The sequence below is a fragment of the Nycticebus coucang genome, unplaced genomic scaffold, assembly GCF_027406575.1.
Source record: "Nycticebus coucang isolate mNycCou1 unplaced genomic scaffold, mNycCou1.pri scaffold_46, whole genome shotgun sequence".
In the NCBI taxonomy this organism is placed as follows: Eukaryota; Metazoa; Chordata; class Mammalia; order Primates; family Lorisidae; genus Nycticebus; species Nycticebus coucang.
Genome location: NW_026515579.1, coordinates 697,027 through 761,171, shown reverse-complemented (window position 1 = coordinate 761,171; position 64,145 = coordinate 697,027). Strand labels below are relative to the sequence as shown.

The following is a 64,145-nucleotide window of genomic DNA, read 5'->3' as shown; positions in this document are numbered from 1 at the left end:
AATCACTGAACTTTAGAGGGATTCGACTATTCTGGGAAAGTGATGGAACCTATGGGCTTTTTCTGTACAGAGACACCAAATATACAACATGGCAAAAAATTTAAAAAATATTGCAAGTTAGGCTAAACATAAGTCAAGGTTAATAACTCTTGAATGAGAAATTTGATAATTTTCCTTTTAACCTATTTGCTTTCAACCTTTTATTAATGTTGTGTCTAATTCCTACAGTTGCCTGAAAGGAATTTGTGTATATAGTTTTTACATGGGAGACAAAAGATTAATGAGGGGAACAGCAAAACTGAGGACAGAGCAGGGGTGAAAACAACAATTTGGGAGAGATCTCTGGGGGCTTGGAGATGTGGTGAGCTAAGAAGTAACACCCAAGAAAGCGTTATTCTCAGCCCCTTATAAATGCATGATTGGTAATTAAATGGCATAGCTAGGTTTTATTTTACTAGCTAAGAATTAGTTCTTTTAAATCCTGCGTTGGCATAATGACCCTGCGGTAGCTAGTAGGGTTTCTGTGGTTCCTGTTGGAGCAACAGGCAGCTGTCATGCAGGGCTGGTCTAGTCTCCTAGAAAATGGGTCACAGCTCTGGCCAGGCCAGGGGGAGAGGGTGGAGCAGGGAGAATGGGTTTGGTAATACAGCCTAAAGTCCACTCATGGTTCTTTGTGACTCTGTTGTTACTTTTACTCGTGAATCTCTAGGGACTGATTTTAGAGGTGTTAAGTACATCAGGTTAAATTTAGAGCATAATTATCTTGATAACTTGAGTTAAATAATACCGCATTTATCCCAAATTTTTGATCACTGAAAACAGAGTAGCCTGATTATATTTAAATTAGAAAGAAAACTGTCCCTTTTAATTACAGCAAAAAAAAAATGATATGGAAAGAAATATCTACAAATGTGTAAACATTTAAATTAAAATAAGATTTCAAGGTTCGTTCTATTTTCATGAGAACACTATTCTCTGGGCCTTTTCTTTAACTATTTGTCCACCCTGTACTGGTCTTTCCTTGAAGGGTAGTTGGGACCTGTTCTGCCTTTGAAGTAGTGTCCCTGGGATGACACTTTAATCAGGGAATCCACGTTCAGCCTTCAGCATAGGGCTGGGCACAACATACCAATAATAATGGTGTTTTTCCCAAATACTGTGATCAACATTGAACCACTTTACTCAATGAAGATACAACCCAATCTTACTTCCTATACAAGCTTTCATACTTGCTATCCTTTAAAAAAAAAAAAAAAAAACTTTTCTATTTTAGATGTTATAGTTTTATTGGCATAATGAAATTGTAGAGTCCTTGGTATGTAAAGATGGGCAATACAAAACTTGTTGAATTCGATTGAAAGTTAGTGTTTACTTTCTTATAAACCGCATGGTATTCTTTTACTTTTTCCAAAACAGAAAACAAACACATTGCTAGACAGAGTCCTGGAAGAACAGCCACCTTCTGGCAGGTAAGTGCAAGGCTTTGTACTGCACATGTGGTGTGTGCTTAGAACATTATATTCCATGGTGAGTTTCGGGTCACATTTCTTGTAGGTGAGGATTTTGTTATTGTTGTTTTTTTCCATTAGCACCAGCATTGTTTGTTTAATAATGAAAAATTTGACTCCTGTCCTGAGGTTACTTTATAAGGCCTATATTTTGTAGGAATCATAAAGCCTTTCAGAGCTGGTGTGTATGCTCAGTTGGGTTCAAAGTGATTCAAAAGTGTACCTCACATCACATAGTATTCAAACATAAAGGTTGCACATTTTATCAAAGTTTAAAGCTTATTTGTAGAAACAATTGAAAATAAGAATACTAAAAAAATATGCATTGTGTTATTCACCAAAATTTCCTTTTTTTTTTTTTTTGAGACAGAGTCTCACTCTGTCAGCCTGGGCACATGGCATCCCCCAAGCTCGCAGCAAACCACACCCCTGGGTTCAAGTGATCCTTCTGCATCAGACTCCCAAGTAGGGGGGATTACAGGCACACACAACATCTAGCTCAGTTTTCAATTTGTATTAGAGACTGGGCTTTTTTTTTTTCTTTTCCTTTCTTTTAGAGACAGATTCTCACCCTGTGTCCCTCAGTAGAGTGTCATGGAATCACAGCTCAAAACAACCTCCATCTCCTGGGCTTAGGCAATTCTTTTGTCTCAGCCTCCCCAGGAGCTGGCACTATAGTTACCCACCATAACACCTGCCTATTTTTTTGTTGCAGTTTGGCCAGTTCCAGGTTTGAACTTGCCACCCTCAGTATATTGGGCCAGCACCCTACTCACTGAGCTTCAGGTACCGCCCTAGAGAATGGGTTTTGTTCTCATAAACTTAGCCTGTATTGCATCATTTAACTTACTGATCTGTGGGAAAGACCATCTGCTAGTGTCAACACCTGTTGTGTCACCATCTGTGTGCTCCAATAGGACTCTGCTGATCGACGGCCCAGTTGAACTGAAAAGAGGCCTGAAGAAGCAGAAGCGTCATATATTCTTGTACAATGATGTGTTTGTTGTGGCCAAAACCAAGTAAGTGGACTGAATATTCTCTATCGGTAATCATTATCTAATTGCATTTTCACTAGCAAAGATACACTTTCACTCTATGGACTCAGTGCCTATGGTCACAATGTCTAGTCTCTGTTACTATGACCAGCATCTAAATTGAGTTTTATAATTATTTCCTTTTTTGGTAAAGAAATGTGTCAATTATTTATGCAACAAGCATTCATTAAGTTCCTGTGCCATGCCTGAGTTATGTGGGAGATATAACGGAGAAGGTGATGGGTTCAGTCCTTGCTCTTTGGTAACTTCCATTTTAATATGGGAACTTATGTGTGTGTTGGGGGGATAGGATGACAGATTGTGATTACTATATAAAGAAATAGGGTACTGGGTGAAGTAAAAGATGAGGTGTATAGTTGGTAGGTGTAGTCAAGGAGAAAATCATTGAAGGAAGAAATGTAAATAACCATTTAGATAAATATAGGGAGGAGGAACATTTTAGGTAGAGGCAACAAGCACAAAGGTGGTAGGGAGAGCTTGGCCCTCAGAGGAGTAAAAAGAAGCCCTGTGTAACTGGAGCCTAATGAGCAGACGAGAGTGGTAATACTTTGAAGCAGAAAGAAAAAAAAATGGAAGCAAAGTTAGCTTATCAGGACCTTTGTAGGAATGTTAATTACCTGTTGCTGTACAACAAGTTACCCCAAAACATAACAGCACAACACTGCAAACATCTCCTACATCTTCTCTGATTTGGAAATCTGGGAGTGTTTCACTAGATTCTTATAGTTCACGGGGCCTCCTCAGGCCACTCAAGCTTGTTGGCACAGATATAATTATCTCAAGGCTCAGCTACAACTGGAGAATCCACTTTCAAGACTCTTGGAAGTGGATGCTGGCAGCCTCAGTGCTCTACTGGCTGTTGGTCAGATGTCTGCTGTCCATGTGGATCTGTCCACAGGGCTGCTCATAATGGCAGTGGCTTCCTTCAAAGTGGAAGATCCAAGAGAATAGGCAATTGAAATAGCACCCAAAATAGAAACCACAGTCTCTTATAACCTAATTGTTGAAGTAGTGTACCATCATTTCTGATGTATGCAATGGGCCACACAGGCCACCCCTGGTAAGGCATCGGAGGGAGCTACAATAGAGTGAGAATAACAGGAATTAAGGATTATTGGGGACCATCTTGGGGATCTGGGTCCACAAAGCATTTTATAAAGACTTTTTTTCTGAAGGACTTTCGCTAAGGGAGTGGCATAGCATTATTCCTTTTTTGCAAAAAAAAATATAATTCTGGCTCATGTTAGTTAGAAACTGGGTTTGAAGTTAGACCAGTATAGAAGCAATAGACTTGATAGGCAGTTACTGTTTGAGTCATGACAGAGATAGTGAGGATTTTATCTGAGAAATGACAGCTAAGAGGTTGATACAGACATACCTGGAATATTCTTTAGAGGTGTCCTAGAGGAGTCACTTTCTGTTCAACACTAAATATCACTTCAGTTAACACTCAACCTAGAACATAGTGGCTGCTACTGGCTCTAATTCTCATTCTCCATATTTATGAAACATTAGGAAAGAGAAAAGTAGTTTTGAAAGTCCAATCCTGTGAGAGATATTTTCAGTCACTCAACAATAGTAGTTACTGTTATCTACTACTCACACTCACCCAAGTATGTTATTCTGCATCATATATAAGGCATGGACAAGGCTAAATAATTTTACAAACACTATATTTCATGTGACTGGCATTAATAACAAGAGAAACCAAGCATTTATTGGGATATTATAGGCATACTCTCTTAGATACTTATAACAATTGTAACAATTTTATCATTTTTGTACATGGGTATTCATTAATATTTGTCTCATTTTACAATAGAACTTGATACTTAGAGAAGTTAAGCAATTTCCTCAAGGTCAAAGACTAATTAGTTAACCCTCATTTGGACCTAGATCAATCTTACTTCAAAGTCCATTCTTTTAGACAGCATGTGTTCTGTTGCCTTTATAATTATTTAACTCTTTTTTTTTTTAGTTACCTATTTCATAGAAGGTTACTCAATCATACAGGTTTTTCTTATCATTAAAGTAGTCCTTCCTTTGTTATGAGTAAATAGTTCCATCTAAATAGCCATTTAGTAAGAAAAGGTATGAATTGCTTAGTGTCCTTCTCAAAATGAAAGGTAACATAAAGAAAAGGGTTTCAGAGTATTTTTAAAATAAGTGATGCCTACATATGCAGTTTTCGAAGCAGATATGGTATTATGAGTAATACCCAGAATGAAAAGGAGTTTCATTTTTGTTGTTTTCCGAAGGCATTGCCTTTGAAAATGTCCACATGAAATTCTAAGTACAGAGGCTTTTAATGGAAGACCAAATCATTAATTTTCTTTTTAAAATAGATGTTTATTTAAAATATTGGATGAGTTCTTCATGGTAGGCATTACTATAATAGGCTCACAAAGGTCTCATTTCTGCAACCCCCTGAGATAAGTTTTTTGTGTTTTTTTTTTTTTAATTTTAAGATGTTGAACCCTGATGTTTAGGGAAGTTTATCATAAGTAATGGCAGAGCTGGAGCTTGTACATGGATCTTAATTCCAAGGGCTGGCTCTATCAGTCTTCCTTACTGCATTCATTGTATTCATTAGGTGCAAAGCTTAGCCCGGAGGTTGATAAGCAGACAGCAACAAATGTCCTGAGCTCTGCCATTAAAGACTACTTCCAACACTCATTGAACTCTTAGGGAAGAAGATTTGTGCCTTTTTGTGATTTTGGTATCTTTTTCTTAGCAGTTATAACACTATTTAGCATGGAGAAATGTTTCATATTTTTTACCTTAAATTATTTATCATTCCATACATTGCTTACATGAACATGACATTCATAGTTTGCTAGAAACATTTTCAATAGATTTAACACTTGAAAACAGCTGTTTTTAGATATATTGACAAAACTTGCACCCATTATCTACTTCTATTGCTTTTAAGTGTCTCTCGTTTAAGATTCCATTATTTTCAGGTTCCATTATTTTTCCACACATAACCTAAATCTGTGTTCAGGCTAATGTTTTTAGGAAGTGACACAATTTCTCTCTATCCATTGAAATGCTGTTATTGAGGACAGTCAATTTATGAAAGTTGAAGTACTTTCTATAACCATCGGGGATATTTGAAGTTTTGGATGATCTGGGAGACCACTTTGCCTGAGGGAAGAGCAGATTCTCACCGGGGTAGGCCTCTGAGCTCCTCCTCTGCTGGGTTCTAATTTGACCCCAGCAGCCTGTCCAGACCTGGTGTGGCGGTCCTGGCTCAGCAGCCGCTGGATGGTGGATAGAGACCAGGGCTCACAGGAGGTGTGGCCTCTTTCACCCCAGCTGCCGCTAGGGGGCCTTCCCACACCTCCTGGGTCTGGTCAGACCTGGAATGGCGGAGCCTGCAAGACTGGGCACTCCCCGCTGCCAGTCCCCAGCACAGCGTTCCCTGTCTTTTGTAGAGGAGCGTCCAGAGGCCACCAGCATGTGGAAGGCCAGTGCCCATCTCCTCTCTGCCTTTTCTGCTCCTGCCGTCTCACTGGCACGAGGTCCGACTCTAAGGACTCTGAGCAACTTGCACCTGCACATCTGGGCCACTTTGCCAGGGGAGCTGGGAAAGCCGCACCTATAGGCTCCCTAACTCAGTCACCTCTAGGGCGCTGGAAGAGCAGCAGGTGCATTTGGTGAAGGCAGTGGTTCTCAATCTTCCTAATGCCGCAGCCCTTTAATACAGTTCCTGTGGGTGGCGACCCACAGGTTCTCAACCTGTTCTCACCTGGTTCTCAACAGGTTCTCCCCTGGTAAAGGGGAGCCAATGTAGGGTCCCTCCAGTGCATGGGCTCTAGGATCGCGCAGGTGTCCCTCAGACCAGACTCTGGAAGAGGCCTAGGGCCAGGAGCTGAACTGCCACCTCTTCAGTGCCCACGGAGAGGCAGTCACTTCCTCCCACAGCTGTGCTTTAGTACTATGACCCTGTGCCATGGAACTTTCTGTCACAAGCACATATTTTGAACTTTTGCTGTTATTTATGGTAGCATACGTGGCCATTATTCATTTGACATGTGATTAGTGCAGCTGAGGAAACCATTTTAAAATTTCACTTAATTTCTGTGTTCACTTAATCACACATGGCTAGTGGCTACTGTATTAAGATAGACATACATAAAAAGAAAAAGAAGTCATGTAGAGTGTTGGAGTTTGAAACTAATTTGCTGATGCATATTTTTGTGCCACGGTGTTTTCTCTGGAGATGAAGATAATAAATGACATTCACTACTGAATATCGTATTGGGAATAAATTTAGTGAATCTCCCCAAAATATTTGTGTGCTCTGTCTGACCATGGTACACAAATCTCTGTGTTCCCTTCGGGATCAGGTCTTCTGAACACACAATTTTGTCTCTAGCAAAAAATAATTTCTATTGCTCCATTTTTATCTGGGATTTAGGGATAATATTCAACATCTCAAAGGGATTTTGTTGGTAAGGAAATATAGTGGAAACTTTGAACAAGGTCAGCACTTTTTGGAGTGGAATATGAATTTGAAAATAAATAAAAGATGGAGTGATCTATGTTATTTTCCTTCTTCTTTATGTATTTATTGATTTTTGCTTAAATTGAAGACATAATCAGGCAAGTATTAAGGCTGGATGGTTTTAATAGCTCCATCAGAAAGCCTTGACGCTCAGGAGAGCTTAACAACAACAAAAAGTAGGTCAAGGAGAACAGATGAACAAAACTTCCTTTCATGCAGGTGGTTTAGAGAATTGGAAATATTCAAGGCTTTTTATGCTCCTTAAGAGCCTAAGTAAGTTCAGGAGCTACCTCTGCTCAAGATCAGGTTCTTGGTCTGCCTTGTAAGCTGTTTGCCTTTAGGCAAGTCAATCTGTTCATGACTCCATTTCCTTTTCTGTAAAATGTTTGAGTATGAAATAACTTGGGTAAAGTACTTACAACAATGACTGTCACCTGCTAAATTCTCAATAATATTAGCCACTATTATTGTTATTATTTTTTGAGACAGAGTCTCACACTGTCACCGTAGAATGCTTTGGCATCACAGCTCACAGCACCCGCAAACTCTTGGGCTTACCTGATTCTCTTGCCTCTTTTTCCCAAGTAGCTGGCACCCACCACAATGCCCAGCTATTTTTTGTTGGCCATTGTCATTTAGTTGGCCTAGGCCCCGTTTGAACTCACCAGCCTTGGGTGTACATGGCCGGTGCAATAATCACGTTGCGACAGATGCCAAGCCTAGCCATTATTTTTAGTATATGAGGATGGAAGTCACTGATCATACTTTTAGACAATTCCATGTTTTTGGCACCTGTGGTTGAATATTATTGATCTAGGGAATAGAAAATGCTATCATTTTTTCCCCAGGACAGTATATGTGGATGTTTCCACAAGATAGCTATAAATAGACCACATAGAAACAAAATGTGTGAAACCACACATGGAAGAGTCTTTTCATTCTAAAAGACTTGTAATTACAGTTTTATATGACCTAAATAACAGGCATCAAGAAATAAGATTCAGTCTGTAATTCAGTCTTTTTTTATTTTATAAAAATCTACTGATTCATAGCAGTAGGGTGAAGAATACTTCAATTCAACAGGAAGAAGCTATCATACCACAACCTGAGTGCAGGTAAATTCAGTGCACTCTAGGGGTAGCAGTTCAAACTAGATTATCCATATGCAGGATTCTATACTTCCTGTAGTATCTTTGTGATCTTTGTAAATTCTGTTTAAGAGTTTGAGCCATAAATATCTCATGAATCAGAGTTTCAGGGATACTTGCATATATGAGGTCTCTTAGATTTTACTCTAGTTTTGCCACAAAGGTTCTGAAAGGGACCCAAGTCTTCCTGTGTATTCACTTCATCCTACTCAGTGTCTTCTGTTCAATTTTCCAGTCTTTCTGAGCAGAAAATATGTCTATGAAATGAAGGGATATGATGGTTTCTACCATGTGGGTCTAAGGAGGATAGGTGGGAATTTTCTGAAAGCAATTTCATTTCTGTATTAAAAATAGATCACCTTCTACATCTTGAGAGATTAATATTGATTCTGTCAAACCTGCTTTTTTTTCTATTCCTTTTTAGCCTATATTTTTCAATTTAAGAAAGAGTATAAGGCGAGAAAGTTTCACCAAAATCTTAAGGTTGAAAATGTAAAATATTCTATGCTGCTACAGACTAGAAAATCTTATAACCTCTCAGGTGAAAACATATTATAAATTCTTCCAATCTCAGGTTTTTTCTGTGGCTCTCTTTTGACATGAAAATTTGATAAACATTTTAATAAAACATGTACAGTTTTGTGACCATCCTTGAAGTCTTCTTGGAAATAAGTCATAGATAATAAATGAGTAAATTTTTTGTAAAAGTAGTAAATTTAAAGTTAACACATTTGCTCCAAATGCAATGCTCAATGAATAGAAAAACGATATGGCTATTTTATGTCCATTTCTCTGTACGTACATGCATGAGGAGTAAATTTTTCACCAAATGTATTAAAGGCTTTTTTGGGGAAAGGGAGATAACCACATTACAGTTGACTGTGATGGGCCCTGAAGATCATAGGAGAGTATGAGACAATTATCACAAGTACAAAATCTCCCATAAAATTTAAGAAACAAAATAGCCAGAGGTCCTTTTGTTTTCATCTTTCTAGGTGCATCAAGAACTTCAAGACAAAAAACACAATTAAATTATCAGATATGTGGACAACCAGCTGTTTGGCTGAAGACGGAGAAGGCAACACCGAGGCTGTGAAGTCCTTCATCTTGGGCTGGCCCACTCAGAACTTTGTGGCCACTTTCAAGTAAGAACCACAGCTTGTCCTATATTTACCTTGCTGAGCTATTGTGGTCATTTCTGCGATGAGAGGGAAAACTTCAGGCAAATTTTATTCCCCAAATTGGTAGAAAGATAACATTTTATTCTGATTGTTTATGAAATATATAACTGATTTTTACACCTAATTAAACCAATACACTTGTGTGACATGTTTCCCCTAAGAGATTTTGGCTTAAACTATATGAAAAGTAACACCACTACTGGGGACTCTTGTAGTCATTTATCTTGGTTTGGCCAATCTCTTTTAAAGGGGCTCTTCTGTGTCAGTGTCCTGCCATGGGGGCAGGGTCCACTAAGACCTGTGGAAGTGGAAGCAACCGACTGAAGAAATATAATGTTAGAAACAATGGCAAAGAAAGAGACATGAGACAGAGAACAGAATTAAAGGTGGGAAGTCAAGGGTCCATTGACTGTTTGGGGGATTCCAGCAATGGCCCAGAGTGTTTGATCCATTCTGCTTCATAAATATTCATTTGTCCAGAGGGTAAGATGAGGGAGAGAACAAAGATGCCAGCACTTTCTTTGAGTGAGAATATCAACCCCAATTGTATTTGTTTTTTAAGGTTTGAGTAGACTTGAGAAATCTGAAATCTGAGCCTTATAATGAGACTGCATCGTGCTTGAGATCGCACGCACAGATTTCTAAGGAGGTGTTAAACTCCATTACTTCCCTGTTTAGTAAAACACCACTGGTGTTAATCTCCTCTGAGGAATCAGGGAGAGGCAGGAATTTTCCTCCCATCCCCATCACAGAGGATCTTCCTCCAGGATAAGGGATTTAAGCTCTTCCACCCATATCTCAGGGTTTGAGCTACTCCCTTGGTTTCTGCCCAAGGAAATGCAAATATCCCAAATGGGTATCTGCTTTGCCTGTTTACTATGCAGGAAATGACCCAGTTAATGTATCTTTCTAGGTCTCTGTCATAGTCTCTTCTGTGGCCATTTTTCCTCAGAGTGCTCACAGACCCAGCCGAGGTGTCTAAAAGCAGTATCCCTAACAGGCTAGCATTTCAGAAAAGGCAGGAAGCTTGCTAGCATTGGCTAGCTTAAATGTAAACTAGCTGACTTTTCTTCGTTCCAACTCACTCAGCTTATTGTTTAATATTCCTCTGTTTCTGGGGGTGCTCTCCCTTGCCAAGAATGAAGTCTTCGTTTTCCACCCTTCCTGCATACTAAAACAACAAAGGGGACTTGAACTTCTAGGGATATTAAACGGGAGTAGATTGGTCAAACCCTTCAACTCCCTCTTCAACATCCCCTTTCCTAATGGCTAGGTGTTTGTTTTTACATACGGAGCCTTTGAATTTCATAAGTCTTTCGAAGCCACTGAAATGGCATGCATGAAGCTAATTTTATAAAATATTCTGATTTAGTTTGCATAACTGGTTTATCCTCCAAATTTCACTAAAGAAGTAGTTTTTCATCCTACAAACAAAATTGATGTCATGACATACAGGGTTGTGAATTTTGTATCAAGTGTTGATTTAGTTTCTATGGAAATGTGGGAGTTGAGAGCAAAGTATAGATTTTAAGGAGTAAACCTCAGTTTTTCAGGATTCATTATTTCCTGGATTGTAGGATTAAAGAATTTGTTTCCTCTTCTCCTGACTGTTCTTAGTTGGTACTTTTCAGTTTGGGGGGAGGCAAAAATCACAGCTGTGAATTTGAACACCTTCAGGATTTGTTTTTCCCTTAAAGATGCAGGGTCCTATACATGAACCTGATGCTTTTCATTCTGCTTTTCTGCCCAGCACCCCCAAACTGTTAAGGCTTCATCCAAAAGCCAAAGGACTAAAGTTTTTCAAGCTGTTAACCTTCTCTAGTAAAGACAGGGATATCATGGCATTCTACTCTGCACTAGTGCCATCCACAAGAGTTTTTGTTTTTTCCTTTTTTTTTTTTATTAAGTCATTGGTGCATAAATCATGAACACATTTATGGCATTTTTGGATTCAATGTGTGGAGTATAGGTACAAATTGGAATGCTTACTCCCACTAATCAACATAGCCTTCACTTCATTTACCCAATTAAAATGTTTAGACATTTGTGTTCTTCACCTGATAGAACCAACTTGTACTTGCAATGTGCTCCATAGGTGTGGTTCCCCTAAAACTAATCCTCCCTCTATCAACACAACCCTTTCCCTTACCCTCTCCCTCTCCTTTCCTCCTTCATCCTAGGCTAGAGTTGTGGTTCATTTTTCATATGCAAGTGTGAGTCCTCATAAATTGGTTTCACAGTAGTACTGAGTACGTTGGATATTTTTTTTTCTATTCCTCAGATACTGAACTAAGAAAAAATATTTTCTAGCTCCATCTCTGTAAACATGAAAGAGGTTAAGTTTAGATTTTAAGAACTTACTTGGAAAGAACATATGTTTTTATCTTTTCTTGCATGTCTTGTTTTTCATGGCAGGCATCCATAGATATCCTCATTTTCTATTGCTTGACCTCCTTGGAGTTCCATGTACAGAGAATCTATTTGTTGTGATTGTTGTGACCACACAACCTTTTTAATCAAATAATTTTCATGAAGCTTTATAAGAAAGGAGGGGTTGGGGAATGTGGAAACAAGTTTTATATACACTTCATTGCTCAAACAATGTCTCTTGAACCAAGTGGTCAAGGTTAATATCTCCAGTGATGGCATGTGGATATCATGTACTTCTTGATATGTCATGTTAAAAGCAATTTACCTCCATGGTCCCCTCCCCCCATAGAAAAACATAATTCTATTGTAATAATGAGAAAATCATCCAAGTGACACAAATTGAGAGTCATTCTACAACATCGCTGACCAGTATACCTCAAAACTATAAAAGTACAGAGGCAAAAACAGGGAAAGACTGAGAAACTGTCATAGATCAATTTCTTTTCTTTTTTTTCTTTTTTTTTTTTGGCCCTGGTCACATAATTTATTTGTTATATTCATAAAAATAACATAAAATCATGATTAAAAATTCAAGTAATGCAGAAAAATGACAAGTACAAAGTTTTAAAGTACCCAAGCTTTTCATTCCTACTACAGAAAAGTGGGGGCTATTTAGAAGTATAAATACATGTCACCATATAAATGCCTTTTTTTATTTATATTAAATCATAGCTGTGTACATTAATGCGATCATGGGGCACCATACACTGATTTTATAAACAGTTTGACACATTTTCATCACACTGGTTAACATAGCCTTCCTGGCATTTTCTTAGTTATTGTATTAAGACAATTATATTCTACATTTACTAAGTTTCACATGTACCCTTGTAAGATGCACTGCAGGTGTTATCCCACCAATCACCCACCCTCTGCCCATCCTCCCGACCTCCTTCCCCTCCCTCTCAATTTCTAAGGAAACATGATAATTAAATGTACTATGGATACTTGATTAGCTCCTAGGCCAGAAAAAGGACATTAATGGAAACCCAGTGATGTCTGAATAAAGTCAAGAACTTACTTTATTTGAAGAATAGTGTCCTAATATTGTTTCTTAGCTTTAAAAAATAGTCATGATATTGTAAAAGGATAACATTAGAGGAAAGTTAAAGTGGGTGAGAAGGATGCAGGGGCTCTCCATCTTATTTTTATAACTTCGCTTAAAATCTGCCATTATTTTAAAATTAAGATTATTTTCTTACAAAAAGGTGTGGAGTTATGGCTTTTCTGATAATTGCTCTTGAAAAGCATTTCCTTGGGCTCCTTTTTCCCCTAAAGACAGCTTATTTGAGTGACATGATCCCCAGCTTGCCCTCAGCAAGACAGAACTTTATGTCCTCCATCTTTGAGATAATCTTCCATTATGTCTTTACTTTCTTACCTTTAAGACAAACTTCTTTCCCTTCTGAATATTAGTATTATATTTTTCATAGTCTTAAATGCTTTTACCAACAGAGAGCTAAAGTGTCTTTATAAACTCAAAGATAACCGTTCCTTTTAGAGCACTTTTGTTTTTTATCCTGTAAAATTGTATGATATTAAGAAATATGAAAGAAAATAACTCCTTGATTGTAGGATAGAGCAAGAGGAAGGGAAAACCTAAGAAGTTTACACAAATAAGAAGATTACAGAGTTTGCCCGACATAGTTGGTAATTTATTTTTTGAAGCAATGTATGCTATGTTGTCAAACTAGTGAACACCGTAGAGCAATGAGAAGTAATGATCTAAAGCTGCAGGCAGTAATCCAGATACATTTCACAAATGTAATGTGGAATCAAAGCAGCTAGGCCAAAGTAGCATATACTGTGTGATTATATTTACTGAAAGTACCAAGACAAGCAAACTATTCCCTGCTATGGAAAGAGGAATGGTGACAACCACAGGCTGAATAGGAACATCAGTGGACCTTCCATGGTGATTGTCTGTTTCATAATCTGGATGGTGGTCATGAAGGTGTGTTACACTTCAGCTTTGTGCAGAATTCTCTATACATGTTATTTGTCAAATAAAAGTTACAAAATTACTAAGTCTCTTAAAATGAAAGATTTTTTAACTTCTTTGAATAAAGTGAGTGGGTATAAAGAATATGTCTCATATATTCTCAACACTGAATAAACCCGAGCTTTGACATGAACTCTGAAAATGTGGGCGTTTTAAAAAAGAAAATGTAATAATTGATGAAAGATGGAGTTTGCATCATTAACTATTGGTTGACAAGATGTTATGTGCTTTCTGGTGGCCAGTTCTGAGATATTGCTTATGCAGAATGTTGCAAAGCAACAAAAATCAGAAAAAAATACAAATACTTCTGAAGTGGATTTTGTTGGATCAAGAAAATAACTAAGGTTTCCAATTTCTCTGAAGAGATTAGTGAGAAGGTTTCAAAGAAGACCAAATTGGTCTAAAGTTCATTTTATTTATAAGTTTAAGAATTAGGGTGGTGCCTGTGGCTCAAGGAGTAGGGCACCGGTCCCATATGCCAGAGATGGAGGGTTCGAACCAGCCCTGGCCAAAAACCAAAAAAAAAACAATTAAATACAGCTGGAGAAAACTATTAATAAATAGCCATTTAATTGGAAATGAATTGAGCTTAAACAGGTTGTATTACTTGAAGGAAAGTTTTCTATGAACTCATTTGCTAAATTATAATTCTTCAGTATGTATTTAAATTGATTGCTGAGCCAAGATATTTTCGTCCATATGCCAAATTTCGCCTTCCCATCTTTTATCTCGATATTAGGCATACTTTCCATCGTATGATGCTTTAAGCTACAAACACACTACAATTGAGATAACTAATCCAGCTTTACAGATGTGGGAAAACCAAGTGTTGGATTATACATCAAGTATTCTTGGCACTCTAAGAGCTACCACCCTTGCTCATATAAAACCACTTTTAGAAACTCAGTGAAACAGAGGATCTGTGTAGAATCCATAAAAATGAATGTACTATAACTAGAGTTGATTTTGAAATTTCTCCGAAAGGACATTTTCCCTTTGGGCATGTCCAGAACACAGTTATGCTGAGGTTGCATCTTCCATGTGCAGCTATGTCAGTAACAGCAGGCTGTTTCTATTTTCATCAGGATTGACAATCTTCAATATGCTAGCCTGAGTAGTTTGTGTGATTTTCTTCCTGTATTTTCTCTGATTGCAGTTCTTCACAGGAAAAAGACAAATGGCATTCTCTTCTTCAGTGGTATGTTTTTCAGCATATATAGTTTTAATCTTTACGATGCAAGAAATGAATTCAACCTTTCCTGAAGAGATGTGCCCCAGATTGTTCTCTTCTCTTAAGTAGAAATTGTTCATTTGTCCTGAAAATAAGGTACTGTATGGAGTATTTGGGAGCTACTACTCCCTATATATCTTCTTCCTTACATGTTTGGCTTACTTTCTAGGAAGAAGACTATTACTGTTCAGAACATTGAGGTCTAGTTATTTTATGTCAACCAGAAAGTAGTCAAGAATATCCTCCCACCCTTCCTGTCACCTCCTGTCTTCTAATTGTGACTAACAGTTTCCTCAGTGTGTGTATTAAGTTCCCATATCTGGAGGGTTTTTGCTGAGTACCTCAAAAGCCAATTCTTTAGCCCACCATTGTGTATACAGATTTCAACAGTAGATTTAGGCTCATATGTCAGAACCATAGTTCTTCCCTCCTTCCTCTCCCCTTCTCCTCCCCAACAAGAGGTATCAAGATTTGCACTCTGTCGGAGAGCAACATGAGAGGCAAAATGTCATTGCTTTGCTTTGCCCTTGCAAAGTATTACATATGCTTCTGTTGTTATCAGTATGGTGTGGACCTGTCCAGAGAAGGCAGGGAAGCTATAAGGATAAAATGTTACCCAGAGCTGCCTTAACCTGGTTATGCTTCTTAAACCTCACTAGACATGGAGGCCCCTATTCTTTTATGCGCCTTAGTCCAACATCCCAATTTCTGTTTATTTTCTTACAACCTAGAAAGCGATCTGATTTTGCTGAGTCTTCTCTTATGTCTATAACCATGGCACATGAGGATATTGAATATATTAGCAAAGCAGATTAATTTTGAAAATAATCTCTCAGCAAATTCCATCTAACTCAGTGTTTGCATTTGATTAGGAACATTGATCTGGAAAAAGTCAAAGATGACCCAAAGAACATTCCCTTAAAAATCTACACTCAAGATGTTGCCAATTGTGCCCATGTAAGTGATTATCAGGCAGTACATTTAATTCCAGGTTTCTGCATAAATCACATTACTGGGGATATTGCACGAAAGACAGACAGGCAGGCAGACAGGTGGACTGTGCGTGTGTAGCACAGGGAAAAATGCAATTTCCTAGGTGTATCTATGTCTTTGTATCTATGCAAAGCGAACTCTGGAGGACAGGAAGCAAGAGAAGCTTATATTAGCTACAGTATTTGACATTTACACTCGGAAGGAACACCACCTGTCAGAGGTCTCCTTAGTCCCTGTGCATGACTGTTTCCTGGATCTCATCAACAGCAGCTGCAGGGAATGGTCGTAAAGTTATTTCCACAAAGAGCTATTTCCTATTGTTATTTATTATTATTTCCTATTATTATAAAGAATTTTTTCCAAGTTGTCAATTCTGAAGTAAAAAGTGGTTTTGAAAAGTGTGTGTTTTGAGTTGTTATGGATTGAATTGTTCAGGTTAATAAGTGAATGATGTGGGAAAGGTGACATTTTTAGGGGATTAGGACTTTTCTGCCCCAATTTTTTGCAACATTGGTCAAATAAATATTGTTTAACTGTAGTTATAATATATAATTGATGACTGATTTTACTACAAAATCCAGGATGTTATCCATGATGAATTAGATGGAATTTTATGAATAATCTTATGATACTATATCCTGTCATGGTTCACCACAGCTCTAGCACACAAAATGGTTTCATTTGAGGAAAACTATGTAGTGAAGAATGGTTATGTTTTGGCGAAAAAGCAAAACTTATTCAAATGTTCTGAACAAGACCCATTTGCCAGATATCATTTCTTGAGTGCAATACTCAAATTTTTAAGGCACTAATGTACAGAGATCTTCTGTAGAAAAGTGGAAATAAATATATTGTTATTACCACCTGATTTGATTCAATTGTTATGGTGGTTTGTTATTGTCACAAGAGGATATTCAAGGAAAACCCCATAAATTATTTGAAACACTTTTTTAAAATGTGAGTTCTTGAGAAAGGAATGATGTTCCACTCTTCAGTTAGGAAAAGATGAAAGATATGGTGGGTCGTGTGCTCTGTTGATACCACTAGTCCCCTAGAGTGTCGTGGATGATTTGACACACTCTGTCCATTGCTCTCTGAAGCAGATTTCATGGCAAGCGTCTCTCTGCGGAGCTCTGCTTGCAGAGGGATTCCCCCACTTAGGAGCACTTGAGGGGAAGTACTGTCTTCTTCCTTTAGCTGTGCACAACCTGTCAGTGAATACTGCTATTGTGCAACCAAACAGCACCTTATCCATTTGTGTTTGTTTGTTTTTGTTATTCATTAGCTAGAGAGCTCTGTCAGGTGAAATTCACTTTTTTAGTCTACCACAAAGGCATGTGGGTGTGTACACTTTCTGTAAGTATGATTCTGAACATGTGTGCCAATTAATAAGAAAAACTATTATTAAGTAGGTAATTGGGAAGATAGATGCTTCACTTTATAAAAAACTCCATAAGATAATTTCTTTAAATGGGTTGGATTTAGACTTAACAAAAAGCAGAAACCTTTATTAAAATCAATTCTTAAGTCAAAGCCCAGTATTTAACATTCCTGTGACACGTCAGGCAAAAAAGTCTCTGGGTTGGGGCTTCAAATCTTTTTTTTTTTTTTTTATTAAATCATAGCTGTGTACATTAATGTGATCATGGGGCACCCTACACTGGTTTTATAGAGCATTTGACATATTTTCATCACACTGGTTAACATAGCCTTCCTGGCATTTTCTTAGTTATTGTGTTAAGACATTTATATTCTACATTTACTAAGTTTCACATGTAGCCTTGTAACATGCACTATAGGTGTAATCAAATCTTCCCTGTTGTTCTCTCATTCAATTTGGCATAATCCTTGATGATACCAAGATTCTGATTTGAAGTAGATACATTTCAAATCCTTTATATAAATAAAAATTTCTTAACAAACAACTTTAGAACCAATTTGTCATGTCAAGTAATTGGCTTATGGAAAAGAATTACTGTTAATGGAGAAATAGGTGATACATTATTTGTAGATTTTCCTTAGCTTTATTATCATATCTTTAAAATATCATTATATTCTCATTTATGATACTTATTTTTACCTTTAAGGCCCTCTCTATCATGAACATAGCCCAAATAACTGATTTGTTGTAAAACTTATGTAAATGGAAAAATATTTCTTTCCTTTATAACATATCATTTTTCTCGATTTGACTGTTGCCTTTTTTGAATTTTGCAAGGTCCAATGATATGCTTGAATTTTGCTGATTTTTTTTTTAAATCTCCTTTTTAAATAAGTGTTTCTTGCTATTGTTTAGCATATACCTATGACAGACAGATCATAGACTCTATGGTAGAGTTGTTAATAGAACTGAGATATATTTTCAATTCTTTCTATGAGAGGGATTGGCTATTGAAAGTAGCCACAGTGATTGACACATAGAAAATTCTCAATAAAAATATAAATATATTTTTGTGAACAGTTAATATTCATGTTTTGCCTAAACTGTCTTTAAGCCTTGCAAGGAAATAAAAGCCTGGACTGTAAAACCAGTACTCAGGAAAAGAATAAAGGTTCATCTTTCTCTGTACCTTCCCAATTACATTATGAGAAAACAAATATACAATAAGGCAGTGTGGATTTTTCCTTGTTTGTTGATTTTACTTTGGGAGCTGCATCCCTGTACTGAGCCAAAAATACATTTGGTAACCTATACTTGCTTAAGCTTTAATACTTTTGGGCCACACAACTTTTAATTTCAGAGAAATATTATATTAAAAGGTACAATTTATAAGGGAATACATGTAAATTATTATCAATTTTGTTCTACTGAAGCTTGTGATTGACTCTTTTCATAAAAAATCAAGACTACTTCTTCAGTTGATTTAAAATCTTTATTCACAGCTATATTTCTCATTTCTTTTTTCCTACAGTATAAAACCATAAGAGTAAAGAACTCACACACCGCCAACGAAGTTGTGCAGATGGTTTTGTCAATTCTAAGAGTAACCGTAAGTTACTCTGCTGGATGATCTTAATTAGAAACACACTGATATTTTAAGTTCATAATAACCTTATCCCTTTCATCAGCAGACACCTGATTATTAAAGATACCATTACTTTGTCTCCTAAAATGTAGAAATTAAAATGAATAAGCTTTAATATTAGCTTAATACATGGTGGCATTCTTCCAGTCTTATTTTGGATTTGTGTAAACTGTGGTCAGAATGAGATTGGACTATAATTTTCAAAAATAATATGTACCTTGATTGTAATATAAGAATTGTACAATATAATATTTTTATGTAACATCCGTGTTGACAGAGTTTGAACTCCTTTTTCTCCTTCCTACATGACACTATATTTCTACTGCTCCTCCATGCAACTATCCTGTTATTTCTCCAAGGTTCAATCAGTCTCAGAAAGGCCAATTCTCAAGGATTTTCTCAGTGTACCATTTTACATAAAGTAACATTAGGTGACCACACATCCTGAGAATGAACTGGCTAGTACTTCTAATAAATCAGGAAAGAAAAAGACAAATTTTGTGTTAGACACTAGATTCAAAGAGCTGTAGTGTGTGCACCATACTCCTTTCTGTTTTGCCTTTAGTTTTTGTCCCTTTTCATTTTCTGTGACACAGGTGAGTGTTTTGAAATTGTAGTAGTAGAGAAAATGAGAGTATTCAAAGATGAGGTAGAGGAAAGAGAACTGGAAGGTTTTCTCATTGTGTCTCTATCCATTATATAAAGAGCATACAATGAAAGAGTACCTTTTGTTAAAGGGAATGAATTAAAAAAAAAAAAGAAACTAAAGGAAGCACTGTAAAAATGCCATTCCTCAAATGAGTCTCTCTGATATTAGAGCACACTAATGCTATTATATGACATAATGCACACCTAAGATACACCATGATATCATTATATGTATGTTGATTTGCTTGTTTGTGGTGCTATAGGAAGGCACAACTACATCAGGGACTTTACCAAAGCAATGCAAACATTGTAACCAAATTATTTATTACCCTCATTATCACACTGAAAAAAGAAAGACTAAACCATAGGACAACCAAAATTTTGGATAAGAAATCTGCTTTCTTTCTTACATGAGATTTGCAATATAGTTAAATGTATATGAACTGAGTAAAGCAGGCACCTCTGCATTGATTTTTACTCTGTACACCTATATTTAAGGGAGGAGATAGTTTCAGGAGTAGAAAGGAAGATGAATGACATGATTTATTTTCTTATCCAGCTCTTAACCTTTGAATAAAATGGTTAAGCTTTTCAGGAAAAATGTCTATTACTTTTAATAAGAAATGAGGATATTTGGTGATAGCTATTGAAGGGGATTTTTAGTTTGTCTTCAGGTGCCACAGGAAACAATAGATTGTGTTAGATTACTCTTCAAATTTATTTATTTTATTTCTTATTTAAAGTTTTTTTTATTATTATTAAGTCATAGTTGTGTACATTAATGCGACCATGGGTCACCATACACTGGTTTTATAGACCATTTGACATATTTTCATATTCTTCTTAGGAAAGTATCTCAAGAATGGAAAAAAAGTAACCAATGTACTCATCCCTACTATGAAATGAATTTATGGCTTTCATATGAAAGCTATAACCCAGTTACACTCTTCATATATACATTAAAAATTTTAGCTAGGAGACATGGCAGGGACAATGTCACAAACTGAATATTTTGTGGTTGCAAAAGGGAGTGGTTGTAAGATATTCATCATAGCTAGAATTCTCCATTATAAAGGTAGGCCATGATTTTTAATCTGAATTTCAAGGCTAGGATATGAAATATTGCCAACAGATTTCTCTGTTCTAGCTTTATTGGAACCATTTTTATTTTATCCTTCCTAGAGGATTCAGCAAAATCTGATGAATTAGTATAATGTTTTTTCAAGTGGAGTTCATAGTGCTGTTGGGTCCTAACTGTAACAGTGAACGATTGTATTGTTTTCCGTGACTACTAGGGTTATTTTCTAGGTAGAATTCTTGTTCTTTTCTGTCCTCAGTGCTGGACTTAACCAAACTCAAGCCAGTGGAAACTGTGCCAGCTACTTATCTTCTCAAAGTCTGTTGGTAATTCTTTTGCTCAGAAGTAGCTGAGCTAATAATCAGCATTTGCCTTTTTATTTTGTCATCACAGACACAGCAGCATTTGTGTCTTTCTGGATAACAAGGTTGTCTTTTCAGGGCTGTACTGGATGTCCAGTATTCTCTGAGAAGTTTCAAGATTAAAGAAGTCCAGTCTTTCAAGAGGAAATTCATCTTTTAGAAACAGGAAGTTTGTTCTCTTTTTGTTAGTGAGCCGACCTCCAATTTGACATTTTATGGCCTGCCTATACAATGAGGGCCTGACTGCACTGCAGCTCATGGATCCTGAGCCATCACTGGATGGAGAAAAGCAGGATTCCTGAGTCCTCTACTGGGGGCTGGGAAAGAGACACTAGTTCTAGGAATCAGCATTCACATCTTCAGAATCCATCTCCATCCTCTTCAACGTGATAAGAATTTATAGTATCCGTAATTTTCCTTTTGCAAAGCATACAATGTCAAAACTACGTCCTCATTTAGTCCCCACATTTGAAAGATTTATTATAACTTTGAATTCTTTTATCTCCAAGGGCTCAGACACAGATTACCAGTTGTGGGTAAATTCTGGAAAGAAAAAGGAAGGATATCCCCTTGTTGGTAAGGGTTTGCAAAAGTTTTTATTTGACATTTTAATTGTAATGTGACTTGCACACATCTCTTGTAGATTACCAGCTTCCTATTTTGATAAATGGGTTTGTTTTATTGCTGTTATGGAAAACTCCTTGTGCTCCATTTGCTGAATGTTGCTGTAGTAATTGATAGGAAAGGAACATTGCATTTTGTGCCTATGCCAGGTGGAAAGGAAGAGTTAGTGTTCAGTGAATTACATACATTAATAAGAGAGGAATAGAAGGGAACTTAATCTCTGCAGTTTAAAATGTCAAAGCAAAATGGTATTTGAGGATGACACTAAGACAATGCAATCACTTAAAGTGTGACAACCACAATCTCATTGTAGTCAGGTGACTAGGATTTAGTTTGTCTAGTATGTAAATTTGTTTTTGTATCTGTTTATTGTGTTTCTAATGCCCTGATCACTTTATTCTGATCATTACCTGGGAAAAGCAACCTCAAAGGGAAGCAGTAAGAGGAAAGCCTAAATCAAGCCAGTTCCATTACTCTTGAGTGACTAATTATGCAACCAATAAAGAGTCATTAAAAGTCTTTCACAGACAGACATTATATGGTAGATAATAGTAAAGATAGTGATGCTTGACATAGTTTAATGTTCCTTGTTCCTTTTGTTTATGTAACGTTAGCCGCTAATGGTTCCTTTTTGGACCCTTATTATACTAGTGTGAGAGGTAGAGTAAATGTCTGGTTAATGTCAAAGAAAAAACAAGAATACCTTTCAATGTTTTCAGATCCAAACACAGGAAGGCTCAACATTATGCAACTTCCAAAATAATCTCCATATATATTCCAAACAAGGTAGCCTTAAGGTACGAACTAATTCCTCCCTAATTGCTCTTCAGACTACTATGGAAGGACCACCAGCCTTATGCAGGCATCTCTAACTGCAAGCATGCAAATGATCATTTAGTCAACAAAAGGGTTCTTTCAAACAAAAGTTCCAGGAGTAAGGGCAGTATGTTCTGTTTGTAGCACACCTGGTGACAGCACCAGTCAGTCTGAAATGGACATTTAGATTTTTCTGTGTAGGACACGAATACCCATACGGGATACTGATGAGTCACCTTCGAGACAGTGAACTCATGAGAACAGGACCAAAGGGCACTACCAGCACTTTGACCTTCCAAGAGCTCTCCCTTATGGAAGATCTACCTCCAGAAATACAGTGCCGTTTCAGCCTCAAGCCAAAATGTCGGGCTGCAGCCCAGCAACACCGAGGTGAGTTGCTCCTCTTCTTTCGTAGAGTCCTCTTTCAGGAAGCAGTAAGAGGAAAGCCTAAATCAAGCCAGTTCAAGCCTAAATCAAGCAGGTCATTTCACAACACGTACTTAGTACAAAGGCAACGACTCAGACATCTCGTTAGATCACATCAGGTACATTTTTCTTTCAAATATACTATAGTTTTTAAAGCAAAGCTGAAGTTTTAGGACAGGACAGTTTTACACATCTGCAATAGGCATGCCTGGCTTATAACGAGGAGTTCATGGCAATATGATCTTTCCCTTCTTTCTTCACCGTTCTGTTCCCTTTCCCTCATGCCTACTGCAGAGTCCAAGGCACTAAGTAAATTCTGCAGTGCTTCTGTGCCTACTTGTACCGTGATACACACCTACCGTGTGTTCCCCCCAGTGGTCACGTTCTCACAGGAGGCTGTCAGTGATGGGTACTAGAAGATTGTGATGCCCAACCTGGCCCCTTGTACTGATAATTACGTGGAGGCTAAGATGAGTCTTCCACAGAAGTCTCTTCTAAGCCTAATAATCTAGTAGGGATTGCCAATGTACATCATCCAAAGTTGAGAATGCTAAAAGTGATATTCAACATACCGACATCCTAATTTATCCTAGTCTATATATGAGACATAAAACTTCAGTCAGAAGTAAGATTCTATCAGAAACAGAAGAAAGTAGTAACAGAAAAATATGAGTGGGAGGGTAGAATATCGATGCTGAATTTCTTCAGTCCTTTGTCGGTTTGAAGTAACTAGGCTATCCAGTGAACAGTGACATTGCATTTTACAAATGAGCAAACTCAGGTTCAAGGAATATGAAGTTTAAACACAAGGCATGAAGCACTTCCTGCCATGTGACAGATTATAATCATCAACTGGGCTTCAGGTGAAATTCGGAAGTTCTTTATCTCTCTAATATCCAAAGTATGTAGCATTAACAAAAACATTTCTCATAGTGAGTTAACCTTATCATAGAATAACCCTACTTTAATAAAAAGCTATGTGCTATCCACATTTAGAGAAAACAGATTATATCAGAAGTCATCATAAAGGCTTTTCTTGCTTTAAGTGGGAATATACACCAGAGGCCTTTTAAACACTATCTCCTCTAGCACATTTAAATTGTTTAATTTATGATTTTATTATTGTGCTACATTATTTATAGTTTCTGAAATAATTGCAACAGCAATTATTGAATCTAATAATTAGCAACAGTGAATCTAATTCCCTGCCCCCCCCCACGTTTTTAACATTTTATTGGACAAAGAGCATTGTAAGTGTCCTCTCTTCTCTTCACTCAGATGTCATTCCCTGACTTATTCCTTATGGAAAGACTGGATTCCGTCTGCCTCCTTTTCAACCTACTCAGCTCTACCATTTTCTACACCCATTAGTTCCCTCATATTTATTTTATCTGACAGAGCAGTTATTTATTTCTCACTTGTGTGAAGTACAAATGTAGATGTCTTGGGGAAGATGTAGAAAGACATCTGTCCTCTTCAACCAGTCTCTTCTTTCATAAATCACAAGGTCCAGGTGGCCCCTTGAATTACTGAGTGAGCCTCTCCCATCTTTCCTTCCCTCCTTAGCCAGCTTGAGTTCTAATATTATCATGAGACTCTATGTCTTCCAGATAACCTGTATTTTCTTGACTTGCTTTCCTAATTATTTCCTGCAAACATGCTATGTCTGGTTAAAGTCTAAGCACCGCTAGAAGAAATTATACAATATCAGGGTAGCTTGGTATCACTAAAGACCAATTTTAGTTGAACAATCCACTGGGTATTCTTAGTTTGATTTCTTTGAGGCAGTTTCCTACTACTTGAATCGACTTCATTATACACATCCCCACACACATGCACATCCAACTCCTGCCTCTTTCTTTCTTTCTTTCTTTCTTTCTTTCTTTCTTTCTTTCTTTCTTTCTTTCTTTCTTTCTTTCTTTCTTTCTTTCTTTCTTTCTTTCTTTCTTTCTTTCTGTCTTTCTCTTTCTCTCTTTCTTTCTTTCTTTCTTTCGTACAAGCAGACTTTCACTTTTTCACCCTTGGTAGAGTGCCGTAGCATCACAGCTCACATCAACCTCCAGCTCTTGGGCTTAGGTGTTTCTCTTGCCTCAGCCTCTTGAGTAGCTGGGAACACAGGTGCTTTCCAAACACTCAGCTACCTGCCACTTTCTATTGATGGTCTGACTTCATGCTGTATGTTTCACTTAAGCCATGTGTAAATCAGTAGATCAGCCATCACGGACATCCTCATCTTGCGGACTTCAGCTATATTTACATTCATTGAATTTGCAGTATCCATCTTTTTTTATAGATGGCATATTGGGCTTTTGGACCATTAGCTTTTTTCCTATCATTCTTGGGTCATTTTGTATTATTAGGTCATTTGATGAGATATTATAGAGATACTATGGTTTTTCATCCATGAAATTGTGAGCTCAAAGAAGGCAGAGTTTTCGGTCTTTTTGTTCACTCCTATATTTCAAATACCTAGAACAGTGCCTGACACATACAAGTAAGGACTTACTGATTGAATGAAAAAATTCATAGACCTGCCATATGCTCACAAGACACACAAAGAAAATAGCTAGCCTCAGAAGAATAGTCTTTCCTACTCCTCTACCTTAATACCTATGTTGTCCAAAACTACCTTTTTAGATCCCTTGTCAGTTTTATTTTAATGAGTTTGACTAATAACTGGGGGTCAGGGACTGTAGGAGTTTTTCTCAGGTTTGTTGATGATTTGGTAAATTGACAGCATCCTCTCTTTGGTTCTCTTCCTTGGAAATTAGGATAATAGTGACCACACATTAGGTGATTGATGCTAAATGGGTTCAGGGATGGAATATTTATAGACTGATGTTGCCAAGGTCTCCCAGAGTATCACATCTCCTGTGCAACTGCAAAACCATACAGCCACTTACACATTGTTTAATATAGAGCCATTGGGTAGAGAATGCTTTATAGAACACAGTTTGAATCAAAGTTGGCAAAGTTTTCCGTGTAGAACTAGCTAGTAAAACTGCAGGTCAATACAAAATATCAAAGCTATTTTACCTAAATACTTACACAATTCTTTGCTTGATGGAATTTAAAATATATTAACCATTTTGTGCAACTTTTTATAGCATGGGTCTACAAATGAGAAGTGAATGCTTGTGAGGTAGAGTTTCAATGTTGATCTAATCATCAACATTGATGGCAAATAATCTCATCTGTAATGAGTTTTTGAAAGCTCATCTTGCAAACACCTTTCACCCATAGGATTTGCCAAATACTGATATCATTTTACAAGAATTGACCATTAGTTGAGCATGTTTCTCTCTTGGATTGTAGAATTTTGTTAGATTCCTCATTTAATATTTGTCTTTTAGCATAAAATCACCTGTTCCTTGGATCTACTTTCCCTGTCATTGCAGGGTTCTCTTTCGTATTTTCCACTTTTGAGAAAATTGGAGATTTTCTTCCTCTGGGGATTTAGATGGCCAGAATAAATTTCCAAAATAAAGTTGTAATTTTTATGATTATTGTCATGTAAACATGAAGTTTTAAGCCTTGTCTAATATTCAGTACCCTTATTTAAACATGAAAGCAAACACTACTCTCAATCTTACCAGATTTATTCAAGGAATCTAGATTTACATGAATTCAGTTAGCTGAATGATGTTTATAGTAACAGCAAGTTGTTATCAAATGTTGATAATGAGAAAGAAAAGGCTATGCATTAGAAACTATGCAAGATAGTGAATGTTACTGAATGCTTTTCTCAGTCCCAGAGGCAACCTGAACTCTCAGAACACATACCGTATACCACAAAGATATTTAAGATAAAGGAAAGGATTCAATTTCCACTTTATCTTCTGTCAACATTCACGCTATCACTGCCATAGAAGTTATCAGAGCATTCTTCCTAAAAAGTTTGTGAAAGTTAAAGAAGATCAACTCTGACAGTTGTAGAAAGAACAAAATGAGGTTAACTATGAGCTAACCAGACTGAGTACAACTATTAAACGTACACATTAATGTACATATGAAAACAGACATTTACACAGATTGACATTGCTGCAGACACAGGAACCCCTTATTGTATTTGAGAAGATTTTGTTTTCTACTTTTGGAAAAGGTAGCTTTTAGGAATATTAAGGCAGGAGGAAAGCACTTTGGATTAGCAGTTTTGATAGTCCTTCCTGTCTGCATTGCTCTTGAAGGCTGTGAAATCCAATGGATGCTGAGGGGAAGTCGTCTTATGAGGAGAAGATTCCTATCTTGACAGCTGAAAGAAAGATTGCTGTGACCCTTGCCCTGGGCAAAGTAGTACTTTTTAGACATATTTCAAATAATCCTACCATTAAGCCTCTGAAGAATTGCTTTTCAAAATTAATTTTAATAATGAGGAATGAGGGTAAGTCGATTGCCCAAACAAGTTTCTGAATCAGGAGTCTATGTGGATTCCTTACCCAGGGGCAAAGAGCTACACACCAGAGTATATGAATACGGTGATGCACTTACTGCATCCCAAGAAAGGGAAGTGCAGATGATCTGGCAGAATGATGTTAAAACCATTTACCAAAATGACATTAATATGTTTATCTTTTCACTACTTGGCATTTCAAGTATTTGATTTAAGTAGGTTATTCTGAGGATATGAAATGCTAAGACACATTAACAAGTCTTCTGAACAATATGGAAGACTTTCTTAAGATTAGCATTTGACACTGCTGGCTATGTCCTGCACCGAAAGACCATCTCCTTCACTGTTTTATTATCAGAGAATGGTGGTAGCTAAAGATCTTCTCTGGGTAGCTTTGTTTGGTGTCGTAAAGAAGAATGTCACACAGCCAGAGTTTCATGACTGAACATTTCTTTCGTTCCTACTGGCGAAATAGGGCCCACCCATGACTGGGGACAGCCTCGTCATATGGCTCCTCACACTTTCGTTCCAAGAACCATAATTGCAGGCTAGTTTGAATCTGCTCTACAAATGCAAGCTTCAAGGGTCATCCAGAGCTTTGGGCAGGATGTACTCACATGTTTGTCTTTTTCAGTATCAGGTGTTCTCTTTCTGGGGTCCCCCCTCCCTTTGCAGCTGCTGTGGGTACCTCTGTTTTGCTTCACTAGATCTTCAAGCCTGCAAGAGAAGAGGTCTCTCTCTGCATTTTATTCACTCTCACTACCCTGAGGCCTGCCTTCAGACTAAAACCTCTAGAAATGTAATATACGTCCAGTGATATCACATCCCCCTGTCTAGGTGTCAAACTTATACCTGTAGTTCTACGTTGTCTGGGTCACTTTACTGCCTTCCAGTGAGTTGATTTGTGTTTGTTTTCCAGAGCGTGCACTTGTTACCTGTTTCTATGTGTTGTGGGGAAGTAGCAGGGCTTACCCACTTTTCCAGGAAGTGGCACCTCAAGAGAGCTATCTTTTTATGCATCAAATCTTGTGCATATCTTCTAGGTTTCAGATAAAATAAAATTTGGCACAGATGATACCAAAAACACTTTTACATTATGGCATCCCAAAATTATATCTTCCAGTTGACTTTTCTTCCTTCTGCCTATTTTGTTTATGCTGCATATTTTTAATAAAATTTCACTTCCTTTTCTAGTTTTGTTGAATAGTAACTTCTTGAGTATTTCATCTATGCAAGACACTATGGTAGATTCTCTATCAGTCGAAATCTTGTCCATTCCGAATACAAATCACATGCAAATGCCTTCAAGATTGTGCTTCTGTGTGCTACTGGGTAGTGGTGATACACGTCCCTCTGAATGCCTTTGGTAGTGGGTTCTTCCCTTATGAAAATTTATTTGTTCCTATGTTTGCTTTTATTCCCACCATGATTAGTCTCCTTTTCTGTGAAATAAAAAAACTTCATTTATAATGGCAAGTCTCAAGTTTGCATCCATTCTTGCTTCCTGAAACATACTTTTTAATGTTGGTAACTGAAAAGAAACATGAAAGTATTTGTAGTATCAAAGGAAGTGAAAAAATTGTAGGACGTTAACTTCCTGTCTGTGTTGTTAATAGTAGAGTGGGACATCAGGTAACAAAACACTCTTTCTGTGGAACATCTTAGCAGAAATAACTTATCTCCTCCTTCCCTTCCTCTTCCTCTTATTCTTTATTCTCTTCCCATTCATTTTGTCTTTCTCTTCCTTCAATTCTTTGTTCCCTTCATCTTGTCCTTCCCAAGTTCTCTTCTCACTTTCTTTTTCCCATTATTTATTTATGATCAAATTCAAACCTTTTCACATGCTTAGTCCTCATTTAAATGGGAAAATATGTGTGTTTATATGCAACACTTTTTAAGTTGTTTCAGCCCGAAGGAAAACTTTTCTTTCACCTTTGACAATTTACCACCAAAACTCAAGTAAACAGAATGACGATGCTTCTGAAATAAAGGGGAAACCCAAATATTTGATTATGTTTTCTATGAGCCTTCTTTCATTTATACAATATTGTAATGTACCCTGAGTGTTTCACTAGTCAACAACAAAAGATCTAGGAAAGTTTTTCTGTCTTTGAGCCTTTGTAGCAAACATACTTCCAAATGGAAACTGTGGTACTAAGGGAAAGTGAGATGAACTAGTTTTGCTAATGATATCCAATTCCATTGTTAGATTTGGATCACATGATATCTACAAGAACATGTATCATCAACTGGGCCTGCTGCTGTCATTCTGGCACTGAACTGGAGAACTCACCTGTGTCACCACCATCTTCTTCTCCTGCCCCAGGGAAGTTCTTCGGAGTTGCCCTGCCGAACATTTGCGACTATGGCGATATTCCTTTACCTCTCTACGTAAGGCTCATTTTCATAGTAAAATAATGGAAGGGGATTTGGCAAGCGAGAGTTCAAGGAGAGAAATCTTTCCCCAAATGGACAAAGTGTAGAAACTCTTAGTTTTGTCTAAGGATCTGTATTAATAATAATTTTGAGTATAAAAATCTGATGTAGGACAGTGCATGTGGCTCAGTGAGTAGAGCGCCGGCCCTCATACCGAAGTGGCGGGTTCAAACCCGGCCCCAGCCAATAAATGGAAAAAAAGCTGTTGTAAATGTTGTAGGAGGCCACACCTCGTGGCTTACAATGGTAATCCTAACACTCTGGGAGGGTTCGGCAGGTGGATTGATGGATTAAGGAGTTCGAGACCAGCCTCAGGAAGACTTAGAGCCTGTGTTTACTAAAAATTGAAAAACTGAGGCAAGAGGATTCCCTCAGCCTAGGAGTTTGATGTTGCTAAGAACTATGAAGCTGTAATACTCTACCGAGGGTGAGAAAGGGAGACTCTGTGTTCAAAAAGAGAATCTTGGGTGGCGCCTGTGGCTCAGTGAGTTGGGCGCCTTCCCCTAATTTCAAGGGTGGCAGGTTCGAACCCAGCCCCAGCCAAACTGCAACAACAGCAAAAAAAAATTGCTGGGCATTGTGGTCGTTGTAGTACCAGCTGCTTGGGAGGCTGAGGGAAGAGAATCGCGTAAGCCCAAGAGTTAGAGGTTGCTGTGAGCCGTGTGATGTCAACGCACTCTACCCGAGGGCGGTACAGTGAGGCTCTGTCTCTACAAAAAAAAAAAAAAAAAAGAAAGAAAGAAAGAAAGAAAATATCATTTAAATACTGGAAATTCATGAGGAAGACATAATATGAAAAGATAATCTTGTCAACTGACCACAAGAAAGAGTCACATAAAGTTGCTTGTGTTAATGAGTTGACTCTGTAGACAGAGACGTTTCATTATCCCTCAGAAATCCTTTCATGAACTCTCATGGTTGTGAAAGTTTTCTATTATCACATTAGGAGCAGTGACTACTGAATCTTATTCTTAAGACTGAAGACATTTTTGTTTGTATTTCAAGTGTCTAACCATAAAAGCACAGTCTCTCGAAATTATACTTTGAACACAAAATGGGTGAAATGAAAGCCCCTGAGTTTATTTTCTCTGCAATGGATACATGAAGTGGATCACTGCTAAACACAACGGAGTGACCCGTGAGCACTGTGCTACACCAATGGCATGGCATGCCACATTGCACAGCTATGAGTGCTGGGCACTAGTCAAGCCACTAGGCGTTGGCTCTCACAAGACATTTAAGGGGCAGTTATTATCAGATCATCCTCCCTACAGAAGAAATGTTCTGGAACCTCCAAACTTTACCCTAGGTTCCATAGTACATAACATAGAATAATTATGTTTTGAATCTCATGGATTGCTTTTCTCCAAAGCCATTCTCTTCCTCCAGTACAAGTAGAAGACGGAAAGAAAACTAGAACACCTTTAAAATACTGTCAGCAATTTTTAAGAATACAACACATTCTTGTTAACTGAGGTCTCCTTGCTAGACAGTAGCGCCCCTGAATTTAATGTTCCCATCTAACTAAAATGGTGTACCTTTGGACCAAAAATCCCCCTAACCTCACTACCACTCTTACCCTGGTAACTACCATTCTGCTCTCAAAAGAAATTGAGTTTAATCCTTCTAGCCATCTGTCTGGATCTAGTCCTACAGTGCCTTTATCTTAGCACATCCCAGACTCTGGGGGCCAAAGAGGGCATGTACCTGTCCCCTTGTTCATGGAGATGAAGTGCCTTTTTTTTTCTTTGCTTCATCATAGGATGTTCTTTTTTTCCTCAACGCCAAGGGACCCCTGACGGCTGGCATCTTCTGGGTCCCTGGTGACAGTGACTCCTGCAAAGACATTATTGAAAAACTGGATGCAGGAGTTGAAATTGATCTTGGGCGTGAAAATCCCTATGTCTTAGCATGTGTGCTAAAGGTAGGAAAAATCCTCTGTTTGTCACCCCCCGTGTAGCTCTGAAGCAGCATATTTCTTTTCTTTGTTACCTTATGAAAATTATTCTTGTCTGTAAAGACCTATAGCAAACTGAAAATCAAATATGTATGAAAAAATTATCATAAAGGAACCTTAGACCTTAAAAGCCACCACCAATGATACGACATATCAAATGTTCTTTTTAAATTATCATCTCACAATAACCCATCTTTACTTCTGCTACTCCTACCCCATGTACAAAACACAATCTTATTCAAATCTAAAATAATCCAAACCCACTCACAGATGTTGCAAAAACCAACACCTTGCTTCTGATGATGTCTCCACTATCGCACTCTCTTCCTGGTGAAGGTAAAGATTTCAAAATTAATCTTGGGTGAAACTTTTTTTTTTTTTTTTTCGTAGAGACAGAGTCTCACTGTACCGCCCTGGGGTAGAGTGCTGTGGCATCACACAGCTCACAGCAACCTCTTACTCTTGGGATTACCCGATTCTCTCGCCTCAGCCTCCCCAGCAGCTGGGACTACAGGCGCCCGCCACAATGCCCGGCTATTTTTTTGTTGCAGTTTGGCCGGGGCTGGGTTTGAACCCGGCACCCTCGGCATATGGGGCCGGCACCCTGCTCACTGAGCCACAGGTGCCGCCCTTGGGTGAAACTTTTGAAAATAGATACAGAATTGTACCTTAATACAGAAATATTCTTCTACCAACACAAGCCAAAAATTGCTGAGATCACTGACAATTTCTTTCATGTACATATTTATCATGCAAATATCTTCTTCATACTTTCTCCCCTGTTTCTTTTTCCCTTGAATGCTGAGTCAGAATGTTTTGAACATTTGGGTTTTCTTTTACCTTTATGACATTTCGTATTCTACATGGTTCTTTTGCTTCAATCATGATTAGTGAAAACTTTATAACCTCATAATTAGAGTTGGGACTTAATCATTCTGCAACACAATCTCGGAAGTGCCATATATTTATTTTTTGGTTTATTTTTAATTTATTTTTATTTTTTATTGTTAAATCATAGCTGTGTACATTAATGTGATCATGGGACACCATACACTGGTTTATAGACCATTTGACATGTTTTCATGACACTGGTTAACATAGTCTTCCTGGCATTTTCTTAGTTATTGTGTTAAGACATTTATATTCTATATTTACTAAGTTTCAGATGTACCGTTGTAATAGGTGTAATCCCACCAATCACCCTCAATCCACAAATCCTCCCCTTCCCATCCCTCTCTCTTCCCCTTCCCTATATTCTTAGTCTATAACTGGGTTATAGCTTTCATATGAAAGCCATAAATTAGTTTCATAGTAGGGCTAAGTACATGGGATACTTTTTCTTCCATTCTTGAGATACTTTATTAAGAAGAATATGTTCCAGCTCCATCCGTGTAAACATGAAAAAGGTAAAGTCTCCATCTTTCTTTAAGGCTGCGTAATATTCCATGGTGTACATATACCACATATTATTAATTCATTCATGGATCGATGGGCACTTGGGCTTTTTCCATGACTTAGCAATTATGAACTGGGCTGCAATAAACATTCTGGTATAAATATCTTTGTTATGATGTGATTTTTGGTCTTTTGGGTATATGCCTGGTAGAGGAATTATAGGATTGAATGGCAGATCTATTTTTAGATCTCTAAGTGTTCTCCAAACATCTTTCCAAAAGGAATGTATTAATTTGCACTCCCACCAGGAATGCAGAAGTGTTCCCTTTCTACACATCCATGCCCACATCTCTGGTCTTGGGATTTTGTGATATGGGATAATCTTAACTGGAGTTAGATGATATCTCAAAGTAGTTTTGGTTTGCATTTTTCTGATGATTAAGGATGATAAGCATTTTTTCATATGTCTGTAGGTCGTGTGCCTGTCTTCTTCAGAGAAGTTTCTCTTCAAATCCCTTGCCCAGCCTGTGATGGGATCACTTGTTCTTTTCTTGCTTATACGTTTGAGTTCTCTGTGGATTCTGGTTATTAAACCTTTGTAGAAAACATAACAAGCAAATATCTTCTCCTATTCTGAGGGCTGTCTGCTTGCTTTACTTACTGTGTTCTTGGCTGTGCAGAAGCTTTTCAGTTTGATCAGGTCCCAGTAGTGTATTTCTGTATCTTCTTCAAATGCCCGGGGGGTCCTCCTCATAAAATACTCACCCAAACTGATTTCTTCAAAAGTTTTCCCTGCACTCTCTTCTAGTATTTTTATAGTTTCATGTCTTAAGTTTAAATCTTTAATCCAGTGAGAGTCTGTCTTAGTTAATGGTGAAAGGTGTGGGTCCAGTTTCAGTCTTCTACAGGTTGCCAGCTAGTTCACCCAACAACATTTGTTAAACGGGGAATCTTTTCCCCACTAAATGTTTTTAATTGGCTTTTCAAAGATCAAATAATGGTAAGTAGCTGGGTTCATCTCTTGGTTCTCTATTCTGTTCCATACATTTACCTCTCTGTTTTTGTGCCAGTTCCATGCTGTTTTGATCACTATCGATTTATAGTATAGTCTGAGGTTCAGTAGGATGTGTCCTCATGCTTTGTTTTTATTTCTGAGTAACGTCTTGGCTATTCGAGGTTTTTTTATGATTCCATATAAAATTAAGTATTATTTTTTTCATGCTCTTTAAAGTATGATAATGTAGCTTTAATAGGGATTGCATTAAAATTGTATATTGCTTTGGGTAGTATGGACATTTTAACAATGTTGATTCTTCCCAGCCAGGAGCCTGGTATGTTTTTCCATTTGTTAACATTTTCGGCTATTTATTTTCTTAGAGTTTCATAGTTCTCTTTACAGAGATCTTTCACGTCCTTTGTTAGATAAACTCCCAAATATTTCCTCTTCTTTGGCACTACTGTGAATGGAATAGAGTACTTAACTGTTTTTTCATCTTGACTATTGTTGGTATATATAAAGGCTACTGATTTATGAAATGTTGATTTTGTAATCTGAGACACTCCTGTATTCCTTCATTATTTCTAAGAGTTTTGTAGTAGAATCCTGGTGTTTTCCATATAGACAATCATATCATCTGCAAAGAGCGAATGTTTGATCTCTTCTGACCCTATATGGATACCCTTGATTGCCTTTTCTTCCCTAATTGCAATGGTTAAACTTCCATTACAATGTTAAAGAGCAATGGAGACAATGGGTAGCCTTGTCTCGTTCCTGATCTGAGTGGAAATGATTTCAATTTAACTCCATTCAATACGATATTGGCTGTGTGTATGCTGTAGATGGCCTCTATCAGTTTAAGAAATGTCCCTGCTATATTAATTTTCTTTTCATTTATTTATTTATTTATTTATTTATTTATTTATTTATTTATTTATTTATTTTTATTAAACCATAGCTGTGTACATTAGTGTGATCGTGGGGCGCCATACACTTTGTTCATAGATCGTTTGACACATTTTCATCACATTAGTTAACATAGCTTTTGTAGCATTTTCTTAGTTATTTTCCTAAGAAAATGGACCTTTACATTCCACATTTTCTAGGATTCACATATACCCCTGTAAAATGCACCGCAGGTGTAATCCCATTAATGCCCCTCCTTCCACCTTCCTCCCCCCTCCCTCCCCTCCCTTTCCCCTTTCTAATTTTCTTAAGTGTTCTGATCATGAAGGAATGCTGGATATTATCTAAAGCTTTTCTGCATCAATTGAGAGAATTCTATGTTCTTTGTTTTTTAATTTGTTTAATGTGCTGAATTATACTTATAGTTTTACATATATTGAACCATCCTTGAGACCCTGGGAGAAAAGCAAATTGATCATGATGTATAATTTGTTAGATGTGTTGCTGGATTCTGTTTGTTAGGCTCTTGTTGAATATTTTTGAATCTATATTTATTAGTGATACTGGTCTATAATTTTCTTTTCTTGTTGGGTCTTCTTCTGGCTTGGGGATCAGGGTGATGTTTGCTTCATAGAACGTGTTGGGTAGTCTTCATTCTTTTTCTATATTTTGGAACAGGATGAGTAATATAGATACTACTTCCTCTTTAAAGTTTGGTAGAATTTTGATGTGAAGCCATCTGGTCCCGGGCTTTTCATTTTAGGGAGATTTTGTATGGTTGATGCTATTTCAGAACTTGATATAGGGCTGTTCATCATTTCCACTTCATTCTGGCTAAATTGTGCAAGGTGAGGTGCTTCCAAGTATTTTTCAATTTGCTTCAGATTTTCATATTTCTGAGAATAAAGTTTCTTGTAATATTCATTAAGGATTTTTTGAATTTCTGAGGAGTCTATGGTTATTTCCTCTTAGTCATTTCTGATTAATGAAATTAGAGATTTTACTCTTTTCTTCCTGGTTAGGTTAGTCAAAGGTTTATCTGTTTTATTGACATTTTCAAAAAAACAACTTTTTGATTTATTGATCTGTTGTATAATTCTTTTTTTAATTTCATATAATTCTGCTCTAATTTTGGTTATTTCTTTTCTTCTACTGGGTTTTGGGTTGGAATGTTCTTCCTTTTCCAGTTACTTGAGATGTCCCATTAAGTTGTTAACTTCCTCTGTTTTCGTTCTCTTGGGGAAAGCTCGCAGTGCTATAAATTTCCCTCTTAGGACTGCCTTTGCAGCATTCCAGAGGTTCTGATAATTTGTGTCTTCATTGTCGTTTGTTTTAAAAATTTCAGGTTATCCTTCTTAATCTCATTTATGACCCAGCTATCATTCAGCATAAGGTTATTTAACTTCGATGGTTTTGTATGAATATGCAGATTCCTGCTGTTACTGAGTTCAACTTTTATTCCATGGTGGTCTGAGAAGATGCAAAGAATAATCTCTATTCCTTTAAATATACTGAGGTTAGACTTGTGACCTAAGATGTGATTGATTTTGAAGTATGTCCCGTGGGCTGATGAGAAGTATGTGTATTCAGTTTGTTGTGATGAAATATTCTGTAGATGTCTGCTAAATCCAAATGTTGGTTAGGTTTAATTTTAAAATTTCTTTGCTCAGCTTCTTATTGGAGGATCTATCCAACAATGTCAAAAGAGTGTTGAAATCTCCGACATTATGGAGCTGGAGGAAATCAAGTTGCTCATGTCTGTTAGTGTTTCACTTATAAGTTGAGGCGCATTCTGCTTGGGTGCTTAAATATTAATAATTGAAATCTCATCATATTGAGTATTACCCTTAACAAATATGAAGTGACCATTCTTATCCTTCCTTACATTTGTTGGTTTAAAGCCTATTGTATCTGCTAATAGAATTGCAACACCTGCTTTTTTCTGATTACCATTTGCCTGAAATATGGATGACCATCCTTTCACCCTGAGTCTATATTTATCTTTTAAGGTAAGATGTGATTCTTGTGTGCAGCAAATATCTGGCCTGAGTTTCTGTATCCAGTCAGCCAACCTTTGCCTCTTTAGAGGACAGTTTAAGCCATTCACATTAATGGAGAATATTGATAAGTCTGCTAAAATTTTGGGTATTGAGTTTTTCAAAATTCCAGTAGACATTTTTAATCCTTTCACCACTGTGGAAGTTGGAGTTTGATCAAAAGTTTCTGAATGAGTTTACTTTTGTGGTACAGGATTGGGCTTATTGTTATGGAGGATAGTTCTGGGAATATCCTGAAGAGCTGGTTTGGTTATGGCAAATTTCTTCAACATGTGAATGTCATTAAAGTATTTATTTTCTCCATCATAAATGAAACTCAGTTTACCTGGATATTGGATTTGGCATTGAAAGTTTGTTTGTTTTAGAAGATTAAAAGTCGATCATGTATTTATTTTTTGAAAACCTAGACCTAAAATCAGCTTTTAGCACAGCTTCTGTCCCTGGCAATAACTTCTACAGGACTTTCTTAGGCCTTCATCTCCCAAAGGATTGGAATCAACCATAGCCTGTGGTAGAGACCAGCCCTCAGCCTGAATCTCAGGGAAACATGATGACAACGAATCTTGCCTACCTCTAGTTCAGCAGAGTGGCCCTCTTGTTAGACAATCTTACTTCAAGACTTTATGATCAATCACATTTCTTCATACATGGGCCATGTCTCTTCTTCAACAAATCCTGATTTAGACATTTTCAAATAAATATCACTCAAAAAAATGGAGAACTTGATTTATTGTCATGTATTCAGTTTTGCAAAGGGTTTGTACTTACTCTTTCATCCTGGATATAATACAGACATACATGGTCCTTTAAGCAAATTATATATGCCAAGGATATGTATATTGTGCATGTACATTGGCATAATAGTTGTTCTTCATGAAATTAGGTTTCCTTCCATCTCTTCTTTTAAGAAAATCATGCTGTCTCCAACTATAGTCTCAGTATGCTGTTTTTCATAAAAATACACTTCTTAAAATGTACTAAATTGCTGAGGCTATTGCAAAGAACAATGGTATTTTAAGTGCTAAATTGTGATTCGAATGACAAGAATATTATTTTTTTTAAAGGGGCAAAAAAAAAAAGAATCATAATGATTGAAGAATCTGGTTAAATGGATTTTGGGTAATTGAAGTTTCATTGTACAACTGCGTTTTACACCCATTTTCTCTAAGTGGTTGTGAAAAGGGATATATTTTTCACCACAACTTTGTAAACTTCTGTTTTCTTATTTTTAAGTCTGTTTTGAAATGGTACTTAAGTATTCTTTTAGTTTTTCACTCATTTTTTTTTCATTAAGTCATTTGTACACAAATCGTGAATACAATTTTGTCATGATGGGATTCAATGTCTTGATTATCTGTAGAAATTGGAGTGCTTACATGCGACTAATTAACATAGTCTTCTGGTTTTACTGAAATAGAAGTATAAGTCTTCCCAGTGTGATTGGACAAAAATTGCTTGAGATTTGCTAACTTGGATACATCTGACTTTTCAGGAGACATTTCTCTTTAGTTCTGTGAAATCTCAGCCCAAATGAATTGTGAAATTCTTCTGAGGCCTAAGTTCTGCTTTGAAGACAAGAGATGTTTAGTCATGTGCTGGGGGTTCATGACTGCAATTCAGAACCTCTCCTAAGTTGTTATTCCAACTGTGGCAGAGTTAGTTAAGATGGTTCCAAGTTATTTTCATTCAAGGATAGTTGTAAGATTTAATGTTGTTCTTCAAGAGCAATCATGGGTATGTTCTCTATGGAGGTTTTTAAAAGAATTGCCCTATTTTGCAATCACAAAATTTCCCCTTCTCTATCTGACTTTTAAAATGGGTGCAATAGTTCAAATTAGTTTGGAATTAGAAAACTCAATAGCCTAACCCCCAAATGGTTAGCGTTTGTGACAATAAGCCTGAATCACAATCATCCAGGCACATGTCTAGTGGAAGATACGTTAGAACAGGCAATGCCTTGGAATCGATCTATTTTTTTTCTTATTACTTCTCTGACAAGAATAAAAGTATAATACTAGAGTGACATGAGGACATTGATGTTTTTTGAAATACCTTAGATTCTCACTTGGGGTTGAGTGGCCTTCTCTTGTCCTTTATTTGCACCTTTAATAGCAGGTATCAATTAAAAGGAGTGGGCTAGTCTTTATAGGCAGTGAAAGGAATCAGAATTCCTTTTAATATGTCTGAATTTCTAACCAGTCATCATTGCCATTCTGGCAACCACCCTGTTGCCTGCATAAGAATGAAGGCTTACAGGAAATGTGATAGGATGACAAAATACATGTACTAACAAGTCAACAGGATGGAAATTTTGGAGGCAACAGGGGATAATAATATTATAAAAACTACACAATTCCTTTCTCTTGATTGATGGGAACCAAGAGTACCACAATGGGGCAAATGCTAAGAGTAAGAATCCTGGAAGGAAAGACACTCTGAGTAATAACTCTGCATAGTGGGAGAATGGAACAGACAAGTCTCCAGGGTCTTTATGTACTTCAAGAGTGTCATCACTTCCTGCAATAGAGACCTCCTTAGTCTAGGAAAAAGAGAGGGCCTCATGTCGAGAGCTACTGCTATGATGGAAGAGTCTTCCCCAGGTGATGGAAAAAAGAGGGACCCAAAGTCTGGTGAGGATGAGGCATCAATGAGCTAGGGAGATGCAGAAGAATTAGAACTAGCTGGGAAAAATACACTGGGTGGGGACAGAAGTAAGAACAAGTTCGCCACAAAGAGACAAAACAAGTAGTCAGAGCCACACACCATTTGGAGGACTACTCTGGAGGGGCAGCACTACCAAGCCAAATAGCAATAATACGGATGAAGAGACCAGTGATTGCCAGGTCAAAGGCACACCAAGTGGTGAGCGTTGTAGGACACATAAGAGCAAGTAGGTAAAGAAGGAGATCTCAGAAGGAGCAAAGTCTTGAAGGATCCCTTGAATGAAAAGATCTGCAATCCACCAACAAATGTCTCCAAGACTGTTTGTTTCAGGCCAAGACCAATTTTCCCATGAACCCTGAACAAATGACATAAAACAACAAGACAGACAAGGGCCTGACATGAACTATGTCTATTAGTCCACACTTACTCTCACATTTCTATACGCTCAGAACCAATACACACACTCGTACACCACTCAACAGACTCAGAGGTTGATCAGACCCCCACTTCCACCCAAATTGTGGGAACTCCAGATGGATCTTACCTTGTCTTGGACGTCTGCCTGTGTAAGTGCCAGTTCCTGCATGCCAGTTCCTCCCAGTCTTTGACTCCCCGAAGACTCATCAAGGGGACCTGGAGGATTAGCAGAAACCACCAGGTGCATCTGAACTCTCCCTCCCAAGGTGGTCTCATCCATCTCCACCAGTCATCTTGACTAGATTCTCTGAGGCTGTTTTCTAAACTTGTTAGAGAAAAGGCTCAAAAGCACCTGTGAATGGATAGGGGGGCATCCCACATTAAAAGCTCATCACTCAAGTTCACAAAGGGTCCTAAGGTGTTCCTTGGAGAACTCTGTCTGTGGAAAAATATCCTTCAAATGTTTGAAAAGACAGCTTAGGGATGAGTCTGGTTTTGGTGATGAAAACACTATGCTGTAAAAAAGCAAAAGTACAAACTAAAATATATTAACTAAATGCATAAGACATAAATGGAACCGGAATGAACTAAAATATGTACTTTTGTATAACTGTGGCGTGGGGTCCCCATCAGCATCCCAGTGTTCTGTGGGAGCCCCCAATGGGCCAATAGCTCAGTAACCCAGGGTTCCTGCTTCTGACAGGCCCAAAGCCCGGGAGTATGAGGTCACTGTCTCACAGGTTTACAGGACCAACCTCAGGCATCATTCTTGAGGATAGAAATCAAAGTCCCTTTTCACCTGCCCTCTGAACCCCAATTTCCACTGAGGCCACAGCAACGATGTCTCAGCAGCAGAAATGTCTTGCTGTCTCTGGCTGGGCTAAAAAACTCACCATTGGTTTTTCTTCCAGCATTTTCAGGGGTGGGATGCTCTACTGACACACACTTCTGACAGTCTCTTACAGGCCAAAAGCCCAGCAACCTGGGGTTCCTGTCCACAGCTCCATCAACTTTGGCTTTCCCTCAGAGATTCCTAAAGGCCCTACACAACTCACAACAAACAAATACAACAAACAGTTATATATTATCACAGTGGTCTACAAGAACAAATAAGCACAACAAGAAATGTACACAACAAGTTGTTACACTCATGTTTGCAGACACTAGGCAGATATAGGTGTTTAAATTTCTTACCTCCAGAGGTGGACTTTGGCAGAATTTATAAGTGATTGTCAGCTTTTCTCCTGAGGGCACTGGGTACTATAGGGTCCCTGGAAAGTTTCCAGGGGGCTTCTAATGAAAGCTCACCCTGGAGGCCACCTGAGTATCGGCAGTGTCAGTGTCTGGAGACCCTCCCTGGAATCTCTATAATGTTATGTCCAGGAGTCCCCTCAAAGACCACACCACCAGACAAGTCAAATTAAAGAGGAGAACTTTTATTGAAGAGCGGGCTGGCAACTGCCCCAGTGTCTTAAAATGAAGTTTCTCAGTGCAACCCTGAATTGAGTGAGGCTCTGAATTTTAGAATGCAAAACTTTTCCAGGGGTCACGCATGCATAATTCCAGAAGCGAAAGCAACAGACAGTGAGGTATGTTAGTTTATTAGGCTATGATCACAAGAGCACTTAGTAATTCATTTTCACAAAAAAATACAATCTACAATCTCCTAAGGTAATGTAGGGAGGGGGACTCGCAGGTGAGGGTCAGAAACAACATGATCATAAAAAGTGATAATCACCAAGGATATAATCACCAGTGTAGTTAGTAACTTACATCACTAACAATTTTAGAGGGGTGCATTCATAGTTATACAATGGAGGGACACGGAAGAGGAACCGGTTTTGAAGCTAATGGAACACACAGAAAAAGAGTAAACAGTAAAGTGGAGTCAAACTTGCTCTTTTAACATTCCCATATCATATACTGATGGCATGAAGACCACCTTAACACCAGAACATAGGATGTCGTACAAGTCTGCTAAAATGTGTACACAGAGGAGGTTCCACCCAAATAGAGAGTCCTTTAGCTTTCCCACAGTTATTCTGACTTTAGTTATTCCTGCGGGTTTATTTGGAAAAAAAAAAAATCAAAGCATTCATTTCTTTGTTGAAAAATCAGTGGTGAATTGGCACAGAATTCTGTGTAGTTCGTGGAAGGGAGGACTTCACTAAACTTTGAAACAAGTTATATTCTTTCTGGCTTCTCTAGCATATACTTGATATGAGAATAATGCCTTAACACATTTGCTTTTCCTCTGTGTAAGGATTTTCTAAAAAACATTCCGGAAAGCATATTTTCAAAAAGGCTCTACCACGAGTGGCTGTCCGTAATGGAGAAAAGCAGCGACAGACAGAAAATTGAAAAAATTAAAAGGTAATTATTTTGACATTTTTGTCTCAAAAATTAATTTTATACCTTACATTTTATAATTTGTCTACTAAAACTCAAAGTTATATTCATGGGCAGCAGGTTAGAAGTTGGCTTTTATTAGCTTGTCATTGTCATTGTTTTCTCACTAATCCAATAAGCATGAAATGCTTGAACATTGTGCCCCTTCTGTGTACCTGACTTTTAACGAATAAAAAGAGCTATTATTCATTAATTCACTAGCTGTTATGTGGGTCACTATGAAATTTTTAAGAGACACAAAAATGAAGAAATGTAAAATCTCTACAGACAGAATCAAATGGAACCCTGCCAGAAACCCCAATAAGACTTGCAAATTGAAACTTGCGTGGAAGAGTCAGAAAGGGGAGTCAACTGTGGTTTTTGGAAGTGAATTAATGCAGCATAACACAGGCTACAATTTATGATCTTAATTTTGGTAAATATCAAAGTAATTAAACAACTTTATTAATTCATGAACTGCAGTCATAGAGAGAAAATGACTTATTTCCTCTTCTCAAGAAATTCATTTTGGGAAAGATAGATAAACCAAGAAATTACTGTCAGTGCAGTATAATCTGTCCTATAAAAGAGATATTTAGAGAATATTGTGGGAACAAAGCAGAGAATCACTCAGCTCAGCTTCTTGAGACATGTCAGTAAAAAAGGGAGTTGTACAGTGTCAGTATGATCACAAAAAGTAAATCGTTTCTTCTCGTGTCAAGGGAAATTTTGGGACCAATTCAATAGTCCTTTCTTGGATATATCCTACATGATAAGAGAATAGAAAAGAAATGTTTATTTACTCTGACTAAAGAGTGTGCGTTCTGTGAAAATTCAGGATACTCATTATCATTTACGTACATGTTATTGTTTAGTATAGATATTTTTCCTTGAATATCTTTTAAAAACATCTTTTAAATATGAATTATATGCATACTTTTCGGGATTGTTGGAACATAGTACAGATATTAAAGATACCAGAAACTAAGCCATGTGGCATAATCATAACTCCACTTCCATTAGGGTTTGGTGTAAGCCATTTAGATAGTATCAAATTCTACATATTTGTTTGGTCATTGTTCACAATATCATTTATCTATATTTATAATACACATATCATTCATATATGTATTTATCCTATGTACCATTAAAAGATAAATATTTTTTAAAAGGCTATGTTGGCTCAGACCCTGTAGCTCAGAGGCCAGAATGATGGCCACATACACCAGGAATGGTAAGTTCAAACCTGGCCTGTCCCAAACAACAATAACAACAACAACAACAAAAATAGCCCAGCATTGTGTTGAGTGCCTGAGGAGCTTCTTGGGAGCCTGAGGCAAGAGAATTGCTTAAGATCAAGGCTGTGCAGTTGCTGTGAGCTGTGATGCTACAGCACTCTACTAAGCGCGACATAGTGAGACTCTGTCTCAAAATAAATAAATACATACATACACAAATAAAATAAAGTGAGATAAAATAAAATACTATGTCTCTCATGAAAATATGAAATAAATGCATATCAATGCTTTTAGTTAAATTAATAATTAATAAGGGAATCAGTAAGATAGTTTAGCCATCTTTATAGATTGCACATTATGAAACCTTCCGTATTTGAACCAAATTGAGCCAGAAATACTGAAATAAATTTACAAAATGATGCAAATATCCCCCTTTCTACCAGAACAAGGGTTCAGAGAAATCTGTTGACTCTCTACCAGACAGAGAGTTTTCAATTCTTTTGCCATGTTTTATGTACACTGCTAACAGTTATCTTCAACTGACAGAGATGTAAACAGTCCTGGTTGTGAAAAGGCTTAAGGATCCCATAGTATCCCCAAAGCGTTTACTAGATGCCTTATTTTATATAGAATACACCCAGTAATCTTTTGGTCCATTTGAAAGTCCTGCATAATTCCTCCTCAGAGGAATTATACTTCTTTTCAGACTATTATGCTGAAGAAAGTCTTTTCTGGGATTTGTACAACAGGAGTCAGACATGCTTGTTTTCCTCAGGTTGCAGATTCTTTTATTAAAAAAGCAACAATCGTGAATATCAGCTTGTCCATGTTTTCTGAGTAGGAGTAATACAATATTTTGGTAAATAATCAGGTAAAACACAACTGTAGCCCAGAATGAAAGAGGGAAGAGGAGAGTGAGGAGAAGGAAGGGAAGAGGACGTTTGGAGGGTGGGTAATTGGTGGAAATTCACCTAGGGTGTATATTGCAAGGGTACGTGTCAATCAATTAAGAGTAGAGTATAAATGTCTTAACACTATCATTAAGAAAGTGAGGTGAAGGTTATGTTAACCAGTTTAATGTAAGCATTCTAAATTGTACACAAAATCAGCACATTGTACCACATAAATGTATTAATGTACCCAGTTATGATTTAATAAAAAAAATTGTTAAGAGATAAAAAGAGAGAGAAAAAGAAAAGAAAGAATCTCTTAGCAATTACCAAATGAGAATAGTAGAAAAGAAAGTAATGAAAACGTGACACATATGTAAAAAGTGATAGAAAGGAGGTAAGATTTGGCTCAGCATCCTGTTGCACAGTGGTTATGGCGCCGGACACACGCACTGAAAGATCCAGGTTTGATCACGGCTTGGGCCAGCTAAACAATGGCGAAACACCTGCCAAAAGAAAAGAAAAAATGGCTGGGCATTGTGCCAGGTGGCTGTAGTCCCAGCTGCTTAAAGGGCTGGAGCAAGAGAGTACCTTGAGCCCAAGAGTTTGAGGTTGCTGTGACAACTGACAACTGATACTGCAACACTCTACCCAGGGTGACATAGTGAGGCTCTTTTTCAAAAAAAAAAAAAAAAAGGAATGAGGCAATATTTGGAACAAAATCAACCACAGAAGATGGTGGAGCAGACAATGAACTCTCAGAATGGACCGGGTGGTCTTTACAGCTGGGATTTGGTTCTTCACCTTGAGACAGCATTTCTGTGTTGCCAGTTAAAAATAAAGGAGCAATTTAAATTTAATTACTGTTTAATTTCATCAGAAAGGTTTTGGTGGGTTGTGGTTGAGAGTAATCTAAATGTTGCAAGATTTACCTAAGCTTCAACATATTGAGCTAGTTTCAGGGAAGTATTTCATGAAGGGTATTCGTTTTTAAATGACACTTATCTGAATTCTACTAAGTTTTCATTGTGTTGTGAAGACAGTGTAGAAATATGCCCCCCCCCAATCTCCAGTGTTACTTTTCTCATTGTCTCCCTGCAGTTCTCACTTCATTGGGTTCCACATTAACTGAAACTTGGGTATCTGAGCTGGGTTCCTATTTGCCTTGTACCTCATGCAAAGTTAGTGTTGCCTACCTTTACAAGATTGAAATAAATTGCCTTGCTTACCGAGTGCATTTTTCTGTATTTAGGCTATTAGACCAGCTACCAAGAGCAAACGTTGTGCTCTTATGGTACGTGTTCCTGGTCTTAAGTAGTATCGCTGAACTCTCCGCGGCAAATGAAATGGATGCTTTACACTTAGGGGTGTGTATGGCTCCAAGTATTATTTGGCATCCTTCTGCAGGCAGAGAAGAAATGGCCTCTGCAGAAATGGCCTCTGCAGAAAAGAAATGGCCTCTGCAGAAAATGGCCTCTGAAGTTTTTGTATTATACTTGCTGGGGAACTGAATCACCATTTGTAAAGGAAATGGAAGGTATTTAGTCTTAAAGACAATGTCTTATAGAAGTTAAATAGAATACACTTTCTTAAATTTCAGTTTACTATACAAAATGGAATTTATCAACATGTTATAGGAAAATAAATGCTTCTTTTTTTATACGTTAATCAGCTTGTGGAATTTGTGGTAAAAAACTGCCGCAACATCTTTGGAGGACACGTCACTGCCCTGTTTGGAGAGTCATCCAGAATATAAAATACTCAAGAAAAACCCTCAGGTACTGTCAATAATTGGGTTGCTTTTTGTGAAAAATTGACTCATGTCTCTGAAGATGCTGGCACAGTTGTTTTCTTCAGAGCCATGCAAGCTGAAGGAAAGCAAGCCTGGTATGTGGCTCAACAGAGCCCTGGGTTTCCCATCATTTCTTAGAAGGCCTGCTAACAGGTCAGGGTATTTAACAGGATGGTAGGGTTAAATAAGGTGTGTGATAAGTTCCTAGCTTTCATAAGTTATCAGAGGCAGCATGCTACAGTAGGATGGTTTGAACTTTTTTTTTGAAAAATTAAACTTTATAAGAAATTTTTGTTTTTGAGATAGTCTCTCAATTTATCACACTCAGTAGAGTTCCGTGACATCACAGCTCACAGCAATCTCCCACTCCTGGGCTTATGCGATTCTCTTGTCTCAGCCTTCCAAGTAGCTTGGGCTACAGATGCCCACCACAATGCCCAGCTAAGGAATTCTAATTATGTAGTATATATTGTTGAAACTGGAATAGAAATCTCAGAAGTAGTAGAGGCAGGACTGATGTTCTTATTTTTCTTTTTTCCGCTCCCTGATTCTTGAGACACTTCTCAGCATTTTACTGTGCTATGAGATCATTTGACAACAATTTGCATTATTGGCAGATACGCAGATGTTAAAATCAAAGACAAAAGAAACCTCCAGGTTATGAATTCCTATATCGCTAGCTGCTAGTTATGTTATCTTTGGCCAATTGTTTTATGCCACTGAGCATCAATATCTTAATCTAAAAAATGTGGATGAAAGTTTCTTTATGATTACTGTAAATATGAAATGAGGTAATGGATATTACAGAAACTTGAGCAAAAGAAACTGATAGACTTAGTCAATGGATTTCCCAAGAGTAAGCTATGTTTAACATCCAGCAACCCATGTTAGAAGGTACATTATTATGCAGTACTACGTATATGGAATTATTTTTTTACTTTTATTTTGTTATTACCACTTAGTCTAATGACATTTTCATTGTTTGGGAAAATTTTGCATAGAGAAAGACCATTCATCAGGACCTAAGATAAATCTAGTACATCTCAACAGGCATTTCCCATTTTAACACCTGTGGTAATATTGTAATAGTTTCTTTATTGGCAGTAGGAATTGAAATACATTACCTAAAAAGACAATAAAACTAAGGATTATAGTTCATTTCTAAGGAAATATGGGTTTATTTGTGCTAAGTACGAGTGTTAATCCTGTTTGATTTTTTGACAGATACATCTAGCTTTCCAGACAGCAATGCTTCCTCATATGAGAGCTTGAAGAAAAAAGCGACTGTGCTGCTGGCCCACAGTGTGATGAACCAAAGAAAATGCGTCCAATTGAAGGGAAGCATTGACTCGCTTATAATGTCTCTGGACTCTGGCCTTCATGCCCTTGAATTCTAAATGAGCTTCAGAGCCTCCTGTATGACTTTTAGTTCAGGTGGACCAGCCTCCTAAAGACAAGCCGATGGATGTAACAATGTGCAGACATATTCCACCACAGAATCCTGCCAAGATTCTGTCTGGCATTGTCCACAGCTGCATCATATGTTAAAAAAAAAAAAATAGAAAATGCTGTAAGCTGTCCTGTATAAGCTCCACCTGATCTACAAGGCTAATTCTATCATATTAACAGCTGTGGCTCACCTGTCACCCTAGCTACTTGGGAGCTGATTTCCCAGCAGAAACTTTGTAGGCCAGATGAAGAGTTCCTATCTTTAATGCACTTCAACAAATTTCTGACAATGTAGCATTCTTTAACCTGCAAACTACAGTTTGTATTTGATGGAGGAATCAAATCTTCTCCTGATATGCAAACAAAAAGTGAAGCTGAATAGCTCCTATCTTGAGAAAATACATCTAACTTCCATGAAGAAATCAAGACTTAACAATAGGGGGAAGTGGGAAAGGGGGGGTGGGTAGAGGGAGGGGGATCGGTGGGATCACACCTGTGGTGCATCTTACAGGGGTATTTGTGAAACTTGGTAAATGTAGAATGTAAAGGTTTTGGCACAGTAACTGAGATAACGCCGGAAAGGCTATGTTAACCACTGTGATAAAAATGTGTCAAATGGTCTATGAAGCGAGTGTATGATGCCCCATGATCATATCAATGTATACAGTTATGATTTAATAAAAAAAAAATGCAGTGTAGACCAAATAGAAAGGAAATGTAAACAAAGGCGTGCAGGTGGGGGGGAAACTCTTACAACAAGTTGCACGATTGGTGACTAGATTGGTGCAGCTGGGATGCAGGCCTGAGGGAAGAAAGGGGTGGCGAGGTTGGAAAGGAAAGCATGCTCTAGGAGAAACCAGAATAAATCCAGGAAGAGAGAATTAAGCCATTTCCCCTCCACAACTCTATAAAGAGAGATAGGCTTTGGGGGAAATAAGCACTTTGGGTTTGTGATTTAGGGAGGCAATGAACTTGCCTCGGTAGGGGAATTCCAAATGGGTCTCGACTGAAATTTGATTTAATGCAAGGGAGTGGAATTGTTAACCTCACAACCAAAGCAACACATAAGATGAGCTCATGTTTGAGGGGACAAGAAGATGCCCCCTCATATTCTTACCTAGAATTTTTTCCTCTTTTTTCCTTAATATAATTAATTAGTATTGACTTTAAGTGATAAAAATCCAACCCAAACCAGCTTAAGTCCAGAGAGCTATAAAATCGGCAGGAAACTCATCTTAGGCATAGCTAGATCAATGGGCTCAAACAATGCAAGAGGACCTGGCTTCTCTCCACCACACCCCTGCAGTCCCTTCTGTTGGCTTCAATCTCATGTAACATGTGGTGGCACTTGGTAGCTCTTGGTTTACTTTGGGGTGGCAGAACAGCTGCCTCGGTGGCAGGCTGACATCTCTGTGGTTCCAGTCACCTGGTCCAGAGAGATGTCCTTGGACCAGAGGAACTGGTTCAAGGACATGCATGCAGCCCAATGGAGCCACTGAGAAGCAGCAAAGCATCTCAGTGCTCCATAGTGGTTTCCAGTGGGCTCCATGCTCATTCTGTTCTCAAAACAATTACTGTGGACAGGAAGAGTCAACACTCATCTCTGCAAAGACCAGTTTTGCATCTTCCAATCCTTAAGTAGGAATAAGGTCTCACCCAGACCATACGTACTAAGAATAGGATTGTAATAAAGACCAAAGTTAAAAGGAAAAAGGGTATGGGTATTTTTTTTTTTTTTTTTGGTTAGGCAAATAACCAGTATCTGCATACTCTCCTTTTCCTATCATTAGAAAAATAAATAGAGAATTAGCTGTTAGTCTCACATGCACTCATTGGGAACCTGGGACAGAGACTGGCTAGTTACTTGCCAAACTCATTTCCTTTCCTCTCAAGCGCTTGGCCAAACTCCACTTCTCAGCTTCCCTTATAGCAAAGAATGCCCTAGTGACTGAGTTCAGCCCAACTGAGCATGGGCGGAAGTCATGATAACCCCTCTCAGGCTGGGCCTGATACATCGTCCCAGGAGACCTCTCTGCTATTACATACCCCAGGAGACCTCTCTAGGTAATTTCTCCCCTCACATTCTTTACCTTGGCTGAATGATGAGGACTCTAGGGATGAAGGCGAGGACAAAACCACAGGAGTATAAGAAACTTGATTCCTTGAGTGACCACACAAAAAGCCACTCCATCAGAAGTGTGCTGTGGAAACAGAACTACCCCACATAAGCATGAAGTAAAGTTATTTTAAGTCACAAAATTTAGAGTTTGTTCCAGCAGCTCTTCTTAGCTTGTTAAATGGCCTTGTAGAACTTGGCTTGTTGGGTGTCTGAAAACATGATACTGTGTTAAAACATCTCTCTTCCTCCACATTAAACAAATCATAAAGGGGATCGACACACAGGGATGTATATAAATGGCATGGAAGTAAGGAAAATTGGAAAGACAAGGATCTTGGGGAAAAAATAAAGTAGATTTCTTATGACCCAAGGTTCAAGGAAAGTCACGTAGAAATGAACAGGGACTTTTGGAAAACGGTGATTGATAAATACACAGTCCACATGCCCACCTCCATGAGAAGAAGATGGGTGCCGTTAATTAATTATCAAGAGGCCACAAATACAACACCAACAAGAAGAAAAAAATAGCTAATGTTGCAGTAAGAATTGCCTTGACAAAAGGTGCTCTCTTGTTGTTGACCACATTTCCACTATAGCCACTGGGAATGAAAACTATAATTGGCATTTTATAAAAGACAATACATAAGAAAGGTGAGATGAGCGTACTAGGGTTGTGGATACAGGTCCCTGTAGTTAGGCAGGAAACACTTTTTAAAAAAAGAAGAAAAACGTTTGCAAAACTTAGAGAACAAGAGGAATTAGCTGGTATTCTCACATGCACTCATTGGGAACCTGAGACAGAGACTGGCTAGTTACTTGCCAAACGTGAGGGTTACTGGTATTGATGAAGAACAATGCCTTATCTGGCAGGGCCTGTGGCTCAGTGAGTAGGGTGCCAGCCCCATATACCAAGAGTGGTGGGTTCAAACTCAGCCCCGACCAAACTGCAACAATAACAACAACAAAAATGCCTTATCAAAGGAAAAGTTAAGAGAGATTATCTTAGCTGTGATTTAACAGGAAGGATGTTTGATTATGTTGAGAAGTGGAGAGGAATTTATGCTCACATACTGCTTCAAGGAAATAGTAGCACAAGACTCCCACAATGGAACCTTAAGAGAAAGGTAATACTCTGAAGCATGGATCGTGACAGTATGTTTATCAGAAATAAAAGAACATCACAGTGGGGGGGGGGTAGGGCTTTACTTTAAATATCTGTTCCTGATTCTGCTAGGTATTCAGGATAAATCTATGTTATCTGTAATTCTATTCCAGTATGTTTAAGAGTAGATGTGATTTTTTATGATTTTTTAAATTCTCCTTACTTTTATAATATAGACAAACAGAAACCTTAAGTAAGCTTAAGTAAGAAAAGATTGAGACAAGAACAAAAAATCAGCTGTTAAAAAAAAAAAATCAATTCTGGAGTCAAAGAACCTGGTTCAGATCCCAAGTCTGTTACTTACCAGCTAAGCTGAACAAAGGACTGAATTTCTATTTGCCTACGTACAATAGAGATGAATAATACCTATGTAGGAGGGTAAGATGTTAGTAAAATATCTCAAAAACAGTGGCCACTAGGAATGTATTAGCTTCTTCTACTATTATCTTATTTCTTATACCTTTTCTAGTTTTTCTTCCAGGAAAACCAGCAGGAAGGGGGCAAAAAGGAAGTCACATTTATTGAACAAGAAAGAAACATCACACATAGTCACAGAATGTTAGAGAATGCTAGATATTCTCCCAATCGTTTCTTCTCCTTCCTGGAAAATATAGCTAGACTATCTTTCTTAACCTCCTAGCCTCCCTTATTACAAGATATACCTATGTACAACTGAGTTCTGGCCAGTGTAATTCACACAAAATAATATGTACCACTTCCAGGTATGGGCAATCAACACCTTCCCAAGCCCTCTTTCCAAGGGCTCGATGCAGGTAAGCTCAGTGACCCTGCTGAAGATGGCGAGGGCACAGGATGGATGCACGCAGGGTGTCCAAATTACACCTTGAAGGAGTGCTGCCATGAGCACACATTTTGAGACTTCACACAAATGAGAAATGAATGTATTTCACATCTAAGGCAGTATTTTTTAGATTCATTTTTTATAGCTGTTAAATGATCCAATCTAATACAGCCAAGCTTTTTACCTATCATCTCATGTTTAATCCTTATCACGACGTCTTGAAATAGATGTTATCCCAATTTTACAGCTAAAGGAACTAAAGCTCACAGAAGCTAAGGAACCATCTTACCCAATATCGTGAATGCAATAAGTGATAGGGCCAGATTTGGATCAATCTGCTCCAAAACTCGTGACTTTCTAGTCTGCACACAGCCCTGACATGTGGAAAGTGGCCTCCCCTTCCTCACTCATTTACCCCTTCACTTCCCAACCGGTGATACTTGAGTCCTTTGAGAAAACCCAAATTTCTTTTTTTTTGTCCCCCATCTGTATATCTACTTTGGGTGATCTAGGCTGTTGTCTCCCAAGCATATTTATCTTTTATATCTCATTCCATCCACATGTGAATCCATGACAGGGAAACAGTTCAACTTAGTCCACCCATTATGGGAGACGGAATTGTAGCAGTTTCGCAACTGGCCACAGAATCAGAGATAATGAATAGTAGAGCAGAGGAAAGGAAAGGGAAAAAAAACTCCAACCAGCAGGAGCAGTACAACATAATCCACTGGAATATGTAAAAACATCAGAACTTGTTTCATAATTATTTGCTTTATCCATCCTTTAGTTTCTTTTTCTGTGTTTTATAAACATGTAAGATGATATGTTAATTTATAAACAAATGTTATTGATGTATTGTCAGATTTTTTTCTGATAGTAAATAATAAAAACACGAGTAACATTAAATTTGGGCAGTAAATTCCTACTTCTTTGCTTCCTTCCCCAAATTTAAAACACTGCATTATGGAAAACAAAATGACAAAAACAACAAACAAGTCTGTAGAGACATCTCTCTGCCATCACAGGAAATGGATTAATTCAACTAAAATCAAGTGAAACCAAGTTTTTACAAAAGATTAACTCCTTTTGATAAAAATGGAGATTTAAACTAATGTATATTATACCTGGGTCACTACAAAAGTGTTGAGACAGACTTGTGTTATGGTCCATTATTTCACTTCAAAGAAACACAGTCAGAGTCCTTTCTGATTCACCTGTGCAAGCTTCAACTTGGTGGCTTACTGGCGTTCCTGGCAGGGATTCATTCCTTTCTGTCCACACAGATCTTACGTATCTGTATATCTCAAAACTTTTGTAATGACTCAACATCTCTGTCTTCAGATATAACAAAAAAGAATCCAACAAGTTGTAACCATTGTCAGACATACTTTTGTAGAAAAGCCAGAACTATAAAGGGAAATTTTCTGCTGAGAAGCTTAAACAAATTACTTACATGTTTTTTAAGACCTAAATTGAAGTAACAAATACCCTGTGTACATTTCATAAGAAAAAAACATGCAGCCAAAAGATTTAGTGTTCAGAAGGGGGAAAAAACCAGAAGACCTACTTCTGTCACTTTTTTTGTTGTTGTTGCAGTTTGGCTTTTGCTGAGTTCGAACCCCCCCCTCTGTCTATGGGGCCGGCGCTCCCCTCACTGAGCCACAGGAGCCACCCAGAAGACTTACGTCTGAACAAAAAGGAGAGAGAAGCAGGTAAAATAAATGGATGATAAAAAGTCTAACAACATTCAAAAGACTTGTTGGCTGATCACTTTTAATCACCTGCCAATATGAAAGGACTAGGAAGAGTTGGTGAACTGACTCCCGAACGACGTGAAGGTCCTCTAGTCTCCACACAGCACTGCCATGAAGGAAAGGAACTGAAGTGTTGTCATAAAGGCTGCAAATAAAGAAATCTACCTCTGTGGAAATTTTCTTTTTTTTTTTTAATTTTTTTCCTTTTTTTTTTATATTTTTTTTTGTAGAGACCGAGTCTGACCGCACCGCCCTCAGGTAGAGTGCCATGGCGTCACACGGCTCACAGCAACCTCTTAACTCTTGGGCCTACGCGATTCTCCTGCCTCAGCCTCCGGAGCAGCTGGGACTACAGGCGCCCGCCACAACGCCCGGCTATTTTTTTGGTTGCAGTTTGGCCGGGGCTGGGTTTGAACCCGCCACCCTCGGCATATGGGGCTGGCGCCCTACTCACTGAGCCACAGGCGCCGCCCCCTCTGTGGAAATTTTCATGTGACTCTGACAGGCAGCCTTTAACAACAATGCACTTCTCTTAGAATCTTAGCCCCTAATTTAAAAGGTCAGTTTGCTCATCCTTTCCAGCAATCTCATAGGGTTCAGACTGAAAAATAATGAGGTTTATCATCAGGATCTCTCCTCACCAAGACAGGGCAGCTGAAGCCAGTTTAAACAAACAAATCCACAGTGATTTTTATAAGGCTGCAAAAATAACATTCTCATGGGAATTGCCTTTGCTCCTTAGCAATCTTATCTACTTCAGTAATCCGTTGCAGAGTTTTCCACAAAGTCTTGAATGAAACAAGATGAAGATAGCAAGAATAAACTTAGGGCAAAATGTTAACCTTCCCCTGACTGCTGCCCAAATCACCTCAAGGTGGCTGCCCCAGGAGGCACACCGTTCTTTTTCACTATCTCAGGAACAAACTTGCTAATCAGCCCGACTTGAAATGCTACTGGGTGGATCTGCTTGCTGGAAAATTTACGGTCTTTTCTCTCCTGCCCCACTCCCTAAAGGGCATGAACCATAAACTTCAAAATGGAAAACTGCAAGCGTCACGTTGCAGGTTTGTTTCCAACAAATCAGGTACATGGCGTTATTTGTTGAAATACTACAGCTCCCGCCACAGTAAACTAGCGGGTCTTCCCGTGCAATTAAACGACAGTTATACTGACAAACATGTCCCCGCCCCTATGTTGACGGCAATAGGAAAACTGGAAAAAGTTCCACGAATATTCCTCTCAGGAACTCCTCCTTACAAACAAATCTCCAGCCACACCTCAAGATCCAGCCCACCGTCCTCCAAGCCGACCACACACCCGAGGGGATCCGTCCCATTGATTCGCCCTTCACAACCTCCGCAAGCCTTTTCGCTCCAAATCTAGAAACCCGGGGCACCGACCAAAAGCCTGATCTTCCCCTAGCGCGAAGCCGCCTCCTCACAGGAGCTCAGATCTGCTGCAAAAAGCACCAGACTCCCGGACTGGTTCAGAGAGATTCAGGAGCCCACGTCCTCCTCTGTATATGGGGCCGGCACCCTACTCCTTTCACCCACAGGCGCCACCCGTTAACTTGTATTCTTTTTCCTTTCTGTAGAGACAGAGTTTCACTTTATTGCCCTCGGTAGAGTGCCGTGGCGTCACACACCTCACAGCAACCTCCATCTCCTGGGCTTAGGCGATTATCCTGCCTCGGTCTCCCAAGTAGCTGGGACTAGAGGCGGCCGCCACAACGCCCGGCTACTTTTTTGTTGCAGTTCGGCCGGGCCTGGGGTTTAACACACCACCCTCCGTATACTGGGCCGGCACCTTGCTCACTGAGCCACAGGCCCCGCCCCCGTTATCTTCTATACTTAACAATAGCTTCCCCCACACACAAACATCTCTCCAGATACAGAGAAACCAGGTGTGGGAGAAGGATATTGAACTAAATCGAATTAGGCTGGGCGATGTAAGGTGGCTCAGGCCTGTAATCTTAGCACTTTGGGAGGTCTAGGTGGGCGGATCGCTTCAGCTCACTGAGTTGAGCTCCCGAAAATGGGTTTGTTTGTTTGCTTTCCAGTTCTGGCGTAGTCCGGGCTTGAACCAACATCCACGGTATAATATGGGGCCGGCGCCCTAATCCTTGAGCCAGGGGCTGTGCCCACTCACAGGCACACGCGTTTCTGAACTGAGCAAAACCCCCGCTGAGGCCCCAGCTCCTGACCTCTTGTCGGCCTCCGTGTCTGCAGGGACGACACGGTCCTTGCAGACACCAGAGGGCCGGTCCTCCGTGTCTGCAGGTTGCCGACTTGTTCTGACTGCGTGTCCTAAGGCAGCACTTTCGGGGTTTCTTTTTTCTTCTTTTATCCCTTGTTTCTCTCATTGCACATCTCACACCTGTGCTCGAACCCATGATCATGACGCCTATGAACTACTAAAGGAGATGCTGCGACACACATCCCTCCGTCCTCCCCTCCCTCTCGCCTTTCTTTCTCTCCTTCCCTCGTAACATCCCCCCTCCCCGGGCCCCCGCACCTGCATATGAAACACCGGAGCTAGCTAAGAATGAGCACGCCGGGTTCTCCTCCCAGGCAGGCAGGCATGCATGACACCCACGTAGAGCACATGTGGGTGTTAGGAAACTTGGGTCTGCACAGTGCCCCGCGGATGACCAGATGTCCGTGGCCGACCTTAGACCCAGGATCATGTCACCTTAGCGCCTGTTGGTAGACCAGATGTCTCTTCTGCGTGTTTTGGCCTAGTCAGTCCAGCAGGTGGCGGCCTTGTATAAATTGTGGTTCCCCTGAGGCTCTGAGACTCGCCTCGCTCCTCCAAACCCCGTGTTCCTTCTTTGGTGTTCGTCTTCTCTCTCTCTCTCTACCTCTCTCTCTCTCTCTCTCCCTCTCTCCCTCCCTTTCTCCCCCCTCTCCGTCTCTCTCCCCCCTCATTCTCACTCTCCATTTATTCTGAAACGGTTGTTCTGACAATACGCACTGCTTGCCTCCTGTGTTAACTACTAGAGCTAAAAAGAACGAACTGGGCACCGTGTGAGCCTAGTGGGTGTGTCATTCGTATCAAAAAAAAAAAAACTCTTCTTCATTCAGGTGTGCACAACCAGCTAGGACAGTATATGTGTGTGGGATTATATATTTATTTATTTATATATTTTTTGGCCATACACCCTCAGTCCACCTTCACTGGGAAGAGCGGCGTGGCGCCATTCACAAGTCACAGCACGCTGGAATTCTTGAGCTCCAGGGATGCTTTTGCTTCAGACTCCCGAACAGGTGGGACTATGCTGGGGTGTGGGGCGGTCGTCTCGTGTCTCCACCGGCCTCGGCCTCCCAGAATGCTAGCATGAGAGTGGAGATCCTCCGCCCACGACCCCGTAACTTCTTTGTGTTTGTGTGGAGCTGTTCCCCGGGGACAGATCCGTCCTCTCAAAGCCCAGTGGGGAGGCGGTGCGGAGAAGGGCGGGGACAGATCCTAGGAGTTCTTCCCTTCAACCTCGGCTCCGGTCAGGTCAGGTCAGGTCAGCGCCTCTGTGCTTGGCTGCTTAGCTCTTCTGTAAAACGGAACAGATCGGAAATAGAGGTCGAAAACTTAACTGAGGGGCGGCGCCTGTGGCTCAGTCGGTAAGGCGCCGGCCCCACAGACCGAGGGTGGCGGGTTCAAACCCGGCCCCGGCTGAACTGCAACCAAAAAATAGCTGGGCATGGTGGCGGGCTCCTGTTGTCCCAGCTACTCGGGAGGCTGAGGCAAGAGAATCGCTTAAGCCCAGGAGTTGGAAGTTGCTGTGAGCTGTGTGATGCAATGGCACTCTACCCGAAGGGCATAAAGTGACACTCTGTCTCTACAAAAAAAAAAAAACAAACAAACAAACAATTAATTCATTACTGAAGTTTTTTTCTGGATTGGAAAGCGGGGGTTGGGGGAGAGGAATGGTTTCTGTTCCAGGAACTGTGCTACGTGTCTATTTACTTCTTTATTAGATTGATTTTATCATTTATTAATTTATTTTTAGGTCCATTTGATTTTTTTTTTTTTTTGGTGAGGCAGGCCTTCACTGAGTCACCCTCCGTAAATGCGGTGGTGTGGTGTCACAGCTCTCAAGAACCTCCAACTCTTGGGCGTTAACGATTGTCTGGCCTCAGCCTCCCAAGTACCTGGGACTGCATGAGCCCGCCACAGCGCAGGGGTATTTTTGCTTTGTTGCAGTTGTCATTGTTTTTTAGGTTGTCAGACAGGGCTGGAATCCGCCAGCCTCCTCGGTGGATGTGGTTGGTGCCTTAACCACTGTGCTATGCAGTACCACCCCACCCCACGCCAGCCTATTTATTTATCTATTTATTTATTAAATATTTTCCTTCTTCTGCGGTGTTTGACTAGGGCCCGGTTTCAACCCGCCACCTCTGGTACTTGGGGCCGGTGTCCTACTCCTCTGAAGAACAGGCACGGAACTAATTTTACTCTTTTTCCTTCCTTCCTTCCTTCCTTCCTTCCTTCCTTCCTTCCTTCCTTCCTTCCTTCCTTCCTTCCTTCCTTCCTTCCTTCCTTCCTTCCTTCCTTCCTTCCTTCCTTCCATCCTTTCTCCTTCCCTCCATCCCTTCCTTCGTTCTTTCTGGTTTTTTTTCTTTCCAGTTTTTTCCGGGGGCTTGGTTTGAACCCGCTACCTCCGAAATATGCGGGGGGAGGGCGGGGGTTCCCGCAGGCGAACTCTTTCAACTAAATCATTCTGAGGAGGGGGCCGTTTTTCTCGCCACCCACCTCCGCGTGTGCCCCTCGCTCAAGGATTAGGGCGGCGGCCCCATATTATACCGTGGGTGTTGGTTCAAGCCCGGACTCCGCCAGAACTGGAAAGCAAACAAACAAACCCATTTTCAGGAGCTCAACTCAGTGAGCTAAAGCGATCCGCCCACCTAGACCTCCCAAAGTGCTAGGATTACAGGCCTGAGCCACCTTACATCGCCCAGCCTAATTCGATTTAGTTCAATATCCTTCTCCCACACCTGGTTTCTCTGTATCTGGAGAGATGTTTGTGTGGGGGGGAAGCTCTTGTTAAGTATAGAAGATAACGGGGGCGGGGCCTGTGGCTCAGTGAGCAAGGAGCCGGCCCAGTATACGGAGGGTGGTGTGTTCAACCCCAGGCCCGGCCGAACTGCAACAAAAAAGTAGCCGGGCATTGTGGGGGCCGCCTGTAGTTCCAGCTTCTCGGGAGACCGAGGCAGGATAATCGCCTAAGCCCAGGAGATGAAGGTTGCTGTGAGCTGTGTGAGGCCTCGGCACTCTACCGAGGGCAATAAAGTGACACTCTTTCTCTACAAAAAGGAAAAAGAATACAAGTTAATGGGTGGCACCTGTGGGTGAAAGGAGTAGGGTGCCGGCCCCCTATACAGAGGAGGTGGGTGGCGAGAAAAACTGCCCCCTCCTCAAAATCATTTAGTTGAAAGAGTTCGCCTGAGGGAACTGCCCTCCACCCGCATATTTCGGAGGTGGCGGGTTCAAACCAAGCCCCGGCAAAAAACTGGAAAGAAAAAAAACAAGAAAGAACGAAGGAAGGAAGGGAGGGATGGAGGGAAGGAGAAAGGATGGGACGGAATGATGGAAGGAAGGATTGTAGGAAGGAAGGAAGGAAGGAAGGAAGGAAGGAAGGAAGGAAGGAAGGAAGGAAGGAAGGAAGGAAGGAAGGAAGGAAGGAAGGAAAGAAAGAAAGAGATAGGACTAATTGCATAGACCTTAGCTTTGAGGCATTGACATTTGAGCTGACTCCTGAGGGACTAAGTCAGCTGAGAAAGTTGAGGGGAAAACCTTCGGTCCTGGAACCGAAAATGTAAGCTTGAATATGTCAGTTGCATTGTGGCTGATCCTCCCCCGGGAATTAAAACCATGACACACATACCTAAGAAACAAACTCACCCCCAAACACATTCTCAGAGCAGAGGTCCCCAATTATTTTGGCACCATGTACCAGTTTCAGGGAAGATTAGTTTTTCACGGAGCAGGGTGGGGGAAGTGCTGGTCTGGGGATGATTTAAGTACATTACCTTTAATGAGCACTTTATTTCTATTATTGCTACATTGTAATATGTAGTGAAAGAATTATACAGCTCCCTATAATGCAGACTTAGCAGGAGCCCTGAGCTTGTTTTCCTGCAACTAGATGGTCCCAGCATCAGCACTGCTGCCTCACGTCACCAGACATTAGATTCGCAAAAGGAGCACACAACCTAGATCCCTTGCATGTGAAGCTTACAGGAGGGCTCCCACTCCCATGAGAACCTAATGTCACTCCTGATCAGGCAGGAGGCAGAGCTCAGGCAGTGAGAACAAGGGGGAGCAGCTGTAAATACAGAGGAAGCTTGGTTTGCTCGCCTGCTGATCAGCTCCTACAGCACAGTTCCTGATGGGCCACAAAGCAATACGGGTCCTCAGCCCAGGGGTGGAGGACCACAGCTCTAGAGGCCTGAAGAGGCCCTTTAAGACCCTGGCACATTCAAAATTACCAGCACTTGGAAAGTTTTGATGCCAACAGCGAAATGCCTGATAGTTTTGCACTAAAAAATCAGTGAGAAATTTGTTATCTTCAGAGGATTATTTAAAAAGCCCTGGTCTTGGAGTCTTAAAGTGCATTCTCAGCTGGGCTGTGGCATTTGCAAACCTGGTGACATGGAGATACTGAGGGGGGGGCTTGTTGTGCAAACCAAGAGGTTGCTCTGTCCATCACCCAGGGCCGCTCTGAAGCTAACACTCTGTGCTTCTGGACCCTCCAGGGATGACCACTGGGGACAGGAAAAGTCTGTCCTGTGAAGCCATCCAGACAGTCATGGGACACTTGCACTTCAAAAAATCGAGCTGTCCATTTCTCTCCAGGGAGCAAAGAACCCTCTTCCCTGTTTCTAGAAACCAGAGCCAGGAAGCCTGGCCCAGCTGGGCCCAGAGGCCACTAAACCATCGGCTTCCCTGGCACCCACCACTTACTTGCACCTGCACAATGATTTTGCCCCATATGAAACTCAGAGCAAGTTACCCTCTGCTGAAAACAAGCTCGTTCTGTGCCGGTGTGAAGCAACATTCATCTGTGACCATCGAGGCTGCTACAGCAATAGGGGCTGGTCTTGATACTCCGTGTGTTGGCTGCAGTTTAAATATTGTATATCCTTACAAAATGTCCCTGGTATAACCCTCTCATCTGCGCTCACAACTACTGAACTACTTTTCCAAGGCACTTGGAAATAAGTCTCAGTACCTTAAAGGTTTACTTTGCATAAATGATTTTTGACATAAGTTTGAAGAAACAGATCACCTCTGAGATGCCAGCATCAGCAATGTCGGCTTATTTATTAACATTATTTCTTTTAGGCCACTGTGCCCAACATAATTGGGTTCACACAATCACCAACAGTTCCATAATGACTTAGGATATATTTATTATAGCTATTTTATATGTATATATGTCTGATACATATGATTTGATCTATTCTGAAACTACTAACTTATTAGTATGCATTATTTAAGGAGGTGCATAGTATAATATCAACTGTCCTAAAACTGATGAAGTTTAAATAACTTACCATGGGTAAGGGTAGGATTAAATAACTTACCAAGGGTAGGATCACGCTTTTCCTTTTGTAGGTAACTCATAAGTTAATACTTTGAAAATATAAAAATATCCTGATCTTCGTGAAACTTTTATCTACTTATTCATTTTGACATCCATTCATGACTTTTTAATTCTATGATTCTTTCTGTATATATTAGTAGGCATTATAATCAAGAGAGAGCTTTTAATCATCCTATTTATGTTTGCTTATGTCAGGCAAGAGCCATGGTTCTGATCTTATCCAGTGAGTCATTATCCGTCCTGATAAATATACATTGTGTTGTTCAAATTTTCAAATTGGCCCCATGGAAGCTCTCCAATGTAGGTCACAGCTCCCCTTGATATGTTTCTATGACCCTGGAAGTATTTTTAACTTTTTGGTGCAATAAGATATTCTAGACCCCTCTTGTGTTTTCCATGACCATTCACTGAAATCAGTGAATTTTCCAAGGGGCCTAAATTTTTTAACAGAGAATATTATTTAGAAACCAATATCTTAATGCTAAAGTGTGTTTGATTCTTCACCAAGTTCATATTAAAAAAAAAACAAAACAAAACAGGGACTCAGTCTAATGAGTCTTGAAAAGATTCACTGTGGTGAGGGCAGTTAAAATTGACACTTAATATTTCAAAAGACCTGGTTTGTGATGTTGTGGTCATATAATACCTTCCCAAACATTTCTATGCAAAATAAATGGGCTTGTCTTTCCACTTCAAAACTGCTTCGTTTTAATACTAATGAGTTGCGTTTCTGCATCACTTATTTTGAACTTAGGTATGAGTAGGAGACTGAATAAAGTGGCCAAAGTATTATGTGTGCCCCATGGAAAATTCACATTCTTTTGAATGATACCTTCCACCGGCTTTCTTTAAAGCTGCACGTAAGTCATTTCACATAATTACATTTTATTGTTCTATTCCTATGACTACTTGAAAGAAAATTATTTCTGTAGGAATTATACTTTCTCTTCATGGCTTAACTTTTCTATAAGATTAAGTATGAACTTTGAGACTTCTTGCATTTGCTGTCAAGAACGAGTAAAACACTAACAGAATCACAGTAACTCTTTCTAAGTAAGTGATTCCCGGTCTTCCTGTACGTGAAGGTGCAGCTATCATGTTTAATACTTTCTTCTCTTCAGTTATGAGATCATCTGTTCTGAGATTAGTCGTTAAAGATCATAGCCACCAAATGGGATTCCTAATAAAATCTCCTTATTTTAGTGGGATTCTAATAGCAGGCTTCTATTGCCTTACATCTTTGCAGTATTATTTGGCAGAAATTTTGCTATAATCTTTACTGATGATTCAGATTGTAGCTGCCACTTACTGTCTCACTTGTGCCAAAAGCTTTACATATCTTTATCTTCATTACGAGGTTGTTTTATTCTTTCCATTTCAGTAACTAGAGAAATCAGTGAAAGCCAGCATATCTCAAGGTCATAGTTTAGAACCAGATCTCCAGATTCCCACCTGCCGACGGCCCTGCCCACAACAGCTTCATTTCCTAGTACTGCTCAGCATTCACGCTGGGTAGTCTCCTTTCTGACCCTCTATCAGATAATTAATAACTCTTCAACCAAAACATATCCTTTCCTAGGGAGTTTATTTACTTAAAGGCACATTATGCAAATTATTTCATCAGCCCAACACTAGGAAGGGGCAAGGACACACTAAGCTTCCGAAATGCAGTGAATGTTTCTATCCATTGGCAGGGATAGGTGTTGATTGTTGGACCAAAAATGCAAGCACAAATAACATATCCCACCTGAAATAATGTGAGCATGACCATGCATTCCACTATCTGGAGAACTCAACCCCCTAAAGGTCTAATTATTTAAGTATAATGAAATATAGACTGGAAACAGCTTCTATACTTTAGGGAACTGGGGCTATGAGGAAATACACAAATCCAAAGAAATACTATTTAGTAAAAGAATCAAGGTATATGTCTGCAAATGGAATATTAAAATTGCTTTGGAGTATTAAGTGTCCTTTTAAGGAACCACTGAGAGGAAAAAAAAAACTATTCATTAGATGAATTATATTAATGGATTTTCCAATTTTGAAATATCTCTGCATCACAAACGTAATTCTCATTTATTCCATTATACTTTCAAATATTTTATTTATAAATCTATGTTCACAAGTGATATTGATAAGCTTTTCTATTTTTCTACAATTATTAAGATATCATTCAGATTATCACACAATTGAGTGTGTGCACACATTTAGTATATGTCTATAGAAGTAATTTAATATATATCCTTATCAAATCCACTTCTTACAGATTTTCAAATTCATTGCAAAATAACTACATTCTCTTCTCTTGAAGCATATTTTTAATCACATTGTTCCCATATTTTTTGGGGGGTATTGGTATGAGGATACATATGATTACATTATTTGTGTTTGTGGGGTAAGTTCAAAGTCTGAAAGAGTGGCATCCTTCACTCAGGAAGTGTGCCATATGCCCCTATAAATATTGTACCCGGTAGGTGGGAACTTACCAAGGCCTCTCCCCCCACCCTTCTTGAGTTTTGGAGAATATTCTCCAAGGCAAAGTATCTCAAGAGTGGAAAAACAAATATCCCATGTACTCAGTTCTTATCCGAAACTAGTACATTTACAACTATAGGTCCACACAAGGGAAAAACACAATTAAATTTGAATCATTTTAATTGTATTGTTTTTTCTCTTTTTCTTCAGCCACTT

The 64,145-nt window shown here is 39.0% G+C and overlaps 1 protein-coding gene and 1 long non-coding RNA gene across 4 annotated transcripts; both read left to right on the top strand.

Annotated features, from left to right (window-relative positions):
* Positions 1 to 9,315: 9,315 nt before the first annotated feature.
* Positions 9,316 to 22,877, top strand: LOC128579355 (uncharacterized). 3 transcript variants are annotated; one of them, XR_008378131.1, is made up of 4 exons: positions 15,944 to 16,022; positions 18,971 to 19,048; positions 21,682 to 21,748; positions 22,814 to 22,877. It is a non-coding gene; the product is annotated as an uncharacterized LOC128579355 (long non-coding RNA). The 3 variants fall into 3 exon arrangements; XR_008378132.1 differs by lacking the exons at positions 15,944 to 16,022; positions 18,971 to 19,048 and adding an exon at positions 9,316 to 9,366; XR_008378133.1 differs by lacking the exon at positions 18,971 to 19,048.
* A 26-nt stretch (positions 22,878 to 22,903) lies between these two features.
* On the top strand, positions 22,904 to 46,441 carry LOC128579342 (rho GTPase-activating protein 20-like). The gene is made up of 6 exons (XM_053581488.1): positions 22,904 to 23,002; positions 29,638 to 29,819; positions 31,627 to 31,788; positions 42,521 to 42,630; positions 46,026 to 46,229; positions 46,411 to 46,441. The coding sequence occupies exons 1-6, from the start codon at positions 22,924 to 22,926 to the stop codon at positions 46,439 to 46,441; spliced, it is 768 nt and encodes a 255-aa protein (XP_053437463.1). The 5' UTR covers positions 22,904 to 22,923.
* The last annotated feature ends 17,704 nt before the right edge of the window (positions 46,442 to 64,145 follow it).

What these genes read in the sequence shown, in the direction of transcription:
- LOC128579342 (XM_053581488.1), top strand. Translation starts at nt 22,924, where the DNA reads ATGGAAGATCTACCTCCAGAAATACAGTGCCGTTTCAGCCTCAAGCCA. An exon ending in ATATTCCTTTACCTCTCTAC is followed by an intron (nt 29,820 to 31,626) that starts GTAAGGCTCATT and finishes GCTTCATCATAG; the next exon opens with GATGTTCTTTTTTTCCTCAA. An exon ending in AAAATTGAAAAAATTAAAAG is followed by an intron (nt 42,631 to 46,025) that starts GTAATTATTTTG and finishes TTCTGTATTTAG; the next exon opens with GCTATTAGACCAGCTACCAA.